Below are 72,089 nucleotides of genomic sequence, written 5' to 3' on the forward strand. Positions count from 1 at the left end.
CATATACTTCAGCAATAGTTTTTATTACTAACTATGCCAACAGGTACCATTATGAAAACAAACGACCCTTCTTGAATATTTTTTTACTTAAAGACATATGTCCCCCCCCCCCCCCCCCCCCTTCCTTTTGTTTTTGATACGTAAGTTCTTAATCTGCAAATCGGAATTTTGTTTTAGCAAATTATAGCCTGGAAAGGTAATTGTTTCATGCATAAATATTCATTAGCTGTAGAGTAGCAACAAACGCTACTTGTCTGAGGCTAAGTCCATATTGTTTCCATTGAAACACATTTAAACAAAATTAAAAAATATGAAAAGACTATAGTTTCATGCAAAAATATTTATTAGTTTGAGAGTTATGGCTCGGAAACAAGGCCTTAGGTTGTTTGAGATTAAATTCAAATTTTTTCCATGGAAACAAAAACAAAATAACATTTAGTAAAAAGATTCAAAATAGCAACAGGCACCAGATAAGCTGATTGGAAAATGTTGAACGGATATCGAATCGATGGTTTAAGGGGTACAGCCTATTTGAGTAGACATTATAGGAATTGCCCCAAGGCAGGACAAGGAATGAGGAAGCATTTCAACCTTCATTTTTTATATTTATTTTCTTATTTGAATACAACCCTAAAGAGTCAGTTTGTTCGTCTGTTTCTTTTGTTAAACAAATGGAGATCTCCTTTTGGTGATGGATCAAAGAGAAGTTGCAAAGGTAGCTTTGACACCTTATTATAAATCAGTAAATATAGCATGCTCTTTGATGGAAGACGTTAGTATAATTCCTATTGATGTTTCAACTGATTAGTCAAGGTAAGGTCCACAGTCAAGGTAAGGTCTTCAAAAGATCGGACCCGTGAAGATTCCGGGTTAGAATAGGTCTTCAGCAACCCATGCTTGTCATAAAAGGCGACTAACGGGATCGGGTGGTCAGGCTTGCTGACTTGGTTGATGCATGTCATCGATCCCAATTGCGTGGATCGATGCTCATGATATTAATCAATGGATTGTCTGGTCCAGACTCGATTATTTACAGACCGCCGTCATATAGCTGGAATATTGCTGAGTGCGGCGTTAAACAACAAAAACTAACCAACCAAACCAACTACAAAAGATCGACTTTCAAGAAATAGTAACAATATCCAGAACAATATTAGAGGTAGGGTGAAATGGGGTTTAACGTCTCGGTGAAGATAATTACACGTGCGTGAATGTGTCTGTTTCTACCAGCCCGGTCTAATGCCGGTTTGATAGTGTAGTCACGGTATTCATACTCCTAGTCTGCCATCCCTTCTTTTATCCCCTTAATGCCGGGAGCCAGGCAGGGTAACAACAAGTACCGTTTTTTAACGGTATGATGCCACCGGGGATCGGACAACCCACCTTCCGCTCCCGGGCAGAAGCTGTGTCAAGTAGACCACGGAGCCGGTCAGATCAATGTTAACACCGAGCCTTTTAAAATGTGCTACGCTTAAAATACCAAGCATCATCTATTATCCAGTGTATCATATCTTCATTCCAGTAGACCCGTGAAGACCCGGGGTAGAATAGATCTTCAGCAACTCATGCTTGCCGTGAAAGGCGACTATGCCTGTCGTTAGAGGCGACTAACGGATTGGGTGGTCAGGCTCCAGTGTATCATAGCTTCATTCCAGTATGATATATACACCCTGGCCCATTTCGCCACCTTGGCTTTTTATGAGGGCGGACGCTAAAACAGATCTCCAATCAAGTTCCACTATTCTTTCAAATCGATGTGTGAGGTAGGAAAATACATTTATACGAAGAACCATCAATAACGCGTATGTACATGTACATCCTGGGGAGTGGCAGCCCACTCGGCCTGCAACGCAAAAGCCAGCTGCTGCAACGTCTGGGGTTGTGGTTGACGTCGGCGTAGCCGTCTATCCAATTAATCCCACAGGTGCTCTATCGGGTTCAAATCCGGGGATCTGGAGGGCCAGAGGGAACATCAACGTTGTTGTTGTGTAGACAGGCTCTTGTGTTTCGTGCTGTATGCGGTCGAGTGTTTTCCTGCTGGAATACATCGTTGCCGTTGGCTGAGATTGGGAAGACGTCTGGTAGGAGAATTTCGTTGCTGTATCGCTGAGCCGTAAGATTGCCTTGGATATGGACCAAACCTGTCGTGCCATTATGTGAGATAGCCGCCCACATCACAACGCTACCCCCATCAAACCTGTCCACTTCTTGTACACAGTATCAGGCGTAACGTTCTTCCCGACGTCTGTAGACTCGTGCTCTTCTATCCCCTCGACGAAGGTGAAATCTTGATTCGTCGCTGAACCAGACATCTCTCCATCGCAATTGAGGCCATACTCTGTTGACGACACAAATACGGTCGTTGTTGGCGATGTTGTCGACTCAATATGACGCGTCGAACAGAACATCTTCCTCGTCGACCTGCTGCTCTTACACGTTTTCGTAATGTCTGGTCGGAGATTCCGCGCAGCTCGGGTATTTTGGACGCGGTTGAGGTGGCTGTAGTCGTCCTTTCACGTAGTTGTCAAAATTTCAAATGCTAAGGCGAGACGTCTTTTCAAACAAAATAAACGTCAATCATGGAAGAATTATGTCCAAACATTAACTCTCGTACCCCTAAGTCCAAGGTATGGAACATGATCAAAAAGATCAAAGGCAAGGGATCAAATTCTACAGTAAACCATCTAAAGGATGGCGATACTTTGCAAACGGATAAATCTGATATTGCCAATAGACTTGGGAAAACTTTATCTCAACATTCGTCTTCATCAAAGTACGTTCCTGAATTTCAAAAATATCAGCTCCAACAGGAAAAGAAAAAAGTAAATTTTACATCTGATAATGGTGAAGATTACAATGAGGTATTTTCACTACATGAGCTATATACTGCCTTTGGGCAAGCTCATGATACAGCAGCAGGCGCTGATAATGTTCATTATCAGCTACTGAAACACTTGCCCGAATCATGTCTTGAAACTATGTTGACTATATTCGATGATATTTGGACATCAGGGCGTTTCCACCTTCATGGCATAAATCCATTGTTATCCTCATACCCAAACCTGGGCGGGATCTTTCTGATGCATCAAATTACCGACCTATATCTCTCACTAGCTGTGTTTGTAAAACAATGGAACGCATGGTAAATAGTTGATTAGTGTGGTACTTGGAAACAAATAATCTTCTTACCAATATACAATACGGTTTCCGGAAAAACAGAAGTACTATAGATCACTTAGTGCGTTTAGAATCGTTCATTCAAAATTCCATTGTAAATAGACAACATGCTGTATCGATCTTTTTCGACTTAGAAAAAGCGTACGATACAACATGGAAACATGGTATTTTAAAACATCTTCATGATTTTGGATTAAGAGGCCGCCTGCCTCATTTTATATCACAGTTTTTAACAGGCAGGCAATTTCAAGTCCGAGTGGGTACAACCCTGTCTGATCATTATAATCAGGATCAGGGTGTCCCACAAGGCAGTATTTTGTCTGTCACTTTATTCATTATAAAAATTAACAGTTTGTCAAAAGTTTTAAATGATTCAGTTGATGGATCACTTTTTGTGGATGATTTTAATATATCTTGTCGTGGTTAAAATATGCACACAATAGAAAGGCAATTACAATTATGTCTCAATAAAATTCACAAGTGGTGTCTAGAAAACGGGTTTAAATTTTCTAAATCAAAAACTAATTGTATACATTTCTGCAGAAAATATAAGCCACATAAGGACCCTGAACTATTTCTGAATGGCACTCCTATTAAAGTTGTTAAGGAGTCCAAGTTCTTGGGACTTATTTTTGATAACCACTTAACTTTCCTTCCACATATTAAATACCTTAAAGCTAAATGTATAAAGGCACTCGATCTATTGAAAGTTGTTTCTAATTCAAAGTGGGGAGGGGATCAAACAACCCTCTTACACGTATACAGGTAACTAATCTGTTCAAAACTTGATTATGGCTCCATCATCTATGGTGGAGCCTGCAAAAGTAATTTACAAATACTCGATACCATCCATCATCAAGGCCTGAGGCTTTGCCTTGGAGCCTTTAGAACGTCTCCCATTCACAGTCTCTATATTGAAGCAGATGAGCCTTCTCTTAAACAACGCCGTTTAATATTATCTTTACAAAACATAACTAAATTATATTCTAATCAGTCCAATCCAGCTTTTGAATGCATATTCAATCCTCTCTACGAAGATCTTTACAATAAGAAATCAACACTCATTCCACCACTCGGAATCAGAATAAAATCTGCCATAGCAGCTTCTGATATTAAACTGCAAGATATAGCTCCTACTAAACTTTTCTCATCTCCTCCGTGGCAAATGGTCAAGCCAGAGGTAGACCTCACATTAACAAAACTAAAGAAATCAGATACTAACCAATTAATTTACCAACAAGAATACCATCAACTACGAAACACTTACGGCACTTATAAATCTATATTTACAGATGGATCCAAGGATGGCGGCGCAGTTGCTAGTGCCACTGTCATTGGATCCAGAACAATATCTTCCCGATTACCCGATAACAGTTCCATATTTACAGCAGAAGCACATGCCATTTTCACAGCACTAAAATATATCAGTCATCAATCTAAACATAAAGAATTCATTATTTTTTCTGATTCACTTTCGTGCCTTCCGGCGATTAAAAATATGTCACCCAAACATCCACTTTTAATCCAGATTCTCGAATTAATTAATTATCTTGCTACTGGCCAATATGACATCGCCTTTTGTTGGTTACCAAGTCATGTTGGTATCATTGGTAATACAATGGCTGCTGCTGCTGCAAAGGCAGCACTAAACAAATCTGTGACACCACTTCTGATCCCCTACACTGATTTTAAATCTGCAATTAGATCTTACATCCATGATCTGATTCAAAAGAAGTGGGACACCCAAGTAGGTATCAATAAATTACATGAAATTAAACCACATATTGGTTAGACCTATATGGGCTGTCAGTCAAGATTTGAAGAGGTCATTATGCGACGATGCCGTATTGGCCATTCAAGATATACACATGAATATTTGTTAAAAGGTGAGGATCCTCCGTTTTGTATCCCTTGTAATGAAAGAATCACGGTCAAGCATGTCCTGCTTGTGTTGATTTTTCCATCACAAGGGATCAATATTTCAATGTTAAAACAATTAAGGACCTTTTTAATCATGTTAATTCTCGTTTAATATTATGTTTTTTAAAAGAAATAGAACGTGTTCATAAATTTTGATGTACTTACTGTATTGTTTTAAAAATTGGTAGTGCAATTTAATAACTTAGATTGTTCGTGGCTATACCCTCGAGGGGGGTTGAAGTAGCGTAAAATTATTGTCCCCCTAGGAGGGTATGTAAGTCCCATATCATTCGAGGTATTTTTCTGCATACCAGGCTTTTAAACGTAGTATATTCGTTATTTTAATCTAAGGCTTAACTGGTACACTGTCGCCAGTGACTGAAGGGATGATATAAATCCTGCCGGGGTCCGTGCAGGAAGCTAAAGTACTGTAAGTCCCCATGGTCCCCAGTATGGTGATCTCCCTTCAGTGGCTGACGATTTCTAGCCCATTTTTATATTGTGGTGTTCATTAATGCTTACTGCTTTTTTAATATTCTCAACTAGTTTTAAATCAAGTCTGTGATATTCTAGTTATTCTACTGACCATCGTTGACAGCTTTTTATTTAGTCTACATATATGTATCATAAATGTAACGTCTCGTCACGATATGGCTGAAATATTGCCCATGTGACGTTAAATTTCACTCACTCACTCACTCACATAGTTGGCGCAGTCGGATGTAGCGATCTTGGGCGGGGGTGGTTAGTCTTGGTCGTCCCGACCTTGACCGATCACGTATTGACCCATGCTATTGAAACCGATCTCAAAGCCTTGTGATGGTGCTGGGCGTCACATTGAAAACCCTGGCTACAGCTGATCGGGATTCCGATGACGTAGTTTCTTTGCACTTCTGTTAATCTTGGCATGTTGTTGAACTGTCACTGTTCGATTAACGCAGATGCCAGGCAATCAAAAACCCTGCTGCTGCACGTGCAGTACGTGCAGCTCCGTGGCCCTTTTGTTAATGCACTGGGTGCATTTCTTCCGAATCGTACGTGTTTCCAGACTAATGGTTTGCATGTCTTTGTTGTGATCATTTTGATCCGGGAAATATGTCACTGACACATTAACCCTCTTCATTTTGCATCTGTTGGTCGGCTAAGTTTTCTTTTATAGTCAAATATATACGTATAGCGTTACATGTTTTTAAAGAGTATATTTGGTTCATCATAGGCTTACGACTGACTTAGTGCTCCGGACGCTTTGTGGGTCGGGGCCCTGATTACAAAAGCTTGGGTTTTTCGGGAATGGAAAAGATCACAATGTGACCTCCCTAGTTGTTTTGGATTTAATTAGTTATATCAAACTAACCAAACTATGAACATTAGGTGTCACTCAAGGAGAAAAGCGTTTGCTGGGCTAAAGTGTTTTCAGTATATTTCGTCTGTTGAGTGAGTGAGTGAGTGAGTGAGTTGGTTTAACGCCGCTTTTAACAGTATTCCAGTTATATCATGGCGTGTCAGCTTAATGTGGGAGGAAAGCCCGAAGTGATGCAGGTCTCAGACGTTTACCACTTCGGTGAAACCCACGAGCACGAGTATGGTGCTGACAAACCTAGAAACATAATCGGGGCGAACTGGGATTCGAACCCACAATCATAGGTTTCTGGCGTGTTCAAGGGACGCAACTCTGCACAGCGAATCGCGGCGCCTTAGACGACTGGGCCACCCGTGCCCCCTCGTCTGTTGAAATGGTGCTTCCGGTAACAACTCATTGTGCTCACCCCGGGCCTCTGTTGAACGCTTGTACAGTACTCGTAACCTATTCCGAGGTTACAAATCTTATGTTACAATATCAGACAATATGCGATTATGAGAAGAAAAGAAAAGAGAAAACATTTACCATTCGTCACATTGTTTTCCAAAGACACGTCCTTATCGTGTGTTAAAATAATCTTACAATACAAAAGGTGGGCTACTCACCAGCTGAGCACGCAGGCACAATCAATACCATCACCAGAATCTGAAAATCATACACGTGATATGTAATCATCAAGGGTAGTGTGAGTACAAATTCCCCAGTGACCTCTACTGAGGCAATCATAACATGAGCCCAAAACACAAATGTTTTCCTTGTTCCATATGTTCGCGAACCCGTGAAGATCAAGGGTACAATAAGCCTTCATAAACCCATGCTTGCCTTAAAGGTGACTATGCTTGTCGTAATAGGCGGTGGCGGTGGTGGCAATTGGTTGTCGACGAGTGTGTGTGTGTTGGGTGGGTGTGTGTGTGTGTTGGGTGTGTGTGTGTGTGTGTGTGTGTGTGTGTGTGTGTGTGTTGGGTTTAAGACATTTAGGCAAGAAGTAGGCTTCCCAAATTGTCACCATATGTGGTCCTCTATTTCCTGACCTGTTTCTTGATGCCTATTAATCGGAATTTCAGCTAGGGTTGACAAAATCAAAACAGGGCGATATGGCCAAGAAGTTTAAGATAAATCGGTGTACCGATAACGTCTTATTCCCCGGACTTTATTTACAGTTCATGTTTAAAAGGTTTGAAATAATATCAATGATCACGCTTGAAACAGATAATAAGGCACGTGCAACGATTGAGCACGTGCTTTATAATTATGTGTACTGTATATACATAATGACAGTTCAAAGTAAACGTCTTGCCCTGCTGAGGTCAATAAATGCCTCTGCTGTGACAATAATAGAGTTAGTGTTGTTTATTTCACTCAACCTTACTTGATGTTTTGTTGTGTAACCATGGTGATGTAGATCCTCCTTGAGTGTCATGCGTCGTGCCGTGTCATGTGGACATGCATTGACGCGCGGAATGTATCATATTGCGGGGTTACAGCAACATTTCACTGTTTAGGTATTGAACACAAGCTAGACATGTTTATGCTGTCGTTTAGTCCTAGTGTCCCAAACGGTACTGTGGTTTTGTGTGTTTTATGTCAACATCTTTCGAATCTTAATAAAAGCGAGAAAACCTTTTCTATAATCATAAGAACTATTTGCTAAAATAATGATGTACCTGGTTTTCGCGAAAAGTTTGTTTGTTGTTTAACGCCGCATTCGGTAATATTCCAGCTATATGACGACAGTCTGTAAATCTGGACCAGACAAACCAGTGATTGACATCATGAGCATCGATCCACGCAAGTGGGATACGATGACAGGCATCAACCCAGTCAGCGAGCCTGACCACCCGATCCCGTTAGTCGCCTCTAACGACAAGCATGGGTTGCTGAAGACCAATACAACCCGGCTCTTCACGGGTTTCGCGAAGAGTAGAGCCCCATCGGTGAACATCTAAACACATGAACAGGTAGCACGACAAACACAACATATAAACGTGCTGAAAATCAAAGCATGTTTATGACAGAACCGTGTTTGAAATCTAAACGGGTTTAGAAATTAAACCGTTCACAAATCTCGGCCCCAGTCAACTTTTAAATATGTTTAAAGTAGATCTCCTGACGTATTATTATTTAAATCACGTATATGAGTGAGTCAGTTGGGTTTGACGTTGGTGTCATCATAGTACACTCTTAAATAAATGAAACGCATAGTTAAAAAATAAGGATAATTTATTTATCATATAATGGGTAGGTTTCTCGGCAGGATAAAGCCAACGAATAAAAAAGATATCCGTTGGGGTCATATGCGGATAGAGATGCAAATATCAAAGGTCAAGTAGGGACTGCTTTCACTGTTTATAAACAAACATGGCGTCGCCCTCGTCATTCGGCGATCGAGTCAGAATTAACCATCGGGAATCTGGATAAACTACAGGGATAATTGCTATCATTATCAAAAGAACAGTCTAATATACTGAAAATCAGTGTCTAACTGTGGCGTAGCTAAGGCATTTTATAAGTTTTGGCAACTTTGGAGATATAAATTTCGAAACAATTTTGCGAGGGCACGAGGCCTAGCCAAGCGGGATCTGTAGCCATATCTGTTCTTGTTAGACCTCTGCGGCTTGAAACCTTCTCCACAAATTAAAATAGTTGGATTTGGCCGAAATATGTTTGAATTGTTACCTTGTTTCGTTTCGTCGCTGTGTGTACATCTGACTTTACTTCTTAACGTTATGACAGGACAGACCGACTGTCAACAACATCTGACCGTGGCATCTCATAGACTAGGATTAGAGTAGCCTACCTTTGACAAAGGGCAGTTACTCTAGCGGACAGATCGATGGATTGCAGCGAAAGACAATTAAAAACTATTGTTGTTTTGCGTATATGTTGCTTCGCCACTGTATAAGAAACAGATTTCAGTTGGAACTATATTGGCTACTGTCACTGTCCGACTGACACATCACTTACCCTGTGACGTAATAAATATTAATGCGCGCATTCCAGGAAAACTCGCAATATTTCGGTAATGTTTGTGAGAGAGGGAAAGCGATTTTGAAGCACAGAATTAAAGAATGTCATTATATGATACAGAGGTTATCACGCTTGTGTGTTTGGCGATGGTAAATATCCTGTATTAGGATCACTGGTTTGTCTGGTCAGGATTCGATTATTTACAGACCTCCATCATATAGCATGGCTTTTGGGACGCATCCAGACAAACAAACAGTCCTAAAATGTGTACATTTCAAATTCTGGATTTTCTGAATGTGGCTTTGATAAATACAACAGCATGCATGTGTCATAGATAGTAGTGAGGCCCGTCCTGGTATGATATGTTTTACCTTGGAAGTCCATGGTTCTGATGCGCCCTATTGTAATGCTTCTATTTGCCATCAATACAATGCAACAACAATACCCGGTAGACATGTTTGGTAAAACTGTCAAAACATGCGATTGATGAATCTAGATAATCTATACATATCTTGACATATTTAAATTTAATTTATATAAACAGTTAAAAACATATTACTGGTCATGGAAAACGTGACACCTTGTGTTATGGATCTTATGATAGACCGTCAACGCCAGGGAATAACCAGTCTCGATTATCTCCCGAAACAGATTCCCTTGGGTTAGAAGAGCAAAATAGAACTAAAAATTATTTGAATGGACCACTGAAAACTGTGATGACACCAGGTGTTCACCTCACTCCCCCAAGAACAATTCTATGACCGTAAAGGTGCAGTCAATATTTTTGAGTGAGTGAGTATGGTTTTACGCCGCTTTTAGAAATACTATAAGGACTATAAGGCGTTTTATTACCCTGGAAACCGTATACATCGCGCAAAGAGACTTCATCACTTGCTTGATAACGGTGTAAGAACCTACACCGAAACGTCCTTTTAATTGTAATAAAGAAGTTGTTCATCCGTAAATATTATCCCAACTTAATTATATCAGCTTCAACCAATAGTTCAGTGATGTGTCATCAGCAGGTCGAAGAGGTTTACCTTACAATGAACCAACGTGCACCTATCTGGGATTCGAACCCAGGATAAACGGATTCCCACACAGACGTAACACAAATATAGTTATGTACATAAATATATGTCTATGTAAGTTTTCTATCTTGTTTTGAATGAAAGTGATTCGAGGTTCACCTAATAAGTTAATAAGTTTGATATTTTTACACATACAAGGAAATGGCGATCTCCCGTGAAAATGCACACACACGTTTATTTGTAACACATTATATTCAGAGATTCTGAGGATAACGTTACTTGTGTATGATGTTACAAACATATTCTTAAGAATGAGGCCAAATAAATCAACTAATTTTACAAAGTGATACAGTTTTCAAAAACACAAAACAAGAAACTTACGCGAAGCGATTGTGGAATTGACATCCTGAACGCTTTCGAGACGACCTGTTTCATTTTCCGTGATATTCTGTCTGCAAAAGCTGAGGGACTGCTTTTAGCCAGGAATATCGATCAATAGTTGCTTCTCTTTGGTCACGCCATTTGTATGTATTTCCTGTCATCCATTGGTTCTGTTGCAAAACATTTACTTTAATGTCAGGCATCACACGTAAGAAGACAGCAAAGTAAACATCTGGTATGTTATATCGAGCTTCACACTGCGCTTTGCAGTTTTAACCAAAGCCGAAAAGGGATATTTGAAACGGCAAACTCTACATCCGCGAAACCCCAGTAGAAAGTTGTAATGATTTTTTTTTATCAGAATCAATCAAACTATTAAGCGTGATGCATTGGGCTAGACATGTACTATTAACGCCCTGGGCCTTCATCAAGCTAACACAATATGTAGCTTTTGGTCATCAATCATCCGCCATTGGCAAGCACTGTGTATAGAAAAAACTATTGCACTATACCTTTCGTATTTATTCTTTTTATTTTCATCCTGTGTTTGATGGGCTATCTACTACATAATGTTTTTCACACTTTAACTTACAGTCGGCTGAACACAGTCATTTTCGTCCTAAAATGAACCCAGTTAATTCACTGGTATAACAACAGCACAACGTATTCATGTGTACTGGATGTGTAAGAATAGACGGGTGAAATTAATACTGAAGGTTTAATTACGATGAAAGTCCGTAAAATTAATTTCGGGCGAGTAGATCAATATCTGGTTTGTCCACCATGTTGGGCGATAGATGCACGAACCTTGGTGGCATACTGATGATAAACTTGCGGATGGTATCCCTTGATATTGCCCGCCATCCCGCCTGAAGCGCTACCCGAGGCTCGGCCACGTTGGCGGGTGCCTGGTCTCTCGAGTACACTCCCCGCCCGAGATTATAGATGCTCTATTGGGGACATGTCAGGGGACTTATGGGGCCAGTTGAATGTCCGTATGCCTTCTTGTCGGAGATAATCGCTGGCGACCTGAGCACGATGTGGTATGGCATTGGCATCTAGCAGTTCAAAATTTCTGCCGATGATTCTAGCGAATGGAACAATATCAGGACGCCAAATCTCGTCAATATATCGCTGGCCAGTGACCTGAAAATACTCAGTACGACGGTGGTCTGAAAATAATCAAGTCTGGACCAGTGGCTGACATCATCAGCATGAATCCACATAATTGGGATACTGTGACACGAAATCAGTCATCGAGCCTGACAACCAGACTTATATAGTCGTCCTTAAAGACAAGTATAAGTTGCTGAAGACCTATAAACCCGGGATCCTCGCTGATCGCGGAATTTATACCTTTATCGTGAAATTCTAGCGGCAATGCCATAAACTCCTACACAATACAAGTCGAACACCTTCATAGGCAGAATATATGATCATGCATTTTATCACTGACTGCAGGGCTAAAGGATGTATACATTTGAAAATTTGATTTGACCCGACTCACAAACGTGACGTAACTAGATTGAAAACGGTCGCCGAAACACACAACTGTTATACCCATACCAAATATAAAATACATCACATTTCTTGTTTGTTTCATCTTTAGCCACCAACAAACATGGGTGTACACGTGTTTTTTTGCTCGGTAGTTTATTTTGACTTTTACAATCACTTAACTCATAATATGCCTCCTCTCTTTACTCGTGGCTGGACAAACGAGTCTATGGGTTGTCAAATCAAAATCGCGTAACCATATCGACACCCGGTTCGTAAACTTCTTAAGTGCAGAATTCGGACAATTGCAGAATTTGCAGGGCATGTGCATCCTAAACTGTGTGTCGACAGACATTTACCAAATCTTTTCATGTTTGTTATCACGGTGATCAACTAGTTTGATGGTAAGACCCGTTTTATTACCATAAATATCATGATTATCGATCAGATCGTTTTGACTGGGCGCCGCCATTTTGTTTGAAGCAAATGCAAGTGATATGAGAAGTGGAATTTGATTGGTCAGTAGGAGGGACATAGAACGGACGTAACTCGTAATAGTCACTGGTGGTGTTCCGATCGAGCCATGGAATTCCAGCATAGTTCGGCAAGGGTGGAAACTGGACTTTTATAGTCGGTTAAACCCCTTGCCTCGGGAAGATGGTTGCCATGATGTAATAGGGTTGATGACATGTACTGAAGAGTGTAATGTTTTATCAAATATAAAGTTGAATGGGAATTAAAGAATTCAGCTTTATTTATTCAGTTCGTCTAAAGAGATGCTTCTCTGATCTCGTCGATGGACATGCTCCCTCAAGGGTCACTCGATGAGACGAATATACTTTAAGTCTTCGAAGCCCAGTATATTAATGTATTTATAACGATGATATATACACGTGTTCTTGAGTTTTCTCATTGTCTAATTTTCATTTCAGTAAACATGAGTGGGACTTTTAGGCCCTTCCAGGCGATCCCCTGGCCACCGACAGTGATGTTGTATTGTCCATTCAAGTTGCTTAAGTGGCAGGCGTTGTACCACCAAGCACCTGTATGTTTGACAGCACAGTTGACAAGACGGTGGCGGTCCCGATCCCTGTCCTTTGTGCTGAATTCTCTGCCATCGTGGTACCTTAGGCTGTCGCCTGAAATCAGTTTTCAATTAATTGACATAAACTTACATAGTTCATTTGATAAAAGCTTTGTTTGTTCTTCAACTCAAATTATATATTGTATTGTTCGAACTCTATGTGCATTCTCTGACGAGAAGGGATCTTTAATGGGCGAATCGGATTAATACCCATGACACAATTTACACAGCGAGCTGACCACCTGTGAACTGTATTCTATAAATGAAAATTGAATTTCATAGGATTAAAATTGAAATCGCTAATTAAGTGTTTATCAAACCTGCATTTCCACTGTAAATCCCAATGCTGAGCTTGAAGTATTCCGCTTCACTTGCCACCTTGAAGTGCCGATATATGGCATACCACTTCTCTCCAGCAGGATCCTCAAGGTCGATCCTGAGCACAGTGTTTCCAGATTTCGTCAAACGATTTAAAACGTTGTTTCCTTTAAAAGAAACGATGTCATTACACTCCTTCGATCAAAATAAATTCCTCCGAAAAGAATCAACAATGGTTACCTTTTGGCCATTACGTTTTCAATTTATTTCGGATAATGTGGAGTGAGGAACCGAAGTCCCCTTTGAGCCGGAGCCCTGGGATGGCAACATACTCCAAGGCAGATTTTTGTAACATGAATGTATTTGTCATATGATGTCAAGTATATGTATTTATTACCCACGTGGTGAAGATACAGGTGGTAAGATACTAAATCCGTACGTCACACGTGTGTCGTACAAGGTTGACCTTGTTTTATTCGTTTTGATTGGATAACCGTGACCTCTGTCACGCCGGGACTACTTTTTTCATTCATAAAAAATCGCGAGACGTCATTCATTTTGCGATTACAAGGCAGAACTGAAAAAATTCATGAGCACGAGAGATATTTACAAACACTTTATTAAACCAAACAAGATAGTCACACGCATCAAATTCGGTTTGCATTCTATATAAGTTATGCATTGAGCTCCTACAGACGTATAATCGAGCTAGATCTATAAATCGATTTACAATGTACGACTGCCGATCGAGCGCGTCCCTTGAGCGTGACGCACCCGACCATTTTCGCAACTTTCAATTTGATGTAACGTAAAAGGATAAGCGTGGTGAAATGAAGTCTTGTTTAAACTATCTGGACAGATATCTAGACTTACTTGGGATGATCCGGTTGTGCCATCGGTGTCCCCTTTGAAGCGTATGTTGTGGCGCTGTTTCGGGAAGTGTTGTTCATGAATGAACGAACACAGCACAACCAGATAACTTAAAGTTCACAGTTCCGATACAAATCATTCGAAAACTCCGTGGAAGTGTGCCTGACTTCTGATTTTGTGGCCCAAAACATCCCAAATGTGAACAGTAACATTCCCTATCTCTAGAGTAAAACGCTGTGAGTGGATCGCGGTTGTCTTTTCTTATTCCGGTGGCGACCTTGCCCTTCGATCGTTCGAAGCTGCCACTGACATGCAAGCAGATTTTCACGTCTTCAGTAAAGGGTGGTACAGTTAACATGAATGTCTTTGGCGAACAGTCTGATTTCCCTCTTCCAAAATGGTACGGACATGATATAAATTCAGCTGATAGATCAAGGAAACCGAACCATTTTGATTGCACAGACGGGATCCCGGCAGTGTGATGCGTGTGACTGTTGGTCAGATATTCAAAGCGCGGCGCTAATGTGACATTTCAAATTTTCTTATCGGTGTCCTGCGTACTAACAACATGGCGCTTGAATTACCATAAGTCGAAGACTTTCTTCCAAAAGGATCTTGAGCGTCGGTGCTGGTTTGTTTGTAAACAGATCAGCAGGCGCATGTTGTTAATGCGTATGCATAAACATGTCAACAATGCCCATATTTGGTCATATATCAATATTCATGCGCAACCAGATTTTGCAACCGGTTTCAGTTTGGTCTGTCAACGAACGCAAGTTGTTATGTATTTACACTTAAATATATATTCAACGTGGGTAATAAATAAAATACCACACTCATTTTCGTTAGATACCATTTTTACGAAACTCGTGAACTTTCTATGGTATCTGACCTCGCTTTCGCTCGGTCAGATACCATAGAAAGTCCACTCGTTTCGTAAAAATGGTATCTAACGAGAATGAGTGTAGTATTCTCTATATACACACCGGGCAATCCATCTGTACAATGACGTGTTTCAAACGGGGAAAATCACTCCAGAATAACCTTTTTCAGCCCCCCTCCACCCGTACGGACGACGGACGCCACGGTATGGCATAAGGTCACTTTGGTCCTTCGGACCAGGTGAGCTAAAAAAAAACTATAGTCACCAATCCAAAATTCGCCTTCTGTGTCCCCGAATCCTCGAGCATAGTCCGACCAGGTCCTAAAGAAGTTCACAGTGCCACTCTTCCTCCTTTGAATAACCTGAAAGTTACCTTGACCTTCAATGTCAGCCATGAAGTGATTTCGTAGGGCAACGTAAAGGTTTTTGTTGCCTTTAGCCATCAAATAGCCAATTCCCTTCCACTGATTTACCCACCTGAACTAGAAATAAAGAAAGCCAGCGAGACCGCCTCACCTGTTTCATATTAAGATCTATTTATAAAGAATCAAAGTGACAAAACACACTCCACAAGACTGTATGACAAGAGGGATGACTTCAACATTCCAATAGTCAACTTTCCCTTCATGGCGAGCAATATTCAAGCAGCTCTAGCCTTTGGTGTCTACAATTCATAACTTTTGAGGTAATGTCGAGAATGCTCTTTGTACCAAGATTTCAAAGTACATCATACAACACGTGCTTAGAAGTTGTTTGATCTGGGTTACAACATTCTAGACCCCAGTTAAGCTTTCAAAATGTTTCATGGAAGACATGTGGAGGACATTTGACGCATCCCTGACAAAAATAATGCAGTTCCCAATTTTTATAACTCATTTTGACTTGTACTTGACTTGTACCATACGTTCCCGTGTTCCTTTCCGGTGCCACCGGTAGGGCAGGACACGCTCACCTTTTCATGAACACGTGGTATCATCACTATTTTATAGTGATTCATAAACACATGCTCATGATACAGTCGAAATCGTACACTCGACTCTGCTTTTGACAGAATTTGGATATGGAAAGGGTTTTGTCACTTTTATGTAAAAACTATGTAGAGATCCCGTATATGATTGTTTGTTAATTAACGCCGCACTCAGCAATATTCCAGTCTGGACCACACATTCCAGTGATTGACACCATGATCATCGATCCACGCAATTGGGATCGATGACATGCATCAACAAAGTCAGCGAGCCTGACCACCCGATCCCGTTAGTCGCCTCTCACAAGCATAGTCGCCTTTTACGGCTTGCATAGTCGCCTTTTACGGCAAGCATAGTCACCCTCTACGGCAAGCATAGTCACCTTTTACGGCAAGTATAGTTGCCTTTTACGGCATGCATAGTCACCTTTTGTGGCAAGTATAGTCGCCTTTTACGCCAAGCATGGTCACCGTTTACGGCAAGCATTGTCACCTTTTACGGCAAGCATAGTCACGTTTAACGGCAAGCATAGTCACCTTTTACGGCAAGCATAGTCACGTTTAACGGCAGTTACTTAACAAGTGAAAATATGTTAAAGTCAAGGTTGGGGAAAGTCAACGTTTTCAAATCTTTCTTTGTTTACATAAATCTATATTAAAAGTATTTTTGAAATAAGAAATATTAATTGTTACTACGATCTGGATTTGACTGATGTCCCTGGTATTATAACCTCAGCGAGAGGCCTGCACCTCCGGGTGCGACGGACAGTGAATATCATTTATCATTGCGCCGCTAATGTTCCTCACACTTACCCGACACATTCAAAAACACAAACATGTTCGAAAGGTTGATATAAGAAATGAAATGGATTAGTTTGTGTTAATGCTTTCTTCTATCGAAGGATAGCAGTCACAAATTTAGTATACAATCGTTTCGCTACGACAGGCGATTTTATACCATACTGTGATCATTCGATGAATGCACAAAAAATGAGTGAGTGAGTGTGGTTTTACGCCGCTTTTAGCAACATCCCAGGAATATCACGGACGGGGACACCAGAAATAGGCTTCACACATGTCGGGATTCGAACCCGGGTCTTCGGCGTGACGAGCGAACGCTTTAACCACCAGGCTACCCGACAGCCCCACAAAAAATGAAAATCCTTTTGAGAGGTGACGTGAAATGGGGTTGAACGTTGCGTTCGAGATTATTGCACTTATAGAGTTGTGTTCGCGCATGCACGTGTGTTAGTGTTTTTTAGTGTGTGGTAGTGTTAGTGTTAGTGTGTCCGTGTTAGTGTGCGCGTGTGTGTTTGTGCGTGCGTGTGTTAGTGTGTGTGTGTGTGCGTGCGCGTGGCTGCTTGTACTCGTCCTGACTTTATAGCGCAATCCCACTGAGATACCATACTCCAGTTTAACATGTACGCCCCACACACTTACAGTATGTATACTCCAAGCCGGCCAGTACATATTATCCCCTAAATGCCGAGGGCCAGAGCATTGATAATATGCTCGTATATTCCCTTACCAGCCAGTTCCCACCCTCTGTTGTCGTGTCGCAGTAAGCTGGGAAGGGATGCAGATCATCAGGATTTACCATGTACGCCCCGCCTTTATTCTTTGGAAGTCCAACGCAATCTAAAGAACACATATAATATCCACGTGAGAAAATACCACAACCAACATTTGCCTACGCGAAATTGGATAATAGCTGTAACATGTTGTGTGCTCTGTTATAAGTATTGATCTTACAAACTTCTAATGTTTAAGTCATGTAATTGCAAATATGGTGTATTAAGTAATGTCGCCTATGATACCTACGGAAGCGTAGTTGGGTCACGGTGAATGTTTTTTGTCTAAGTATCTTCTACGTAGGACTTAGTATCTCCTACGTAGGACTAACTATCTCCTACGTAGGACTTAATATCGCCTACGTAGGACTTATTATGGCCCAGAATTACTGTCTCTTACGTAGGACTTAGTATCTACTACGTAGGTCTTACTACATGTATCTCTTACGTAGGACTTAGTATGGCCTAGAATCACTATCTCCTACGTAGGAGATAGTAAGTCCTACGTAGGAGATAGTAAGTCCTACGAAGGAGATACTAAGTCCTACGTAGGAGATACTTAGACAAAAAAGAGTTTCACCGTGGCCCTACTACGCTTCCGTAGATACCCGTATCAAATACATCACCATCCAGTGACCATTTCTTGTTGGTTTCAGTTTTAGCCGCCATCAAACATTGGAGGAGGGAGATTTTTGTTGTTGTTTTTTTTTTTTTTTTTATGCCGCACTCAGCAATATTCCACCTATATGACGGCGGTCTGTAAATAATCGAGTCTGAACCAGACAATCCAGTGATTTACATCATGAATATCGATCCACGCAATTCGAATCGATGACATGCATCAACCAAGTCAGCGAGTCTGACCACCCGATCCCGTTAGTCGCCTTTTACGACAAGCGTAGTCGCCTTTTACGGCTTGCATAGTCGCCTTTTACGACAAGCGTAGTCGCCTTTTACGGTGCTGAAGCATGGGTTGCTGAAGACCTATTCTACCCCGGATGTTCACGGGTCGGAGGAGGGAGGAAGAAGAGTGTGTGTGAGTTGGGTTTAACTCCGTTTTGGACATTATTCCAGTTATATCAGGGTGTGGAGGAATAAGAACCAACCATTGTAACTGGCACTGCCGAAGTTACCTTTGACTCTCTCCAAAGAACGTATCTTCATTTCTGTGACTTTGATAGGTGCCCCTCTCCAGTCTTTCCAAAATATCCCCCGGCCATTGCTTGCAGTGTAGAGTCCATTCAGGCAGCTTCCTCCGCAGGCATTGTACCACCAACCCCCGAAATACTTCTTGGCACAATTGTCCAATAATTTGTCATCTCTATCATCATCTTCAGTAGAGAATTGTTCTCCATCGGCATCGCGGAATGAGTCCCCTGAATGATGAGTGAGTCAATAATTATCATTGCCAAATGTCTGCATTAATAATGTAATAATTAAAAAGATATATATGAATATATATAGTCATTGTCTATATGGGAGGGGGGGGGGGGGGGGGCAAAATGACACAATGTTTGCTGTCCACTTATCTGTCTCCTGGCGCAATGTTGTTACAATATTGCTAAAACGCATGATAAATCGTACAAACTAAAAGTGATACAAATCTTCATAATATAAAATATCAAAGCCAGAGAATTATCATAAGCTCTATAATCATGCCATATCATAAGCATGAATCACTATCAAGTCGGTGTATCCTGCCGTACGGGTGGCCCCGTCATAAATACATGTTTTGGTCGGTTTTCAACCTTCCAGTAGTCAACTCTAATTTCTGCTCTAGCAGCTCCAGCCTTCGGTGACTACATTTCACAAGTCTGAGATACAATAAACTACGGTTAAAACGAACTCAAAGGGATTGCTAATTTTAGTTCGTAATAACCGTAGTTCGTTATAAGCATATATACAGCAATGACCGGGACCAAAAAATAAATTCGTTATATCCGTCAGTTCGTTATAAGCGTGTTCGTTATAACCGTAGTTTACTGTACAATGGTGCATGCTCTTTCTACGTTGATTTCAAAGAGTTTGATCAGGGTTACAGTGAAGCTTTCAGAAACATGGGGAAGACATTTCGAAATTTGACGCATGAGTGACCCAAATGATGTCTGCTGCAATTCCCCTGTTATTCGGGCGAACAGTTGACTTGCCCTTGCGTGTGTTTCTGACGGATGCAACCGGTGGTGCAGGATACGCCCACCTTTTCGCGAACACCCTTTATCCTCACTATTCGATAGTGATTCTTAAACACATGATGATGATATAGTCGGAATCGTACAATGGGCAGGTATATTTACCTGCAGTCCCGAAATATGTCCCAATCTTTAAACGATATCCGTCTGTGCCGTTGGCAATAGTGAAGGGGGTATAAACTGCGTGCCCCCTTGTTCCATGGGAGTCTTCCAAGTCAAATCTCAGTTGCGACAATTTTCCTTCAGTAAGACGACGAATCTTTTTATGTCCTGGTTATAAAGTTTAGATGTACATGTAAAACAGTAACATTATTAGATTTTCTAACCATTATATCACCGGGAATACGTAACCAGAGTTAAACCATGAGTCTAAATACTTGTAGGAACGGTATCGGGTTTTAGAACATACACTCTTCAAAATAGGAAACGCACAGGTAGTATGTCGTTCATTGAATCTGACTACACAAAATATCCGGTATATAAATTGGATATACGTTATTGGAAAATGTTGACGGCCTAATATTCGTCAAAACGCAGCCATTGTCGATTTGCAACGTCTCAAACGGCATTGTTTTCACACTTATTCAAAAATTTCATGGAGGAAAACAGTAAAGCAAAATGTACGCGCAAGTAATGGCATTCGTAACTCGTGGTAGTGGCTATAAAAAGGCAAACATAAGCCAATAAGTTGTCATTCAATTGTCAACATTCAAAGAGGGGAATCGCAGTCTTCTGTTGCACGCCACTTCAACGTCCACCACAGCACCATTTGACGCCTTTTGGACCGATACACACCTTTCTGTTCCAATGCAGACAGTCCGAGAACCGGCCGACCAAGAGTTACGACCCCTGCACAGGATCGCTGCATTCGACTGTTCCACCTACGTCATCGCAATGTCACAGCTACGGAGACTGTCAGGAACCATCTTCGGGAGGCTGGAATCCGACCAAGAAGACCAGTTATCGTCCCTGTTTTGCAATAGATCCATCGACAGCGACGCCTGTTTTGGTGCCATACCTTACTGCCTTGGAATTTGAGAAACTGGAGACGAGTGTGGTTTAGCGATGAATCACGATTTCGTCTTCACCGGCGAGATGGAAGACAACGTGTTTATCGTCGTCGAAATGAGTGTTTTGTCCCACATCGTGTACGTGAATGCGACAATTTCGGTGGCGGTAGTGGCATTGTGTGTGTGTGTGTGTATGCATAGTCCAATCACAATCGCGCAATGAAATCGTAACCCGATTCGTAAACTGTCGTGCAGATTTCGGTCGATTGCAGGATTTGCAAATCATTTGCACCGCCAACTCGTCAACAGATATTATCCAAATCTTTTCATGTTTTTAATCAAGGTGCTCACGACATGTAAGACCTGTTATATCACAATATACATCTTGATTATCGATCGGTTCGTCTTGACTGGGGGCCGCCATTTAGTATGAACCAAATGCAAGTGATACGAAAGGTGGAATCTGATTTGTCCATAGGAGAGGCAGAGAAGGGACATAACTCATAATAGCCACTGATGGCGCTACGATCGAGCCAAGGAATTCAAGCCTAGGTCGGCAATGTTGGAAACTGGCCTTTTAAAGTCAGTTAACTCTCTTGCCTCGGGAAGATGGGCCATATCCTACACCACGAGATTTGACTAGGTTGTAGTTCACGGACATTTGACAGCAAATCGCTATATGAATCAAATTCTTCAACCTCACCTTCTTCCAATCATTGGCCGCCAGAAGGAGCTGTTTCAACAGGACAACGCTCCACCGCACACAGCGCGTGTCACGGTAGACTAACTCCATAATGCCAACATTAACGACTTGCCCTGGCCGTCGTGATTTAAAGATTTCAACCTAATTGAACACATCTGGGATGAACTCGATCGAATTGTACGTCAATGTCAGAACACGCCGCAGACACTCCCACAACTAGCCAACGGGTTACAAGCAGAATGGCGCACAATTCTGCAGGACAGAATTCGTACACTTATCCAGTCAGTGCCGAGGAGATGCAGAGCCGTGCTTGCTGGCCGAGGCAGTCACACGAGATAGCGCGCAACCTTGTGGCCTTATGTGACATGACAGTTTTAATGCCTTTGTACAACGACAACAAAATTTGATATATCGACGTATTAGGTACAATAGATTTACTAAAAATCTACCTGTGCGTTTCATTTTTTGAAGAGTGTGAATCTATGGGATATATAATCCATTTAAACTGAGCCTCCACCCTTGAACACCCTCAGCAGTTTTCTCGACAAACAGTGGCTTTATTATGAAATATACCGTTGTCTTTTTAAGACTGCGGATGACAATTGACCCGACATTTCTGTTTCCTTTTTCGCTACGTACCGTGTTTTCATATTGTCTACCTATGACTGTATTGTATAAACCCCCCCCCCCCCCCCACACACACACACACACACACACACACCACCACCACCACCACCACCCACCACCACCTCCCCTCATAAAAGGGTTGAAGGTCATGTTGGTATTTATTAAGTCTACACACCTAACCAAAACTCTGTCTTCAGATCTCCAAATCCATCCGTGTACTCAGCACTTGTTCTGTTGAACCATACAGACCCATCGCGTCTCTTCTGTATCACCTGAACACATCAATTGTGGATTAAGCAGGTATGAATATAACTTTTTTATTATTTTTTTAAACTCCTACACCCCTTTTAATTATTTCAGAGGAAGGTGCCCAGGAAACATTTATGTTGTTATACAACCAAACATGGGTTGACATTGTTGTGTTACTTACAGTCCATGCGAGACCCGATGTTGTCATGTCACAGTATACGCTAAAGGGGATGGTGGTGCCTGGATAAATACTGTACACGCCATTTAAGGCATCAGGGCGTTGGTTTTTCACGTCAGAACAATCTGAAATTGCAGGAATACGTACTTAGACTTACTTATGAACTGTATTCATATAAACAATAATAGTTAACAATAAATACATTGAGACGGATTCCGTGTCATTCCATTTGCAAACAGAGAAAATCCTTTTGCGTTTATGTTTCCATGTCAATGATTAAAACAGCACTCTGTGAAGTAATTATATTTCCTTACTTTTTTATAAGAATCGACTTCAACATGATTTGCGTAAATCCACGCACACCTGTTTTTGCGTTTATGCCCTCTTGAGACCCCTGAAGATCCGGGTTAGCGCTAGCATGGTTGCCGTAAAAGGCGACAATGCTTGTGATGAGAGGCGACTAACGGGATCAGGTGGTCAGGCTCGCGGACTTGGTTTGAGGCATGTCATCGTATCCCAAATGCGTGAATCGATGTTCATGATGTCAGTGACTGGATTCTCTGGTCCAGACTCGTTTTTAGCTCACCGAGTGAGCTTATGCCATTCAGTGGCGTCCGTCGTCCGTATGTCAACAATGTTTTCAAACGACCTCTTTCGAACCACAAATTGGAAATTAACGAAATTTGACTGGTAGCATCCCTAGGTGGTGGGGATTGAAAATTGTACAAATGGTAGCGCTGATCCCCCAGGGGACTTGAGGGGCAGTGCCAAATAGGGGTAATTTGGCTATATTGCTTTAAACGACTTCGTTTCTGTAACTAAGAGATATATATGAACCTTATTTAGTTGGAAGCATTCTCCGGTGGTGGGGATTCAAAATTGTACAAATGGTCGAGTTGACACAACCAAGGGGCTGAGGGGCGGGACGAAATAGGGGTAATTTGGCTATATTACTTTAATCGACTTCGTCTCTGGAACTATGGGGTAGATATCAACCACATTTGGTTGGAATCATTCTCTGGTGGTGAGAATTATTTTATAATAGTACAAATGGAAGGGCTGATCACCCCCAAGGGGCTGAGGGGAGGGGCGAAATAGGGGTTATTTGGCTATATTACTTTAAAAAATGCGAAATATTTGCAGTATTGTATACATGTACAATGCAAATGTATATTTTGTCATGATTGTGTAAATACCCGGTGAGCGATACAGGCCCTATGGGCCTCTTGTTAACAGACCGACGTCATATAGCTGGGATATGGCGTTAAACAACAAACAAACAAAAGAAATGCTAAAATAGTACTAAGCATTTTCGTTCAATATTTCAAAACATAAATTACAAAATTGATACAAACAAATTATGTTACTAGTTGCTCACCCGGATATGTACATTTATTCAACCGTTTGAAATGTCAACAAAGGCAGCCACGTATCAAACGTTTCTGTCAGCATTGGCATCCATTAACGCATAAATACGAAAGACTTAGTGCTGGAGCTACAATCTTAAGATAAATATGATATAAAGTCATCATAAGGAGAGACATGCATGAGTTTGGCCAAATAGTAAACATCTACGACATGCACACGTTGGGCTCAGAGGGACCCCTGACGATCCGGGGTAGAATAGGTCTTCAGCAACCCATGCTTGTCGTAAAAGGTGACTAACGGGATCGGGTGGTCAGGCTCGCTGACTTGGTTGATGCATGACATCGATCCCAATTGCATGGATCGATGCTCATGATATTAATCACTGGATTGTCTGGTCCAGACTCGATTATTTACAGACCGCCGTCATATAGCTGCAATATTGCTGAGTGCGGCGTTAAACAACAACCCAAACACAAAGCCTCTTCTCGCAAGAAGTGTCGGTAAAAGCGGCGTTAAAATCATCTCACTCACCATCTCAGTTTGGGTTGACAACCCAAGCCCGTGAGTCGCCTCTTACGACAAGCACTGTCGCCTTTTACGGCAAACATGGGTTGCTGAAGATATTGAAGTGTATGACTCATCCTTAAGCGGTCAATATAAAATATCTTACCCCTATAAATACCATATTTCCATGCAACATAGGCATCAAGAAGGGAGTTTGGGGTTGTTATTGTTGTAACAATGTCGGGTGAAGAAACTGTAGATCCACCGAATGTCTCGTTTGGTGCTTGATGTGACTCTGATGAACGTCTTCCGAAATCTTCTTCTTTTGCCAAAGTTGAATCCTCCTTTACAACGCTGTGTATTTCTTGCAGCAGAACATGCCTGTGGTACACATTGTTAGTACTCTGAATGTAGGATTCCACAGAAACGGTCTTCCGCTGTGTCCAAAGGTGCTTGTCATTTTTTAAAACACAGAACCATTTCCTTGGCGATTTATGGGTTTTGGTAACTTGTTTGCACCATGGGTTCATGGAACAATAGAAGAAGCATCTCAAGCTACTCCTCGTGGTGATAGTCTGATTGATGCCACGTACAGATGTGAGATGCAGCAAGGAGACTGCAAGAGTAAGAAGGATCATCCTTCCATCTGCAGGACTCTCAGTGGACTGGTTAACGACAACCCACACATGTTGAATGGGAAGATCTTTATAAATGTTTTAGCTCACCTGCATCGAGTTTGACCGCCTGTTCACGTATCTCCTGTAACTGCGCATTTATCCCTTTGCATTGGCGGAAGTGATGACGTAGATTCTGCTGGGCATCGTGCAGGAAGCAGAGGTACTGTAAGTCACCATGGTCCCCAGCGAGGTGGACCAGCTTTGGTTACTGGTGGCCTATAGCCCGTGTTTTGAAACTGTATACATCATATTGTTATGCTCAAATATGTTTCATCAATTGTTTTTAAATAGAACTTTGCATAAATGACTGAATTGTTAATATATTAACTTGGTCTCGTCGCTATATGGCTGGAATAATGCCGATGCGACGTAAAATTTTAATTCACCCACCCACTGTTTGCATTCACGCAGAAGAGTAGGTGAGTATAGTTTGACGCCGCGTTTAGCAATATTACAGCAATATCACAGTAGGGGACACCAGAAATGGGCTTCACACATTGTACATATGTCGGGAATGGAACAAGCGAACGTTTCAACCACCAGGATATCCGGCCGCCCGTTCAGGCAGTAGAAAATGCGTCACTGCATTAGACATTTAGACGTGGATCCTTGCTCGTGATATCAATCACTGGATTATCTGGTTAAGACTTGATTATATACAGGCCGCCCTCATATAGCGGGAATATTGATAAATTCCTCGCTAAACAACAAAGATTCATGAGACTCACCCACCCACCCACCCACCCACCCACCCACCCACTGTTGTGGGGAAACGGAACAATCAGGAGAGCTACGTGTGTGCCGTGAAGAGGGAGTGGAGGGTTCATTCAATGAAGATAATTTATTTATTTCTGTCAGTTTACTATTTATGAATCAATGTCATCTAACACGACATGCAGACCAAGGCTTCAGAAGAAATTTGGTTCTAACTGTCGAAACATACGTGTTCTTCCAACGTAAACGTCAAAAATATATATAAATGAAATATATTATAGCTGGAGAAGAAAGTGGATACTTCTAAGGTACTCTCACGTGTCAATTTGTTTCATACCAACTGTTCATATCATGGTAGAACTATTTACTTAAACATAGTTAACGACTATCTGTGGTTTAAGGGTCATTTAGAATTCAAAAATTATTGAAAAGAGCCAATGAAGACTGTAGAAAGTAATCTGAATTAAATATTTATAACCTTTTGGTGTTCAGGGCCGAAATAACTGTGCTCAAGTCAATAACGTACTATTTATTTTTTAAAAAGAGATAAAATTACCATAAAAGCGACAGCACGTTATCAGGCAAAGTGTGACTATTGTGCGACAAGAACAATTTCCATCATAATAAGAAATAATTGCTAAAACCAGAGTCTTTTGTACAATTCCGACTATAGGAGAAGGAATTGTTTATGAATCACTATGAAATATTGAAGACGAAAACCACAGCAATTTAGATGATAAAACCCGTGACAAATTATAAGTGGATGAGACGTCATATAGCTTGAATACTGCTGAGTGCGGCGTTAAACAACAAATAAACAACAAACAAATACAAGTGGATGATGAATCGAACACAAAGTAGACGGAAAAGTATCAATCTTAACAATCTTTACCCTTGCGCCTGTGATTAAGATAAGCATAAACTTGACGTTCGAATACCTCACAAATTGACCTCCGGCAGACGTTGGTTGGTTGGTTTGATGTTTAAAACGCCGCACTCAGGAATTTTCCAGCTAAATGAAGGCGGTCTGTGGATAATCGAGTCTGGACGAGACAATCCAGTGATATGAGCATCGATCCACGCAGTTGGGATCGATGACATGCATCAACCAAGTCAGCGAGTCTGACTACCTAATTACGACAAGGATAGTCACCTTTTACGGCAAGCATGGGTTGCTGAAGACCTATTGTGGCGGAATCGAAGGCCAAACTTGAATGATGCGGGCCCAAAGGTCGTTGTGTCGCAGATAATCCATAACGGTAAACGTTTGTTTGTGTTGAACACCTCACTCAGCAATATTCAGCTGTATGACGGCGCTCTGTAAATAATCAAGTCTGGACCAGACCATCCAGTGATTGACATCATGAGTATCGATCCACGCAATTGGGATACGATGACATTCTTCAGCCGATTCAGCGAGTCTGACCAGCCGATCCCGTTAGTTGCCTCTTACGTCAAGCATAGTCGTCTTTTTACGGCAAGCATGGGTTGTCTGATCCAGACTCGATTATTTACAGACCGCCGTCATACAGCTGGAATATTGCTGAGTGCGGCATTAAACAACAAACCAACAACACTTACTCACGCTGATGATGTAAAGGGGAAAACTTGGTTGGTGCCATCCCATGGATATTAAATCAAACGCGCAACGTCATTGTCTCCATGTTCGAACCCAGTGGACCGATTTTGGATGGTTTCTCTTTCTCACACCCATGCCCGTGACCTAACAAACTGTGTGTCATCGTCCGCTGGAGCCTAGTGGTTGAACAAGTGTTCTCCAAGCAGTCGGACACGGAAATGACACCGGGGCCGCCAATCGAGTATTTTGGACTGCGTGGGAAGGCAACAACCCTCAATAATAATGTCGGAAAGACCAAAGCCTTGAGAAGACCAGAAGAAAATTAAAATTTGTTTACATTGACATGTTTCCTTCCTTCATCAATATTATACTTCCCTGCGACCGATGTAAAGTCGACGATGAATACTTCAAACAAAGGGCAATTATAGAATCATATAAACTGGTCTGAATACAAATAGCCATGATTGTGGCACTGCTGTGTGTAGAAGCATTCTTGAACAATGTTCGAACAATGGCAAGTCGACCCAAGGCAAGGATTACTTCAAGTTACTTTAGATTCTTTTGGATAATTTCAGACAAACGCGTATCATAAGCATGGACACAATGAAAACATATCTAATGACTCACAATTCAAATGAAAACTTTGGCATGGCACTGTTGAATAGTAGAATAGAATTGTTTACATTGGCCGATCAATCAAATTTACTAAAATGTTTTTCTGCAATTCTGCAATTGGAAATATAACAATTGTCATCGTACAAGATGTTAATCCTGAACACGATGTCAAAAGAAATATCTGCTAAAAGCATTGTATATTGTCCGGGTAATTTAATATGCATTTAGATAAAATAAACAATCGCTGAATGGCATTACAGTCAACTCGTTGTCACCAAGACACGCTTAAAGAGAAATATATGGCCCGTTTACTTTTAAAAAGGAGACTTAGACAATCAAGTATTGTGTACAGGTCAGATAATTTGTGAACGGGTTATAATTAACAAATTTGTGTACGGCTTAACAATTGTTTTTGTTGTTTTTAGGGACAGGGGTGGGGTGGGGGGGGGGGGGGGGGGGGGGTGGGGGGGTGGGGGGTTGTTAAGTCTACTAGGACTTGTGTGTGTGTGTGGGCATTCCTATATCAGCCATTAATTGTGAACGTGTGGACCAGGGTGGCCCAGTTGTGACTTCCTTCCGGTTTATTAAAGGCTTTCGGGCTTGGTGACTTGTTGATGCTTAGCGCGGTGTTAAAACACACACAGAAAAACCTTCGGAGAATATTGTTAGCATGTGTGTCTGATAATTCCAAAACATGTTCCCATCTCAGTTGGAATCAATTCCAGATTTCCAGTTAAGATTGTTTATCAAACAGTCTATACAACCAGCCGCCATGAGAACAGGACGTAGAGCTCGGATCCACGTCGGAATCCCTCGAAGAATACAGTTTTGGCCTCGTAGTGGATCACCTGGGGGAAATCAGTAGCTTATATACGTACATACATGAGTGGTGAATATATCTAACCCCACAGTCAACAATATTACAGCTGCATACATAACGGCATTCTGTCAATAGTCTAGTCCAGATACTGAAATCAGGAGAAACGATCCACCACCTCGGAAACGTCAGCCAAATCATAGAGCATTGAGCACCCATTGAGTACCTCTATCTAGTACTTTGAAAATATTCCAACCCAGATTCATTAGGTGTAGCATTCTAATTAAAGAAATATAATAATCGGGGCGAACCGGGATTCGAATAACCATAGGTTTCTGACATGCCCAAGGGACGTAACTAGAAGACCCCAAGGGCTGGAGATGCAGGAATATTCCTCGACATAAAGAGAAAGATGGACTTGTCATACAGTCTTGGGGAGAGTTTTGTGTCACTCTGAATCTTTATGCATAGATCTAAATATGAAACAGACGAGGCGGTCTCAATGGTCTCCTTTATCTGTATTTCAGGTGTGTGTGTGTGGGATTGGTTATCTGGTAGTAATTGAAAAATAAATATACTGGCCAAATTTTCTTGTCTTGACTTAAAAGCAGGCGCCGTTTGTTCACGATCCGACAGTTACGAGAATCTTCTCCTTAACAATAGTAACAAGGACTAAATCGTTGGGATAGCGAACCGATTTTAATGTCAAGGAAATCTGCCAAGGAAGTTTTAAAATGAAAATATTACAGGGAGGAGAGCCTTCCAACTGTTTTTGTCATGTGGTGAACAGAAATTAAACACAAATTAGCAACCGACGCGGGCTATGAAATTGTAAATAGAAAATTGATTTCAGATAAGCTTAGAATTTACCCAGCTATATAGACGCTAACGGTAAATGTTTTAAACCTGGTTTGAACAACATTGTTATAAGAAAATCAATATTAAGTCCTCGAAAATGATTTAATAATTAAGTGCTTCAATAAACAGAGAGGTCATTGCCCGTGTCCCGAATCAGAATAAGTTTGTTAGCTTAAAGATTGTCGTCTCATTGTTAAACACATAAACTCATAACTCATAATACAAAATAATTAGTACATGCCTTAAGGATAGGATTGAAAAACAACATTAGATGTACTTATACATACATTAAGAGACAAATATGAATCAGGGATGCTTGACATCAAAAAACATTTGATATAGTTCCGAAAACGTTTATTTATTTTATCCATTGAAAAATATTGCTTTGACTCACATTTGATAAACTCGTTTGACATACTAATCAATCATGCCTCTTCAAAGGTTGTTCGAAGCCGTAATTGCAGGGAAGATTTCTGTTATTCATGTATTGTTTGTTTGTTGTTTAACGCCGCACCCAGCAATATTCCAGCTATATGGTGGTCTGTAAATAAGATAATCTAGTGATTGACATCATGAGCATCGATCCACGTAACTGGGATACGATGACATGCATTAACCAAATCAGCGAGCCTGACCACCCGATCCCGTTAGTCGCCTTTTACAACAAGCATGGGCAATGAAGACCTATTCTACCCCGGATCTTCACGGGTCGGAAGAAGAAATTGACATCCATACATTCTCTTCCTTTGAGAAGGAACCCATGCTTGTCATAAAAGGTGACTATGCTTGTCGTAAAATGCGACTAACGGAATCGGGTGGTCAGGCTTGCTGACTTGGTTGATGCATGTCATTGATCCCAATTTCGTGGATCGATGCTCATGATATTAATCACTGGATTGTCTGGTCCAGACTCGATTATTTACCGCCGTCATATAGCTGGAATATTGCTGGAAAATCAACCAATCAATCAACCAATCTTCCTTTGACATTAATGTTGACAAAACAAAGGCAAATTAGCTATGATTTGTTTTGTTTGCTTCGTTGTTTAAAGCCGCTGTCATCAATATTCCAGCTATTGGATTTGAAATATTGACGGTAGCCAAGAACGACTATGTGAAGTGTTAAAGTTAGAATTTTCAAAATGTCTGACAAAAAATTCTTTGTCTTATATTCTTTGGATGCGTCGCCAAATCAATGCTTATGTTAGTACCATGCTCTTCAGAGCCGTCGTATCTCTTTTGATTTGTTTTTGTGTGTTTGTTGTTCAACACCACAATCAACACTATTCCAGCTAAATGACGGCGGTCTGTAAATAATTAAATCTGGACCAGAAAATCCGGTGATTGACATCATGAGCATCGATCCACGCAATCGGGATTCGGTGAAATGCATCAACCAAGACAGCGAGCCTGATCACCCGAACCACGCAATTGGGATCGATTATATGCATCAACCAAGTCAGCGAGAATGACCACCCAATCCCGTTAGTCGCCTTTTACGACAAGCATAGTCGCATTTTACGGCAAGCATGGGTTGCTGAAAACCTTTTCTACCCCGGATCTTCACGGGTCCGAGTGAATGAATATTATTTGACGCCTCCAAGCCACGGAGCCTGAACACCCGATAAATATCAATCGACTCTCACGACAATCATATGGAAGTATTTTGTACCCCGGAATACCCATGCAGATCCAGAACATGTGCTTTATACAAATGATACATGTCTCAAGGGACTTTATGGCTGATGGGATACAGTTGTGGTGTGACGTCACGAAGAAAGACGTTTAACGTCAGTTTACTTCCTTAAAGAATGGTCATGTGTGCGGACTAAAAAATATCTTATTTTTCTATCGTTAGTTCGTAATGTAATAAAAACATTATTTCAAAACATTTCAGCATGCATGTTTACTTTCAATTAATCAGACATATATATAAACATTGCAATTATTACATAAACAGTTATTGGTTATCAGAAAATGATTAAATCTATGTAATAAGTATGGTTTGAAATTAATGAATAGTATTTTTGTGTTCCTTAGATAATGTAGTTTTGAAAAATAACGAGAAGTCAAAGTGTGATATTTCAGCCGTAAGGTCCGTTGTTCACATACATGTATATACCATACCATATATGCTCGTTTAATGTGTTTTTTAAACAATTATTGTTGTAACTGTGTTACATTGTTTCTGTTGAGATTCAGTAGAAGCTCATTGCATTGTATTTGGACAATGATTAGTATTCAGGAATACAGTGCTATTTAATGTAAGCAGTGGTGAGGAAGTTATATTTACATGGTCGAATTATCTGTAAACTTCCGGAATAGCATGCAAGGATGTCAAGGGTTCTAAAAACATGTGGAATATTCTGTGATGTAATAGTGACACTGGACTGGTCTGGCACTATGTAGAAAGTGCTGGAAGCTGGTTGGACTATAGAAGTGGAGTGGGCGCGTCCCTGTCTCATCTCACATAGACCTCACTCAGATAAGAAACGCACAGGTAGTATGTAGTTCACTGAACCTGACTACACAAAACATCCGATATATAAGTTGGATATATGTTATTGCAAAATGTTGGTGGCCTGATATTCGACAAACGATGCGAGAAACTGGAGACGAGTGTGGTTTAGCGATAAATCACGATTTCTTCTTCACCGGCGAGTTGGAAGACAACGTGTTTATCGTCGTCGAAATGAGCGTTTTGCACCACATTGTGTACGTGAATTCGACAATTCCTGTGACGGTAGTGTCATGGTGTGGGGTGTCATATCTTACACCACGAGATCTGACTTGGTTGTGGTTCAGGTTAATCTGACAGCAAATCGCAACATGAATCAAATTCTTCAACCTCACCTTCTTCCAATCATTGACCGCCAAAGGGAGCTGTTTCAACAGGACAACTCTCCAACGCGCTCAGCTCGTGTCACGGTAGACTACCTCCATAATGCCAACATCAACGACTTGCCCTGGCCGTCGAGATGACCAGATCTCAACCCAGTCGAATACCTCTGGGATGATCGATACAAGCAAAATGGCGCAGAGTTCCGCAGGACAGAATTCGTACACTTATCCAGTCAGTGCCGAGGAGATGCAGAGCCGTGATTGCTGAACGGGGCGGTCACACGAAACACTCAGTTCAGCGCAACCTTGTGGCCTTATGTGACATGAGAATGAACAGTTTTCAATGCCTTTGTACAACGACAAAGTGTGTGTGTGTGTGTGTGTGTGTGTGTGTGTGTGTGTGTGTGTGTGTTTGTGTAAACGTTGTTACACAAACGCATCATACCTTCCAGTTGTACCTAGTGAAGTATGCATTGTACCAAAGACTTATTGATTCAACAACACATTATACGATCCCGATCTGACCCACAGAATGTACTTCATTGAAGAAACGTACAAATCCTTTTGAATTCGTTATTTTTAAGTTCTCATAGGTTTTCATTTGAAAGAGAATATACATTGTTAATTTTAACACCCTCACACTTTGAACTTACAACACTCAATGTTTTCAAAAAGCCTTTAATACTTTCTGACTGCCTTAGAAGTAAATAAAGGTGGTTTGAACATCAGATGAAACATTCATCGTGGGTTACGCATTTGCTTAAAGTTTTTCTTGATATTCGAAATACAGTCTTTTCGCTTAGTCTTAGGTCTTCAGCAACCCATACTTGCCGTAAAAGGCGACTATGCTTTTCGTAAATGCGACTAATGGGATCGGGTGGTCCGGCTCGCTGACTTGGTTGATGCATGTCATCGATCCCAATTGCGTGGATCGATGCCCATGAGGCCAATCAATGGATTTCGGTGAAGAACGAAGCGTGGTTTATTTCACGACAAAACATTTTTTCTATCATGACGTCATTTCTGGTAATTCGAGTATGCGCTCGCAACTTGATGGCGTCATGTATTGGACGACGTTATTTTTCAGAGGGAAGTGTCAAGTAAGTTGTTTCCCTACGCAGATACACGCAGATGCCGAATGATCGCATCCAAAAGTGGGAGAGATATAACAATCGGTATTAGGAGAAAAGGTACAGATAATCATGCGATAACTTACCCTGCCGTTCGGAAAAAATGGACCTCGGAAATGTCGGATTCTATTCAGATATTAATCACTATTATAATTTGGATAAACATTTTTAAAGCTTGTACGTTTTCTCAACATCCTTAAAGAGGCTGTTCATAATGTTGATGTCTCATATAAGACATAAACGACTCGTGGTGGTTGTTTATCGTACAATAAAACACTGCAGGGAGAATAAACCATGGGGGGCGCAGCAGTGTTTTATTGTACGATAAACAACGACCACGAGTCGTTTATTCCTCATATACATTAAATACATAAACAAAAAGAATCACTATGTCCCAGGTTAGCACATAGTGATAGTAGTGGTAGTGTCCCAGAGAATTTAGCCTAAACCCAGCTTGGCAAAGGGAGAGACCTTACTATTTTTTGTCAATGATCATGATGATCAATATTTGGAGATTTTACGTGTGCTTAACCACCAGATCCCGTTAGTCGCCTCTTACGACAAGCATAGTCGCCCATTACGACAAGTATCTGTTGCTGAAGACGTATTCTACCCGGATCTTCACGGGTCTAACCTCTACTAAGGGGAATCCCCGAAGTGACGAAAATTTTCGTTTCGCGTGCCGTGAAGATTCGGGGTAGAATAGGTATTCAGCAAACCAGGCTTGCCGTAAAAAGCGACTATGCTTGTCGTAAAAGGCGACTATGCTTGTCGTAAAAGGCGACTATGCTTGTCGTAAAAGGCGACTATGCTTGTCGTAAAAGGCGACTAACGGTATCGGGTGGTCAGGCTCGCTGACTTGGTTGCTGCATGTCATCGTATCCCAATTGCGTGGGTCGAAGTTCATGATGTCAGTCCGCCTTCATATAGCTGGAATATTGCTGAGTGCGGCGTTAAACAACAAACAAATATCGTCTGTTTTAGGCGATTTCCGTTTTTCAAATTGAAATTTGGTCAAGCTGTTGTGATTAAACTTGCCTTATGGTATTTAAATCGGCAAGATTTCTATAGTGAAATCACTTGCACTCCCTCCCGTCACTCACTCACTCACTCACTCACTCACTCACTCGAAACAAGGCCGCCAGCCCGGGGTACTTTGACAGACAAATACAAGACGTTCGGTAGGATCCACATTTTATTTTTTTATCCACATTGCAACTGATATATGGATAATCGATAAGGTGGAGAGGTAAAGGGACGACCAATTTGATATTGCGTGTGTTGGGATGGGAACTATTTGTTTGCTAGATATCCTAGAAACGTGTAACATGTTGTGGCGCCACCTTTCAGAGAAAACCAAAGCCTTCACGCAGTGACCAACATCATATCCCGTCTCTAACCCTACAAATCAGTATGGAATAGTCAATCCCTAAGCTGTACTGCGTTGGTTTTTTTACTTTCCAATTGAGCCCGAAGGCCCACAATTACCAGAACACTGGATGCTACCCTGAAGCGTAGTCGGGAGACATTCAATGTCCTCTTCACATGTGTAGTCAACACGAGGCCCAGGCTGTCGCTTGGCTGTGTAGCACCACTCTCCGTCCCCGTAACCCTCACCCACGCACTGGCTCCAACAATACCCATTCTGAAATACAAGAAATCAGACGACTTAACGTCAGTCAAATGCGTTAATATACCAATCCAATGAAGTCAAGGACCATCGGATTCTTTCATATTACTGTAGTTATTCTCTCAGACCAATCCTGTCTGTTAACTTCTTTTGAGTAGTTTATATTTTTATACCGGTCATACCACAGTATTCCAGTTATATCACGGCGTGTCAGCTTAATGTGTGAGGAAAGCCCGAAGTGATGCAGGTCTCAGACGTTTATCACTTCAGTGAAACCCAAGAGCACGGGTAGGGTGCTGACAAACCTAGAAACATAATCGGGGCGATCCGTGATTGGAACCAACAATCATAGGTTTCTGGCGTGCCCAAGGGATGCAACTCTTCACAGCAAATCGCGGCGCCTTTGAAGACTGGGCCACCCGTAATTTCAAGATAATAAGTTGAAATTTACAGATACTATGTTGCAATTTCAAGTTATTTCCTTGACATTTCAAGAAAGTATCTTGAAATTTCAAGGAAAAAATAAATAAATAAATGGCCCTAAAAGGCTTCCGTAGTTTTTGCGTTTCTACTTACATAGCAGCCATAGTTGAAACCCCAGGAGGAGTCGCATGGCTCGGTCGTATCCCCGCATGGATTTATGTTGTTGCCGTGACACAGCAGCGGGTCTTGAGTGGCGTTACACAGAACTTCATCACTGAAAACAAACAGACACATTCTCTGCCAACAGGTGGGCTCTGTTCAATTCTCTTTAGGGACGGTAATTTAGTTATGTCGCAGTGCGAGTTTTTTGTCCGCATAGCGTAAAGTACACAATCTTCGGAACAACCCAGTGAAGATCCCAGTCAGACTGCCTTAACAAACCCATGCTTGTCGTATGAGGCGACTAACGGGATCGGGTGGTCAGGCTCGCTGACTTGGTTGAAGCATGTCATCGTATCCCAATAGCGTGGATCGATGATCATGGTGTCATTCAGTGGATTGTCTGGTCCAGACTCGATTATTTACAGACCGCCGTCATATAGCTGGAATATTGCTGAATGCGGCGTTAAACAACAAACAAACAAGATGATGTAAATCAATAGATTGTCTAGTGCAGATGCGAATATGTACATCCGCGTTGGAGCTGGAATACTGCCAAGTGTGGAGTTAAACAACAGACAAAACAAACCTGCCGAACATGAATTTGCATTAAGTTCTTCGTTTTGTACTTGGTTTCGAGGACAAGTGGAAGAGGTAATGAGTGCAACTTGACCTGACGATAAACTAGATTGCGACAGGTAAATTTGACGATTCAGAAGAACATGCAATTGACTTGATGGTCAAGTCTAAACACAGGGTAACAACTATTCATGGTAAGAACAAACCTGTTGATCTAAATGTATAACTTACTACATGGGACACGCTGCACACACTGTGTTGTTGTCTGCACCGTCACCGCAATACGACGTCAGGGCCTCGCTACAAGTTATCGTGGAAATAAACCAGGCATCACACGCCGCCTGCAGCAGAGAGAGCGCTGTATACTTTTTCAATATTTAAAAAAAGTCCCGTTGCATATCTTAATAAATATCGTCCATGCCATTATGTATCCAAATATATTGGCTTTACAAACTTTCAGAATGGCCTTTCATGTTCCCAACATACTACATTCGAGGAGCTTACGCATCCCATAAGCCCATGTGTGGCTGGCGACACTGTGTTCTACTGACAGCTTTTTGAAGGGTTTCGTCTCACATTTACCTCACAAAAGAACATGGACAATGAAAGGATAGTGTTCTTATGATGTGGGTAAAAGGTATGACGATACGGTATTGTAGGTATACATGTTTGTGTGTTTGTTCGTTGTAATATTCCAGCTATATGACGGCGGTCTGTAAATAATCGAGTCTGGGCCAGACAATCCAGTGATTGATATAATGAGCATCGATCCACAAAATTGGGATCGATGACATGCATCAACCAAAAGTCAGCGAGCCTGACAACCCGATCCCGTTTGTCGCCTCCTACGAAAAGCATAGTCGCCTTTTACGGCAAGCATGGGTTGCTGAAGACTACCCCGGATCTTCGCTTAGCAGAATAACGCTTCATTGTCGCTACAATTACAGCCATAAACTGGCTGCCTGATCTGAACAAAGGAACATCATATCTCATAGGATATGAACAGAGATGGGAACGTGAGTACATCAGTATACGCGCTGGCAAGTCACTGGAATGTTTCTGGTCCATCGCTTGATTGTCTGGTTTGTTTCTTATGTAATGGGAGTAGGTTTAAGGGCACAGTAAACATTTGTTTCATTTACATCATGCATGGAACAAACTGTTGGAAGAAAACCCGGAGAGATGCAGCTCTTGTACCCTTTTCACTTTTGTGAAGTCCACAAGTGGGGTATGTCGTAAAAGGCGATTATGCTTGTCGTAAAAGGCGACTATGCTTGTCGTAAAAGGCGACTATGCTTGTCGTAAGAGGCGACTATGCTTGTCGTAAAAGGCGACTATGCTTGTCGTAAAAGGCGACTATGCTTGTCGTAAAAGGCGACTATGCTTGTCGTAAGAGGCGACTATGCTTGTCGTAAGAGGCGACTATGCTTGTCGTAAAAGGCGACTATGCTTGTCGTAAAAGGCGACTATGCTTGTCGTAAGAGGCGACTATGCTTGTCGTAAACGGCGACTATGCTTGTCGTAAGAGGCGACTATGCTTGTCGTAAGAGGCGACTATGCTTGTCGTAAACGGCGACTATGCTTGTCGTAAACGGCGACTATGCTTGTCGTAAGAGGCGACTATGCTTGTCGTAAGGGGCGACTATGCTTGTCGTAAGAGGCGACTATGCTTGTCGTATGAAGCGACTATGCTTGTCGTAAGAGGCGACTAACGGGATCGGATGGTCGGGCTCGCTGACTGGGTTGATGCCTGTCATCGTATCCCACTTGCGTGTCAATCACTGGTTTGTCTGCTCCAGATTTACATACCGCCGTCATATAGCTGGAATATTACCGAGTGCGGCGTTAAACAACAAACAAACTTTTCGCGAAAACCTGGTACATCATTATTTTAGCAAATAGTTCTTATGATTATAGAAAAGGTTTTCTCGCTTTTATTTAGATTCGAAAGATGTTGACATAAAACACACAAAACCACAGTACCGTTTGGGACACTAGGACTAAACGACAGCATAAACATGTCTAGCTTGTGTTCAATACCTAAACAGTGAAATGTTGCTGTAACCTCGCAATATGATACATTTCCAATGCATGTCCACATGACACGGCACGACGCATGACACTCAAGGGGGATCTACATCACCATGGTTACACAACTTGGTTGGTGTATGTCATCGTATCCCAATTGCTGTAGATCGATGCTCGTTATGTCAATCAAAGGATTGTCAGATCCAGACTAGATTATATACAGACCGTCGTCATAAAGCTTTAATTTTGCTGAGTGCGGCGTTAAACAACAAACAAACAAGTGGGGTATGGTGCTGACAATCTTAACCCGTAATCCAAGTGAAACACGGGTTAGACGATCACAGGATACTGGCCAATTGAACGTCTCTTGTCACCCATGCTCCACGTGACAAAGCATGATAAACGTTGAGGTATTTACATCGAGTGAGTGAGTGAGTTGGGTTTTACACCGCTTTTAATGAGCATCTACCTGTTGTGATACTTACAATAGCCAGTACCAGGACGAGAACTGTCTGAAGCCTACACATGACGGCACCACCGGTTCTACAATGACAAGCACTGTACATGTACGTACATCTAAATGCATGTATAAGGTTAAGTATTGTAAACTGTCCAACATGAACCATCGTCTATTAAACGGCAGACTTCATCACATCATACGTATGAAGACCTCACATTACTTGGTTGTAGTCAATCCCGAGTCATAACGGTGTCTACATCGAAACATTGTTAAATGCAATAAGCCAGAAGTTGTTAATCATAAAGTTGTATGTTTTCGCTTTTACTCTCCAGAACCTGTGAAGATCCGGAGTAGAACAGGTCTTCAGCAACCTCTGCTTGCCGTAAAAGGCGACTATGCTTGTCGTAAAAGGCGACTAACGGGATCGGGTGGTCAGGCTCGCTGACTTGTTGGATGCATGTCATCGATCCCAATTGCGTGGATCGATGCTTATGATATCAATCACTGGATCTTCTGGTCCAGACTAGATTATTTACATACCACGGTCATACAGCTTGAATATAGCTGAGTGCGGCGTTAACCAACAAACAAACAAATACTTACTCACCAACTTCTAGAGTCCTTGTCAAATCGAATCGACAGCGAACTGGACCAGAAATTACGAACTTGCACACAAATCGGACGCGTCGATACTGACTGATACAAAGACCACTACATACTTCTATATATGAAGAGATACATGTGCACCTGTGACACACCATGAAATCACATTGGCTGTTTCATTTAACAATTTTCATCAATTACAAGTAAGTATTTCCATAACAGAAGAGCTAAACGAGGTCGTATATGGATCGTTGCTTCTGTGTTTTCGTAAGAGATAATTCCAATAAGCATGACTCACGACATGTGCTCGAATATTTCTAATAATGCATGAATTCATGTATTGAATACAGTAATTAATTAAATTTGTACGCCTAGCAAACAACAACGCAATATTCGGATAGTTTGATAGATTCTGCTGAAAGGGTAATTGTAACATAATATTTTTGTTTTTGAGGAATTTAGACATTGAGGCGACGAGCATCGGGGCATGAAGGCTCTTTAAGCCAATCGCACTGGTTTCACAACACGTAAAGTGTATGACTCACACACTACCGTTCACCACCATACACTGTGCTGATAATGCCACATGCATTCGATACAGGAAAAATGTTTAGTGTCCATCTGGTCCATGTAGCGAACCACCCGTGAACATCCGGGGTAGAATAGGTCTTCAGCAACCCATGCTTGCGGTAAAAGACGACTATGCTTGCCGTAAAAGACGACTAACGGGATCGGGTGGTCGCGTGGTCAGGATCGCTGACTTGGTTGATGCATGCTCATGATATTGATCACTGGATTGTCTGATCCAGACTCGATTATTTACAGACCGTCGTCAAATAGCTGGAATATTGCTGAGTGCGGCGTTAAACAACAAACCAACCCACCATGTAGCGAACAGAAACTTTTTAAGAGACATATTCTCTGCCCCTGAGAGTGGCTTGGGTTTAACACTACCCCAAACTGAAACACGTGTTACAAAGAAACAATGTGACTGTTTCAAATGTGCTTCCATCACCCAGCAATGAATAGGTACATGTACTCATGAGATGAAGATGTGGCACGTTTTACGCTGCTTTAGCCTTGTAATGGCGTCAAATTCACTGACTCACTCACATAAATTTACTTACTGATCGGCCTGCGAAATTGCAAATTTCTTTGAGGGAGAAAACTTCAGTAAATTAATATAATCATTTGAAATACACTTTGTGTGAGTTCATTGCTCCTTTTAACAATATTCCAGCAATATCACACGTTGTACCCATGTCGGGAATCGAACCCGGGCCTCTTCATATATTGAGTGAGTGAGTGAGTGAGTGAGTGAGTGAGTGAGTTTGGTTTAACGCCGCTTTTAACAGTATTCCAGTTTACCACTTCGGTGAAACCCACGAGCACGGGTATGGTGCTGACAAACCTAGACACATAATCGGGGCGAACCGAGATTCGAACCCACAATCATATGTTTGTGGCGTGCCCAAGGGACGCAACTCTGCACAGCGAATCGCGGCGCCTTAGACGACTGGGCCACCCGTGCCCCCCTTTATATATTGATATTCGTGTTTTCATTAGAATAGTCGGTGGAGTAGCAGTTAGATCTGAACTTTGAGAAAGTGAAGAGTTCTACTTGTTTTCATCGGCGGTTTGTGAATATCCACGTTGGACTGTACTTATTGCGTGGCACGACCTGATCATCTGGATATGTTAATGTCTACTTTAACGAGGTTTTAAACAGTCTCCGCTGGGCGCCATCTTTGAATTTTGCTTACATTCTGTCGACGTCCTCTATGTTACCTTCAGTTGTTTCTTATCATAAAGGTTGAATAAAAATGCTGTGAAAAGATCCGGTGTAGAAAAGGTCTTCAGCAACCCATGCTTGTCGTAAAAGGCGACTATGCTTGTCGTAAGAGTATCTCTGAGTGCGGCGTTAAACAACAGACAAACAAACTTAACAGTCAATTTTATGTTTTCGATCCAGATTGTGACTGAATGAAAAGTAGTGCCGTTATGACTTCGCTGCCAATCACATTACAGTAAACTACGGTTATAACGAACTCGAAGGGACCACTAACTTTTAGTTTGTTATAACCGTAGTTCGTTATAAGCATATATACAGCATAACAATAGCAAATGGTCGGGACCAAAAAATCAGTTCATTAGATCCGTCAGTTCGTTATAAGCGTGTTCGTTATAAACGTACTTTACTGTACTTAAAGCCGACTTCAGGTGATGATTTTCCTCCTGCTACCAAATGCTGTATAATTTATCGTTTTATGCTGTGAAGCATGTCAGTCCAGAGCTATTGTTTTAAATATCATGTCATTTTCAACTTGAGTAACAGTCTTTGACACACACACACCCTGTATACTTTCAGGACGTTGCTTTTTTCGCCTCTTTTCAGATCGTCTTCCACATCATACCAAATTCAGGTTATGTGCCACATGATAACAATTTCAAGAGGCCCTGAAACACATCGTATCACATTCAACAGGTCGTGTGTAAATTCTACCATATCTTGTGGCATCTCATGTAAACTGCATCATGCAGTGCGTTATATCATGTAAATTGCAGTGTGTATTGTGACATTTAATGTTAATTTCACCATGCTTTGTGTCATTTCATGTAAATTTCATCCTGTCTTGTGCCAACTGATGAATAATTCAATGCGGAAGTAATGCGCAATGGTGCCTAACACCACTAAATAACATAACGTTCGAGACCATGTCAGTTGTCATTCAAATCAAGGATTTGAACAGCATATAGATGACAAAACATCAACGATTCTGCTGCGTCTTGACGTTTGCAACAATACAAATGAATTATGCATGCATGACGATCACACTGAGTCTCCAATTGTGAACATAACCGCTCGTTGCATACATTGTCCTTAGATTTGCACCAACAGGATACTCTCTTCCTCCAGCAATAAAGGTTATACAAGTGTGCTTCTATTGGGATTCCTTCGATGATGACGCAAAACATTTCTGGCAACCTTTGTACTGCACCTTTACCATTATTGCTTTGTGTGTAATACAGCTCATGGGTACAATGTGTGAAGCCCATTTCTGGTGTCCCCCGCCGTGATATTGCTGGAATATTGCTAAAAGCGGCGTAAAACCATACTCACTCACTCACACACGAATACAGCGCAACTGTTCTGCTGAAGATGGCATCGACCGTAATCTAGACAAAAGTAAGTTTTTCTTCGTTGATGTTCAATGTAAAAACCAAACGCGTTTGTTATACTGGTTGTTAGCAGGGGTTCATTTACATGTCTACATGGATTCTGACACCTTGTTAACGCCCTTCTTGGCCATATGTTATTTATGAGTGTAGATTTCAACGACGTGTTTATTTCACCGTGGCGCTGTGGTGTCTGGTGTCTAGCTTGTGGTATCAACAGGATTCATTGCTGTCATATGAATAATGATAGTATCTGCAATATTACATTAAATTTTATTCAGCCAACCACATCGCCGGAGGGGGGACATTTGTCGCTGATAAATTATCTGACATATAATCCACCCCCAGTTCTTGTGTTGCCGTGACGTTTGATAACACATGTTTGGGGAAAAGAACATGCTATTGATTAATTAATCTATAAGACAAAAACATTCGAGTCGAATTAAATTAAGACTAAGACACTCGGGAGGCAGGGCATGGTGTACGCTTCCATCAGGACAATGAACCAGTGCAGACATCAGTCATCACCATGGCTACAATCCTCAAATATTTTTTAAAACTCCTTCAGGACCCATCTTCTTCTCCGTTCCCAAACACTAAGAAAGATCAAGACAGAACCCATTTCGACTCATGATGACGTCATAGCAGCCGTGGGGAACCTTTTTGACAGCCAAGCGAACTACGTCTTCGAATCTGCAATTAACTTTCACCAACATTGTTTGCAAAAATGTATCAACGTGAAAGGTGATTATGTTGAAAATATATCATTTTTATGCCTTTAGGTCAATACTTTCTACGTTAACGAAAGGAGACACAAACATTAAATGTTCACATCACACCTGTGTGTCGGACGCGTCTGTTTAATGGAGTTTCTATCGTTTCTAAACTGGCTACAGAACATTCCACTAAAAGATAAGTTGGTACTTTGAACCAACCGCTCCGACACAGCCTATTAGTTAATTGACGTACCCAGGGCTCTTAAGCTTTCGTTTCAGTGTTTCGTTTCAGGAGTGAGAGCACTGATCCAGATCGCTTGTGCACTAGGTCCGTTAACTTTTAGTCCAATAAATAAGAAATTGGTTTTATTGATTCATCAATACCCTTGAGAGGAAATAGTCCAGTTTTCTCGTGGCTCTACACAGAAATGCTAAACATATCCTTCTTGTGTTGTACAAATTAACAACATAACTCATTTGTCTTAATGTTTTGCAGTTTTTCTTTCAAATGAAATCAATTGAAAGCTACTTTGATGTTTAGCTCACTTGAGAAAGTGAGCTTATGTTATGGCATGCTTGTCCCTGTTCATCGTTCGTCGTGAATTGTAAACATCTTCTCTGAAACTTCACATTGTTGTTCCAGTATGAAGACGCGCCAAAGTGTTCAAGAGGTTGGAATTCGATTTTCAGAATGACATGTGTAATATTTTTAACGTGGACCTATATTTAACCTTTGCACTTTGACCATGCGCCTACATTATCACCAAATGCGTTCCCTTTCACTGTAAACGTCGCCTCCTGAGAAACCAGGGGAACTGAAACTTTACATGCTAGTTGCCATCAATGATGACATTTGAATGTGTTGACCCGTGAATATCCGGGGTAGAACAGGTCTCCAGCAACCCATGCTTACTGTAAAAAGTGACCATGCTTGTCGACTAACGGGATCTGGTGGTCAGGCTCGGCGACTTGGTTGATGCATGTCATCGTATCCCAATTCCGTGGAACGATGATCATGATGTCAATCACTGGATTGTCTGGTCCAGATTTCATTTCATTTACAGACTGCCGTCATACAGCTGAAATATTGCTTAGTGCGGTTTTTAAACAACAAACTTGAATGAGCTGAAGGGGTTCAAATCGATTACATGAGATGAGAATTGGTACATATATGTTTTATGGTTAACAAATATGTTACGTTTCTAGTTTTATTTGACCTTTGCAATTAGATCATACTCCTAAATTCTCCCAAGAAAGTATATTTGGCTCTTTATATGTCTCCTTCGTCTTGCCAGTGGGAGCGAGCAGGTTGTCTTGTTTATTTCTCCTTTACGTCAAATTGTGTTCCATTACATTTTAGTGTTAGGTTTTTAAATCATCAGTGCTTATAAGGACATATTTCAAGACCCGTGAAGATTACGGGGTAGAATAGGTCTTCAGCAACCCAAGCTTGCCATAAAAGATGACTATTCTTGTCGTGAAAGGCGACTAACGGAATCGGGTGGTCAGGTTCGCTGACTTGGTTGATGCATGTCACCGATCCCAATTGGTTGGATCGATGCTCTTGATATCAATCACTGGATTGTCTGGTCAGGACTCGATTATTTACAGATCGCCGTCACATAGCTGGAATATTGCTGAGTGCGGCGTTAAACAACAAACAAACCAAACAACCAATATCAATACTGACAGCAACTGATGACATCTAAAGCTACATACCAGGTGAGCTACATGTACGCTGCGTTGGCAATAATTTGTAAAACGATGTATACTCTGCAGGTTGAATCATTGATGAGCACGCCAGTGAACTGAAGGAGTTGTGCATGGCAACGACTGAAGACTGTTCTTGAGAATACCATCAGTACAGATGCCTGGTTCACCACTGGCAACATGCTTTGTGTAATCGTGGTACGTATAATTTTGTCATTATTTATAGGTCGTTCTTATAGAAACGTGATACCTTTCTTTCAGTCACAGGGGACAAGCTGAACATATCTTACAGAAAATCCAGTGATACTTCTACATAACTTGGTGTTTCAGGGTGGTCGACATTGTTCTATAATAATAAGAATCCACCCTCCTTGTAAACAGAAGAAAACTGTTTATTAGTCTTTATACTTATCAATAGCTGACAGTAATGGTCGACATAATTTTTCGCTATACACGTACATAGGAATGTGTGATACTAGACTAACAACTAGACTCTGAAGTGAATATATGCTACTGATACTGAAGTAATCTAGACTTGCCAAACATTATAGACTTGCATGGGCTTTTTTTATATATTTGTATCAGGGTCTGTCAGACAGACTAGTGTGAGACAAACCTCTCAGTTATACATGTGTGAGTCTTTTTAAACTTTCAGCTTTTCTTTGGAATTCAGTATTCAGGTAAGTATAATTTTTCACATCCGAAAGTACCATCTTTAAAAGAAAACATGAATAAATACACGTGTACAATTATGACACATGGTAACTTCCGCCGCTTCGTTCTTCCATACATTATATGCCAACACGAATGGTTTTCTTAACCACGTGGTTATGAGTGAGTGAGTGAGTGAGTGGGGTTTTACGCCGCTTTTACCAATATTCCTCAATATCACGGCGGGGGACACCAGAAATGACCTTCACACAAAGTACCCATGTCGGGAATCGAAACCGGGTCTTCGGCGTGACGAGCGAACGCTTTAACCATTAGGCTACCCGACGTTGTTATGACAGATGTGAGACCTCCATACCTCCCATATACATGCTATGTACTCGATCCTCGTCAATACAAATGTGTTCTAACTCGATAACCAGAGCTTTGTTGAACGGAATGCGATACTGGAAAGCCAGGACAAAGAGTTGTGATTGACCCCGAATGACTATATATGAGGTCCTCTCGCTGGTGTGTGCCACTGTGTAGAACGGGGTAGCGGGTGGTCCGCGACAAGTAGTACGATTGATATGTGCGTGTCTCGGTTAAGAATTCTGGTATCGATTTGTCACACCGACCTCCTAATGGTCTTAAAGCAAGACGTGTGTCTGCGGGAGCATAGTCAATTTCATCGTCATGACGTGCACGTGCACAACATCCGTACACCCTCTCTACCCGTAACAAAGCAAATATGTTTGCCCAACTTCTACCTACTTGTCTCAATACGTTCTGTGAGTTGGTGCAACTTATCCTGGATTGCAAGCTATATAATTGGCAGGGTCTCAGTCATATCAGGGGGCACGGGTGGCCCAGTCGTCTAAGGCGCCGCAATTCGCTGTGCAGAGTGGCGGCCCTTGGACACGCCAGAAACCTATGATTGTGGGTTCGAATCCCGGTCCGCCCCGATTATGTTTCTAGGTTTGTCAGCACCATACCCGTGCTCGTGGGTTTCACCGAAGTGGTAAACGTCTGAGTCCTGCATTACTTCGGGCTTTCCTCCCACATGAAGCTGACACGCCGCGATATAACTGGAATACTGTTAAAAGCGGCGTTAAACCAAACTCACTCACTCACTCACTCACTCACTCAATATATAAAGAGGCCCGGGTTCGATTCCCGACATGGGTACAACGTGTGAAACTTCGAGCACGGGTATGATGTTGACAAACCTAGAAACATAGTCGGGGCGGACCGGGATTCGACCCCACAATTATAGGTTTCAAGGGACACAACTCTGCACAGCAAGTTGCGATAGGACCACACGTGCCCCCGACTGCGATAGAAGTTTAAGGTTTATGAACCGGAAGTGCTAATAACTTTGTTATTGAGGAAGCTAGAGTCAAGGGACATCCTGTTTCAAAGTTGTCTTGCAATAATTTTTTAATTTGAAGTTTACACGATATACGTCTTTTCCATTGGACGAGAGGTCGGTCACATGACCGCGAAATTTACGTTCATAAGTGCATGAACGACACAATTTGAGACTGTGTTCTTGAAATGACGTAAACACTGACGGACTACTTCCACATTCCCGGGGAAACCACTGGGAATTCCTTAGCACGAAAACATGCATAAGCGTTGTTTCTGATCATTTAGAACCTTTATTCTTGGTTTCAGCGTTTCAGTATACATTGAGAAATGTCAGAGAGCGTGACTGCATGATTGTTCAAGAATATCCTCGCTACGGCCCATCCTAATAAACAGCAATCTATAAATTTACCTTTGTGTCTGTTTGACGCATCTTTATTCATCTTTCAATGATAGGCCAGTTGATTAAATGATGACTAACACATGTAACCGCCACAGGTTCATTAACAACTTCGGAAATCTCTCCCGTCACGTTTATCGTGTCGGCCATTTTGACGTCTTGTCCTTGATGTTAAGTGTATTACGACGCGCTGTCATAGTGACTGACTTACTGAGGTAGTTCTTTACAGACCTTTCTCATCTAATGAGGATATGATTTGAACACATGTGCTGCGTAAGATGCTTCTGAAGAGGAAGTTGTACTCCCATACGCCCATGTCACCTCTCTTTTTGAGGAACTATTTTACTCCGCGATATAGCTGGTTGTTGCATGGCTGTCAGTGTAAACATCAAGTCCCACGTACTAAATAAAATTGTGCTTAGATCTTGGCCTACATCCTTTTGATCCCGTGTTTTCACAAACCGGAAATGTTATTAGACCGGTAGTGTTTATACTTATGTTACTAAGGTGGCTAGATACATGTGCTTTTTGTGTTTCAAAGTTGTCTTGCATTGGGCCTGTGGTTGCCCAAACCGGAGGTGGTTATAACTTCATTATTAACGTAACTAGATGCATCGATATTTTATCTCAAAGTTGTACTGTATTGGGTATCTGTGAGGTCAAATGTCACATGATGAGGTCAAGATAAAATGGTTCAAAATATATTTTTTCTGATTGCCAAGATTTGGGACATACAGGAATAGGTGTGCACAAGGGTTGCCACCCTTTTACATGTAATACAAGCATCTTTCTAGTTCTTCTTGCTTATCTTTTAAATTTAAATTTATTTATTTATTTTCAAAATGTTGCATTTGTTTCATACTTTTTATGTCACATTTTCCCATTAATATATTCGGATTCCATGAAGTGGGTTTAAGACAATGCAGTTGAATGTGATCTAAATTAACGGTCTTGGTGCATGGATGGATCACTTATGTATGGTTTAAAATGTGTTCACAAGTGATATGCAAGGCTGCAATCAGGTGATTAAAGCAGTAGGAGGAGCAGTAGTAGTAGTACTAGCAGCAGTAGAAGTAGTAGTAGTAGTAGTAGTGAGTGAGTGAGTGAGTGAGTGAGTGAGTTGGGTTTAACGCCGCTTTTAACATTATTCAAGTTATATCAAGGCGTGTCAGCTTAATGTGGGAGGAAAGCCCGAAGTGATGCAGGTCTCAGACGGTTACCACTTCGGTGAAACCCACGAGCACGGGTATGGTGCTGACAACTCTGCACAGCGAATCGCGGCGCCTTAGACGACTGGGCCACCCGTGCCCCCAGCAGCAGTAGAAGTAGTAATAGTAGTAGTAGTAGTAGTAGTAGTAGTAGTAGCAGCCGTAGAAGTAGTAGTAGTAGTAGTAGTAGTAGTAGTAGTAGTAGTGGCAGCAATAGTAGTAGTAGTAGTAGTAGTGGTAGCATTAGCAGTAGTAGTAGTAGTAGTAGTAGTAGTAGTAGTAATAAAAGTAAAAGTAGTAGCAGTAGCAGTAGCAGTAGTAGTAGTAGTAGTAGTAGTAGTATGTTGCTATGTTATAGTCTGCAGAGGAGAAGGTAGGAAGTTCATGCTGTCCGTCACCTCGCTCACTGATCCCAATCCAGGAACATGGGTCGTCATAGCTGGCCCGGAGAATACAACAGTGACTCTGACCTCGCCCGCCTACACCGAACCTAAGTCCGCTGTGATAGGGGTGGGGAACAGCACCAGTATTCCCCTCACGTCCAGTGTGATATATGGGGAAAGTGGCGTTGTAGAGAGCAAAGGTCTTCAAGTCCTTGCTGACGAAGACGTGTCAGTGCAAGTCGTCGCCAGTATGTCTGAAGGCAACACAGAAGGCTACCAGGCACTGCCTAAGAGTGTCTGGTCAGATGAATACTTTGTATCGTTGTACACGGTCACCGCTGGCCGCTCCTCGTTTGTTACTGTTGCTGCTTATGACGATGACACCTCCGTGAACATAACAATAAAAACCTTTGATGGACAGACATCGTGCAGTGGGATGACACTGGACCATGGACAGACATTGCATATAACGCTAAAGTCAATGGATGTTTGGGGAGTCCGATGTGACAAAGACCTCACAGGTACATTTATCAAAAGTGACAAGGCGATATCTGTTGTGGCGGGGATGTTTGATGCAAATCGCTTCTTCGTGGAGATGATGATACCAGTGCAGCTGTACGGTGTCAATTTTGTCCTCCCGAACATCACTGATGTAGACATTGTGTTCAGGATTGTCGCTTCTCAGGACTACACTGAAGTCAACACATGGAAGTCAGCGTACACTGTCATGGACACAGGTCGGTATGTGGACATTAATAGGAAGACTGCAGAGACTATGTGTGTCAGCACTTCCAAGCCAGTCCAGGTTCAGATGCTGCTGTGGTCATCTGACTCAAATGTAACGTCATTTATGATCACAATAGCTCCAATAGACAGATACATGACGGCTTTCAGGATCCCGCCAAGTCCTGCGACTGTCGGTCAACGGTTGATGCTTTACGTCACGGAGAAAGGGAATAAACAACTGCTCGAGAATCAGCTTCAAAATGCGAGAGTTGTTGAAGAGCAGGAGTGTTGCAGATACGTTAGTTTGGCCGGATCTGAACAGGTTGATGGGCATTTAACATTGAATCTGACGTTCCCAGTAATGATCGTGCTGTACAGTGTTCAAGTTGGTGGTGCTGAAGGCCACAGCACTGGATTCAATATGGGTAAGTCAGATCACACCAAGACGTATTTGTGTCTAAGCCCAATGCAGGTTTTCAGTCTCGGATTATTGCACAGGTTGGGTATTACTTAAAGCAGTGTCTGTAATAAGATAAAAATAAAATTATGCAAAATCGAAGTTTTATGTTAAAAAGAAATAGTAATCCGTGTTGTGACACCAGCTTTTAGAAAGTAACTCTTACTCTTCTGGCTTCCTATGGGAAGCTGGTATTCTCATTTACACCATTCACAAATGTCCGCCAGTGAGCGGAAGACCCTTGTGCCAGCTTACACTTATCCCATCTTGCACCGCACTCAGCAATATTCCAGCTATATGACGGCGGTCTGTAAATAATCGAGTCTGGACCAGACAATCCAGTGACATCATAACAATCGACCCACGTAATTGGGACGTTGACATGCATCAACCAAATCAACTAGTCTGACAACCAGATCCCGTTAGTCGTCTTTTACGACAAGCACACTCATCTTTTACGGCAAGCATGGGTTGCTGAAGACCTATTCTACCCCGAATCTTCATGGGTCAAATATGCAGGTAGTAGAAGAGGAATGTCACTTTTTCTTTGTATGTCAATGCTTTAATTTATTGAGACAAAAAATACTTTGTTTATTCTAAATACAAGTCCTTTTTTTCATGCCTCCAACAAAATGTTATTATTAACTTTTGTAAATATGTAAAAAAAGAGGGTTTAGCTACAAGGAACGCATTGTTAAAATATTATAAAATATGTACATCTTGTACATGTCATCCGTCACATTCACGTTTTATTTAAATGATATATTTGTACGTGGGCCAACGGCCTTTCTACTGAAAATAAACTGTACTATTAAAAACCCAATTACTTTCAATTAACTTGTATACCAAAACGCATGCGTTAAATGAAAAACTCAAATGTATAAAAACAGCACGCGTAAATAACCATTGAAGCTTTTTTAGCAAGCGTACAGCGGTGCTAATTTCCGAAACACAATTACGAGCTAATTTGCTTTCCGAGTCAAGCCTATCGTTATAACCGTTATATACATCTGAACTATTCTAATTTTTTTTAAATTTCCGAATGTTTAATCATTGTTGGAAAAACACAATACAGTGATGTATAGATGAGTGAAAAAATATTGCTTACCCTATGAAAAATGCAATAACCCAATAACCCAAAATGGAAACCTTCGAATAAAAAGTCAATTGCTCAAATAGTTATATGGAGCTCTGTATATTCTCATTATCTCTAGGTTGCTTACGACTGTTTCAGGATCGCCTACATGTCCAACGGAGAAGGGTTATCAATATGATACAAGTAGCAAGTTTTGTTTCAAGGTAGAGACAAAAAAAGCTACGTGGTCAGACTCTGAACAACAGTGTGAATCGTGGCTTCATCACCATCTGGCCACACTAGACGCGGAAGCGAAACACGTGGCTGTGGAAACGTTCATTAGAAAAACACGTAAGTTCATGTTCATGTCGTATATTGGCAAATTTATTTAGTGGTTGTCCATTCAGGAGTTATGCCGCTTGCGAAGTATTGTGGGATGTAACGGTCGAGCTCAGGGGGCACAACCGCGAAAACGCATGAACTTCAGTGTATTTCCTTTCAAGAATAAAGTTTGTTGAAGAAAACCCGCCTCGTTATATGACAGTCTAGAACTGTGCAATTAATTTCATTACGGACATGTGTTAATCGTCCGTATTAACGGAGTATCGCTGTATATAAATTAGTATATATAAACTGTATGTACATTCTTTGCAGCTGATGCCTTTGCAAGTAGAGGCGTGTGGACAGGGGGACACGTCGGCCACAATGCTGTATGGACGTGGCCAAACGGGGTGTCGTTCTCAAACATGTATTTAAACTGGGGTATACTCCAGCCGGATGGATCTGCCGCCTGCTTATCAATGTTAAAACTGTTCAATTACAAATGGGATGACCACTGGTGCACAACCCCCCTCCCACACACGTGCGAATTAAGACTTGAAGCGTTGCCTTCCGTGCGGCTGTGGGAGACACGGTGTTCATGTAGGTGTTCTTTATTCCTCTTTATGCCATTATTCCACTGATTTGTTTTAGCTTTAAGTGGGACAAAGATTTCCTTCTGGTCTGTCATAATAGATAAACATGCTGTACAGCTTATCATTATATGTAAACAAGCCATATTGACCCGTCGACATTATTGTAAAACATGTCATACTGTTCTGCCAGTGTTTCTAGACACGCCCTATTGTTCAGTCATTGTTTCTAATCACGCCTCACATTTCAGTCATTATGTCTCAACACGTCATACTGTTCAATCATTATGTCTAAACACACCCGACTGTTCAGTCATTGTTTCTAAACGCGTAATACTGTTCAGTCATTGTTTCTAAACACGCCCTACTATTCAGTCATCATGTCTAAACACGCCCTACTGTTCAGTCATTGTTTCTAAACACGTCATACCGTTCAGTCATTGTTTCTAATCACGCCCTACTGTTCAGTCATTATGTCTAAACACGCCCTACTGTTCAGTCATTGTTTCAAAACACGCCCTACTGTTCAGTCATTGTTTGTAAACACACCCTACTGTTCAGTCATTAGGTCTAAACACGCCCTCCTGTTCAGCCATTTTTTCAAAATACGACCTACTGTTCAGTGATTGTTTCCAAACACGCCCTACTGTTTAATCATTGTTTCTAATCAGGCCTTACTGTTCAGTCATTGTTTCTAAACACGCCCTACTGTTCAGCCATTGTTTCTAAACACGTCACACTGTTCAGCCATGGTTTGTTTCTAAAAACGCCCCACTGTTCAGCCATTGTAAACACGTCAAATTGTTCATTTCCTGTTTCCGAACACGCCCTACTGTTCAGTCATTATGTCTAAACAGGTTCTACTGTGCAGCCATTGTTTCTAAACACGCTCTACCGTTCAGACATTTTTTTTCTAAACACGTCATAATGTTCATTCATTGTGTCTAAACACACCCTACTGTTCAGTCAGTATATTTAAACATGTAATGCTGTTCAGACATTATGTCTAAACACGCTCTATTGGTCAGCCAAGACGCCGTACTGTCCATTCACTGTTTCTAAACACGCCCTACGGTTCCTTCTGTGTTTCTAAACACGCTCTACTGTTCAGCCATTGTTTCTAAACACGCCCTACTGTTCAGTCATGTTTTCTAAACATGCCCTTCTCTTCAGTAATTGACTCAAGTCACACTGTTCTGCCATTTGACTAAACATGTCACACTGTTCTGCCATTTGTCTAAACACGCCCTACTGTTCAGCCATTGTTTCTAAACACGCTCTATTATTCATTCATTGTTTCTTAACACGGCAATGTTCCGTATTTGTGTCTGGACATGCACTAACGTTTCTTATTTGTTTCTTAACACGTCACATGTCACACTTGTCTGCACTTTGTCTAAATATGTCACACTGTTCTGCCATTTGTCTAAACATGTCAGACTGTTCTGCTATTTGTGTAAACATGTCACACTGTTCTGTCCTAAACATGTCACACTGTTCTGTCATTTGTCTAAACATGTTACACTGTTGAACCATTTGTCTAAACAAGTCACACTGTTCTGCCTTAAACAGGTCACACTGTTCTGCCATTTGTCTAAACATGTCAAACTGTTCTTCCATTAGTCTAAACATGTCGAACTGTTCTTCCATTAGTCTAAACATGTCACACTGTTCTGCCATTTGTCTAAACATGTCAAACTGTTCTTCCATTAGTCTAAACATGTCAAACTGTTCTTCCATTAGTCTAAACATGTCACACTGTTCTGCCATTTGTCTAAACATGTCGAACTGTTCTTCCATTTGTCTAAACATGTCAAACTGTTCTTCCATTAGTCTAAACATGTCACACTGTTCTGCCATTAGTCTAAACATGTCACACTGTTCTTACATTTGTCTAAACATGCGATACTGTTCTTACATTTGTCTAAACATACCATACTGTTCTTACATTTGTCTAAACATGCCATATTGTTCTTACATTTATCTTAACATGCCATACTGTTCTTACATTTATCTTAACATGCCATACTGTTCTTCCATTTGTCTAAACATGCGATACTGTTCTTCCATTTGTCTAAACATGCGATACTGTTCTTCCATTTGTCTAAACATGCGATACTGTCCTTCCATTTATCTTAACATGCCATACTGTTCTCCCATTTGTCTAAACATGCGATACTGTTCTTCCATTTGTCTAAACATACCATACTGTTCTTACATTTATCTTAACATGACATACGGGGCGGTCGGGTAGCCTAGTGGTTAAAGCGTTCGCTCGCCACGCCGAAGACCCAGGTTCGATTCCCGACATGGGTACAATGTGTGAAGCCCATTTCTGGTGTCCCCCGCCGTGATATTGCTGGAATATTGCTAAAAGCGGCGTCAAACCATACTCACTCACTCACTAACATGACATACTGTTATAAACATGCCTTACTGTTTCATATTTTACTACACGGCTCGCGGCTGTGTTTCGACAATCTCTGAAGATACGTATTACAATCCTACGGAGTATCAGGATGAAGGTTCTTTGCACACTTTGTATGTCAAGGTCAAAAGACCTGAAATCAGTACAACTCATGGAGTGATGGATCCTTATCTATGGCCGCTTGTGTTTCTGCCAGATGAGAATCCTGACTGCCCCTCTAGCGACGGCTACAGCTACTTTTCAAATGGTGACGTATGCATCAAACCACACACCACCGCTCTGAACTGGACCAATGCCAACGCCCTGTGTCAGGCTCATGATGGGCGACTTGTCAAAGTGGATTCTCTGTGGAAGTCAGCTCTAATTACCTCATTTGCTAAACGATTTCTGGGTACGTATGCTATTTACAGAAGCTGTTGATTAGCCTAGTGGTTAAAGCTGGTTGGGTACGTCGCAGGCCCGGGTTCGAGGACACGTGCCGCTTAAGTGTGGTTAGTAAGGTGGTCTTATTCAGGACGAGTCATGTACGTCATTTGTATCCGACCTTCTACATGTCCTAGTGGGTAGAGTGTCTGTCCGGAGAACGGAAGATTGGAGGTTCGATCCCCGGCCGCGTCATAACAAAACAGGTTAAAAGATGGTACTTGTTGTTACCCTGCCTGTCGCTCGGCATTAAGTGATACAACAAGACCTTGTCGGCTCGGTGTCCGTAAACTGTGTCTGAGTGGGGTATCCATTTTAAGCTGCGGCATTGTATTTCAGCACAATCAAACCGGCATTAGCCCGGCCTACACTGTAAATAATGTGCTTGGAATGAAAATACATACAATAAAAGTGACAAAACCCTTTCCATATTCAATAGAGTCGATTGTACAATTCCGATTATATCATGAGCATGTGTTTATGAATCACTATCAAATAGTGATGATACCAGGTGTTCGCGAAAAGGTGAGCGTATCCTGCTCCATCGATGGCACCCGTCACAAATACAAAGGCACAGGCAAGTCAATTGTTTTGCCGAAAAAACACAGGAACATATGGTACAAGTCAAAATAATGCATCGGACACCATTTTTGTCCTCCACATGTCTACCATAAACGTTTTTGAAAGCTTTACTGAGCCTTACAAGACATGTTTGATCTAAACATGTTTAGGACAGTGTTTAAATCCTAAAAGGAATACACATTTAGTGTATTCTATTTAAACACGTTTAAGGTTTAAACATGGAATGAGCTGTGTACTCACAGCCTAAACCATCTCAACACAACAGAATGTAATCATGTTCACAACAATGTGCATATCATTGAGTTTTATCCTAATAAATTAAATCTAAGCATGTTTAGAATTTAAATATCAATTCAAATATCGATAAGATATTGAAATCAAATGTGCAATCTAATAAACAAGCATTTGCACAACACATATTTGAGCTAAACCCGCCAAAGTTATAGAACATGGAACGCGCTAATGTTTGGGCTTGGGGTCTTAAGTTTTAAGCGTACAGTATAAGCATACTTCTTTTCATTAAGTCACAGCGTCACACACATACGCACGCACGCACACGCACACACCCACACACCCACACACACACACGTGCAATAATCGCACGTCGCTATATAAGTGCAAGAGCCTTGTTTCACGTCATTTCACCTCAATTGTAGCCACCTCGTGGGGATTCCGACAAGAACTGGCCCGCAGATACTCATGCTTGTCGCTTGTCGCTTCAGTCCACCAAGGTGTGGGTCAGACGTACCGACTGACTCTTCGTACGCTTGGTAACCAATGTGTCTCGTCCCGACTTGCTTATTTATAGTCCGCCGTGATAAAGATGGAATATTTACTGCGGTGTTAAACTGCATTCACTCATTGACTATTTTGTGTCTAGAGGGAAGACTCTTCGTTGGCGGATCCAGACAGTACACACCCAACTCTGGGTCTGCGCACTTCGTGTGGACGGACTGCTCGCCCCTTGTTTTCAACTTTTGGTCTAAGGGGGAACCGAACAACAATCTGGGAGTCGAAGACTGCTTGGAATCCACAGAAGTGGGCTTCAATGATGTCCCATGCTCACGGATATGGATGTTCATTTGTGAAAAGACAGAGGAAACACAGTTCGTGTTAAAAGCCAACGATGACACCTGTCTTGGTAAGAATACAGTACATCGTCTGAAATAACGCAACAGACTCAGGGGTTGAAACTTAAGATATGTGCATTTTAGCGATTTCTTAAAGCTGATTGGTCATTTTGAATCAATATGACGTCATACTGCTGCATTGATGAGGACACTGTAGGTAGTGTCATCCATTGTTCACAACGTCACAAACTCATTACGTATCACGTGGCGATTGTATTTCTCTTGATGCAACTCATCCTGGTGCCAATTATATGACGGTTTCTGCACCGTCAATACCTGCTACTGCTACTGCTGGGGTCAGGCTCGCTGACTTGGTTGATGCATGTCATCGATCCCAATTGCGTGGATCGATGCTCATGATATCAATCACTGGATTGTCTGGTCCAGACTCGATTATTTACAGACCGCCGTCTCATAGCTGGAATATTGCTGAGTGCGGCGTTAAGCAACAAACCAACCAACCACTTATGTTACTGCTACTGCTACTGCTGCTACTACTCCAACATAAGTAGATGCTGAAAGGATGATTTCCGCAGACACATTTATACTTCAACACTGTCCACAATGATGGTTGCAAATGCATCTAATCCCCCGAATTCTGCTTGTTCTGCTTCAAGTCTGGTTGTCAGTGAACAAAACAATTTAAGTTTGATGCAATTAAGTATGAAATATATGTTTAAAAACTATTTTAACACAAAAAACGTAATTATTTGTCCATCAAAAAGACGAAAAACAACACATTTTAACAATAGGAAAACGAGTAATAGGAATGTTATGGCCTTGGTGAGACGTTATAGATTTAGAACACTCTACACATTTACATAAATATTCAGGATTTATATTTTTTTGGAACAGGAACTGCTTCTAGTCTGGTTTCTTCTGCTGGTCTCACCACCACCACTACTGCAGTTGCTGCTGCTTCTACTACAACAGCAGCTAGCCTCACCCCGACTACCACAGCAGCTGGCCTCAGCACTGCTACTTCTACTCCTGCTATGACTACAACAGCAGCTGGCCTCACAATGACTACCACAGCAGCTGGCTTCACCATGACAACCACAGTAGCTGACCTCGCTCCTACTACCACAGCAGCTGGTCCCACCACTACTACCACAGCAGCTGGCCTCGCTCCTACTACCACAGCAGCTGGTCCCACCACTACTATCACAGCAGCTGGTCTCGGCACTGCTGCTACTACTCCTGCCCCTGCTGCTTCTGCTACCATAGCAGGTGTGTCAGCTGCAACGTCTCCTAACTGGACTCCCCCGGGAGAGTGGAACATCAGCTCCTGGGACAAGAATTGGGTTGTGACGCTCGGACCTTGGAGGTTTGAGCGAGTTTCGGCCAGATGGAAGAGACTGGTTTGTCGATGTGCCTGCGTTCCCAAACGTCTGAATACTTTGTCTCCATCCGGCGTTGAAGCAGTGAAAGAAAACTTCGAGAACAACCTTTTACTGAATGATAAGAACCTAACAAAGGCGGTGGCAAAATACAACAGTGCGAAGGATGCAAGACTATCAGCACATGGGATGGGATACAGTGGCATGTGCTTGATAAGCCTGCCCATCATCCTCGTTGTCCTCTCTGACGTCATCACGTGCTTTAGCTTGTCACCCAAAAATAAAGAATGAGTTCACTTCGTCGCACAGACAACGACGCCATATTTTCAACGAGTGGTGTATTGACGCTAAACTTACGCTAGGGTTCAATAGTCCGCCAGAGTGCGTGTACATACTATTAGGTAAATGATGTTGGGACATTGTTATTTTGATAACAACAGCGCGCGTCAGCACGAGAGTCTGCGACGTGAAGTATTTTATAGTGATTATAAGCATACTTTAGAATGGGTACACTGTCTCACCTAGAAGTGCATGTGTTGACAACATCTGGATCCACTCGTGTAATATATTATGGGTACAATGTCTCACCTAGAAGTGCATGTATTGACAACATCTGGATCCACTCGTGTAATATATTATGGGTACAATGTCTCACCTAGAAGTGCATGTGTTGACAACATCTGGATCCACTCGTGTAATATATTATGGGTACAATGTCTCACCTAGAAGTGCATGTATTGACAACATCTGGATCCACTCGTGTAATATATTATGGGTACAATGTCTCACCTAGAAGTGCATGTGTTGACAACATCTGGATCCACTCGTGTAATATATTATGGGTACAATGTCTCACCTAGAAGTGCATGTATTGACAACATCTGGATCCACTCGTGTAATATATTATTGGTACAATGTCTCACCTAGAAGTGCATGTGTTGACAACATCTGGATCCACTCGTGTAATATATTATGGGTACAATGTCTCACCTAGAAGTGCATGTATTGACAACATCTGGATCCACTCGTGTAATATATTATGGGTACAATGTCTCACCTAGAAGTGCGTGTGTTGACAACATCTGGATCCACTCGTGTAATATATTATGGGTACAATGTCTCACCTAGAAGTGCATGTATTGACAACATCTGGATCCACTCGTGTAATATATTATGGGTACAATGTCTCACCTAGAAGTGCATGTGTTGACAACATCTGGATCCACTCGTGTAATATATTATGGGTACAATGTCTCACCTAGAAGTGCATGTGTTGACAACACCTGGGTTCATTTGTGTAATATATTATTGGTACAATGTCTCTCCTTCTAGGTGGACATGTCTTGACAACATCTGGAACCATTCGGGTAATATATAATGGGTACCATGTCTCTCCTTCTAGGAGTGCATCTGGATCCACTCGTGTAAAATATTATGGGTACAGTATGTCTCGCCTTCTAGAAGTGCATGTATTGCACGCAATAATTTTATTTCGTATTAATTTACCTACATGTTAAGTGTCTATCAATAAAATACGTTTTTAAATATACTGTTATATTTGTTATTGAATTACCCTACATACGAAGAGTATACGAATAGAATACTTTTTGTCATGCACATGTGAAATGTTTTAAATGAAACTACCCTACGTGGGAAATATAAAACGTCAACGCCATCGATCATCCAACGAAACAGATTCCATTGGTCGTAAAAGGCAAAATACTAGTAGCTGTGGAAATTATATGAGTGGATCATAGAAAAATCAGTGATGACACCAGGTCTCCACGAAAAGGGTAATCATGTCCCGCCCTTCAGGCAGAACCCGCCATTCACAAAATTCGTATAAAAAAAAATTGTACTTATGGCCTGAGACCGCAGAGCAGTCCTCCTGCCACACGAATGATGGACCAGACATCCAGTCAAACGATAGAGCATATACTTATTTTAGTGAAACTACAAATGATTGTTAATTTTGAATTACGTCTGTTGATTACAAGTGACGAGATTCTGCTGATTATCAGTAAAGAAAGAAACGTTGAACAAAAAATGTTCGTTTTGCAACACTGTGGATGCAGTTTTGATGTCTCGGCCTAAACATGTATGTTGTACTTCACTCAGCATGATTGAACAATAATACTGGGATTATGATGAAACTTGGGGACTTTCATCCACTAGCAGAACATAAAGTGTCAACGGTATAAGGATCTATACAGAAACGTCGCCTTTACAGTATTAAAGAAGTTGTTATCCATAAATTGTGTCTACTTTGGCATCTGTCAACTTCTAAGTAATGTCTGTCAAACAATTTAGCAGAACATAGACCCAGTTAAATAAAATACAAAATATCAATGCCAGAGAATACGAGGTTACGATTATCCATTGAAACAGATTTCATTGGATTTAAAAGGCCAAATGACGGTGTAACATAAATGACTGGGTCAAGCAGGTGATTAAATTACAAGTGCTCAATGGCACAACAGCATTGTTACAGTACATCAAGAAGTAATAATGGCAATTGAAGGACTTAATCGGATGAGAATCTACAGTATCAATATGTTACCATAAACATGGGTACTGGGGACCTACCCCGCCCTGGAATACCAATCGTGAAAAGAACATGGGTACTGGGGACCTACTCCGCCCTGGAATACCAATCGTGAAAAGAACATGGGTACTACTGGGGACCTATCCCGCTATGGAATACCAATCGTGAAAAGAACGTGGGTACTGGGGACCTATCCCGCTCTGGAATACCAATCGTAAAGAACATGGAGTACTGGGGACCTACCCCGCCCTGGAATACCAGTCGTAAAGAACATGGGTACTGGGGACCTACCACGCCCTGGAATACCAGTCGTGAAAAGAACATGGGTACTGGGGACCTATCCCGCCCTGGAATACCAATCGTGAAAAGAACATGGGTACTGGGGACCTACTCCGCCCTGGAATACCAATCGTGAAAAGAACATGGGTACTACTGGGGACCTATCCCGCTATGGAATACCAATCGTGAAAAGAACGTGGGTACTGGGGACCTATCCCGCTCTGGAATACCAATCGTAAAGAACATGGAGTACTGGGGACCTACCCCGCCCTGGAATACCAGTCGTAAAGAACATGGGTACTGGGGAACTACCACGCCCTGGAATACCAGTCGTGAAAAGAACATGGGTACTGGGGACCTATCCCGCCCTGGAATACCAATCGTGAAAAGAACATGGGTACTGGGGACCTACTCCGCCCTGGAATACCAATCGTGAAAAGAACATGGGTACTACTGGGGACCTATCCCGCTATGGAATACCAATCGTGAAAAGAACGTGGGTACTGGGGACCTATCCCGCTCTGGAATACCAATCGTAAAGAACATGGAGTACTGGGGACCTACCCCGCCCTGGAATACCAGTCGTAAAGAACATGGGTACTGGGGACCTACCACGCCCTGGAATACCAGTCGTGAAAAGAACATGGGTACTGGGGATCTACCACGCCCTGGAATACCAATCGTGAAAAGAACATGGGTACTGGGGATCTACCACGCCCTGGAATACAAGTCGTGAAAAGAACATGGGTACCGGGGACCTACCCGCACTGGAATACCAATCGTGAAAAGAACATGGGGTACTGCGGACCTACCACGCCCTGGAATACCAGTCGTAAAGAACATGGGTACTGGGGACCTACCCCGCCCTGGGATTTATCCCACTCTGAAATACCAATCGTGAAAAGAACATGGGGTACTGGGGACCTACCACGCCCTGGAATACCAGTCGTGAAAAGAACATGGGTACTGGGGACCTACCCGCACTGGAATACCAATCGTGAAAAGAACATGGGGTACTGCGGACCTACCACGCCCTGGAATACCAGTCGTAAAGAACATGGGTACTGGGGACCTACCCCGCCCTGGGATTTATCCCACTCTGAAATACCAATCGTGAAAAGAACATGGGGTACTGGGGACCTACCACGCCCTGGAATACCAGTCGTGAAAAGAACATGGGTACTGGGGACCTACCACGCCCTGGAATACTAGTCGTGAAAAGAACATGGGGTACTGGGGACCTACCACGCCCTGGAATACCAGTCGTGAAAAGAACATGGGGTACTGGGGACCTACCACGCCCTGGAATACTAGTCGTGAAAAGAACATGGGTACTGGGGACCTACCACATCATTCGATCGACAGATGAGGTGATAACTGTAGATAACAAACAACATGTTGTTTGCGGAGCATTCAACAATATCCCGGGTATATCGCGGCTAATTATAACGTATTATGTGACTGGAAAGGACATCTATTCCCTAAATACTGATTGTATATATCGTATACGGAAGCAACGTTTACATGATCAAAGTACAAATACACTCGGTGCAATCCAACCAGTCATATAGGTCTTCTGCGACAGTTTGTGTTGGCGAAGTTGTCACCAGAAAGTTAGAATTGAATTTCAAACGAATCAAAGACCAATTCGCATGATGCCTCTCGCAATCATTTTATATTTGTGTGCGTGTGCGTGCGTACGTGCGTGCGTGCGTGCGTGCGTGTGTGTGTGTGGCTGATTGCACAAGTCCGGACTGATACCGACTAATATGAATACCCCACTCAGACACAGTATACTGACTCCGAGTCGACCAGTCCTTGTTTTAACCCATTAATGCCGAGCGCCAGACAGGGTAACAACAAGTACCACCTTTTAAAGTCTTTTGGTATGACGCGGCCGAGCGCCAGACAGGGTAACGACAAGTTCCATCTTTTAACGTCTTTTAGTATGACGCGGCCGGGGATCAAACTCTGGACCTTCCGCTCTCTGGGCGGACACTAGACCACGGAGGCGGACACCAATGTAAGGTTGTTTCCTCTTCTTGAATCGCGAAAAATTGTTTCAAATTGAACATGTTTTATATTATGTCAGATATGAATGTATGGAATAAAATTGTAACTATGGCCTGGATATTTGTCATGGGTTTGAGACAATTACATTGGGTCATGGGGATAAGTAATCCCCAAACAAAATTTTAAAAGAAACTTTGTCTAACGCATGTATAGCGGTGTGTTTACATACGAAATACATAGATCGAAATAATTGTGAGTATATTTTTTTACACAAACCTAAATGTAAATTATTACACTGAAAACGTTAGTCGCGGACATAATGGACGGGAAGGGCAGGGTACCAATCTAGCTCTTTCCGACCTATATTTCCCCATACAGAATTTCGCTGCGGTGAAACGTTGACCCAGTTTCCGTGTGGCGAGATATTAGCACTTTTGGACAGTGTGAATAATTGACGTTTCATGCTACAGTAGTAAACATATTAGCAAGAAGTATGGTTCGTGGTGAAAAATAAAAAACGCACTCACAACGTTGTGGGTTTCATTTTTAATAATATCTGCATGTTTCCACTGATCTACCTCATTATAAAATAATATTACAACAATGAAGCTATTTCTTTAGAAATATTAATTATGACAAAATATTCATAACTTTAACACTGTAGATATAGGCCTATCAATGTCAACATTATCCTGTATACCACTATGATTGCGTCAACTTATTACCCCTTGTGCCTTGAAAACAACATGTAACAACAAATGTTTCAGGAAGTCATTGTTGTGAAAACATATCAATAGTTTTGTTTTCATAAATATTATGTTACATAAATAATTAAATTGAAATGTGCCATATGCTCATTCCTGATTCTAAAGGTACCACGTGCAAATTACAATTTGTTTGATCTTCTGGGCTAAACATACTTGCATCAAGAGGTAAGTAGAAAATTTCTGGATCAAAATTTGTCTTGACATTATTTTAATGGACAATATCACGTTGGTCTCCGCGATTGTGAGTAAAGCAGTGTGTGGTTGTCCACGTCCTCGGTTATTGACAAAAGAAAAGTGCTTATTCCAAAGATGTGTACCAGTTTCAATAAAACCGACAGTATTTTTCAGAAAAGAAAAAAGAAAAATTGCCCCTAACAATTATTATTTCTGACATGCTAGAGAGAATAACCTTTTGGAAAATTGGTCTGCGTGTAGAGTTTGGGCTCCTTTTGCTGCGCAAACCAAGAGTTGAACCAGTTAAAGCGTTGAATAGCATAGATGCTGATTTTACGTATGCTTCTTACGTTAAAATGACATGATCGTGACATTAGATTGCGGAAACCGGACGGCCCAGTATATATAGCACGACTACTCGAGGAACATTCGAGTCCATGTTTGATTTTAAACTCATCAAAATAAGTGTGTCTTATCCGCACATTGAGGTAATCCGCTGTTTTATGGCATTATTTCCACTTCCGTCTATCATACGCATGCGCGTTCAAACATCAACAAAGTCACATTTTGCACAGTTGACGTGGCTGGCGCAATAATTGTAAACAATCTGGTAAGTTTGATCTACCAGGAGGATCATTTTTGTCTGACAGATTCTTCGTCACATGATATACATGTAACACTTCGTGAAAAACACCGGGACCATTCATTAATTAACTACAAGTCTTTTACGACACATCTAAAAATAGGAATTAGGCCTTGTTTGTTATTTGTGTCGAACGCTCGACACTCAATCTCTGTGCTAACACTACCCCCAGGACAGTAACAGACGGACTCGTCTATTCTTTATACAACCTGAACTCACCATAATAAAAGACCCAGACATTCAATGTTCAGTGTGATGAAACTGTTGCGGTCGTAAATTGTCAGAGGTAGCAGTGCCTTCTACAGAAAAGTATACACATTGCACCGCTCTGTAATCTACCCAACAATGTTATGACAATCAAATCCTCTGTTTTGGATTACACATAATCAGTATGCATATGATCTAGGTTGGGTCAAGGGACTTTGTCTAAACAAAGGGGTTTTTGTAATCAATTTTGAATGGAGGTTGGGGAAATCCCACTTCAAAAACGTTAACATGTAGATCTATACCAGCTAGTAGCCACAAGAACTCGATGATAGTGTGTATAACATAATATATTCGTATAGAAAAACATCACACCCCTCTATATAGAGGGGTGTGATTTTTTTCTATATGAATACATTATGGAATATTTCTGAGTGCGGCATTAAACAAAACTCCCATATGACTGGATAATAATGTATCACTTTATTAATGCGAGCAAAGGACACTCATATGTTTGCATTAATTTCATGATTTACAGTATACAACATGAAGGGGGTTATACAAATGCGATTTTATTGGCATGCCCGTGTACAACATGGTACAATATGTAGGATTTCAAGTTAGAATAAGTCACCAGTAACCATGGTAACACACGCTCGTCCTATAAGCTGACTAAAAGTGGGGATCAGGTGGTCAGGCACTGAGATTCAGACCAATGTACCATGAGGGAATCATTGCTCCTGTTATCACCTACTCCACTTAATGTTTGCCTTGTCCAGACTTGATTATTTACAGGCCTGGGCCCCGTTCCACAAAGCGATCTTAGCGCTAAGGTGACTCCCATACTTTAACAAAGGCTTACGATAGTTGTAGCGCTATGATCGCGTTGTGGAACGAGAGCCAGGCGAGATCAGGTGATGATAGAAATGTTGCTGACTGTAGTGTTAAACAACATAAGCTCACCTAGTCAGAAGGGAATGCTGATGGCCCAGTCATCCACAGCGCCACATTCTGTGTGCATTGTTGCGTGCCTTGGGCACGCCAGAAATCGAAGAGCATGTGTTCGAATCCCGATGGGCCCTGATTAGGTTTCTTGGTTTGTCAGCACCATACCCATACTTGTGGGGTTCACCAAAGTGGTGTCCTCCCACAGATAAAGCTGACATGCTGGGATATAACTGGAATACTGTTAAAAGTGGTGTTAGACCCAACTCACTCACTCACCTAGTCACAAATTACTCGCGAGCTGCAAATAGAAGCTTCTTCATATTCTTTCCTCAAGCCCAAAGGATTCTGAAACTTATTGTATTATACACCACTGGTATCATCAGTAATTGTCTCAAAGTTGATATATTATATGACCAAGGAATAGGAGGAACAACTTTCAGTGCTGTAAGTGGGGGTGACTATTGGGATCTTTTGAACTATTTCAGTTGTAACCATGGTAACATTAATATCATACAAATTTAAGACACTATACTGCTGTACCTGAGTACTTAACCTTCCAACAATGCCGTTTTCCCAACTTTGTAGATATAATGCCAGGTCTAACAGTAACAAGTTTCCCTATGATCTAGGTTATGTTATGTCCCAGCATATCACTTAAACAGCCTTCAAAATTCACACTAGTCCACTAGCCCAAGACTACTAAACTGTGCTTATAACAAGTGACTTGTAGCATGTGAGGGCTATATTTCTGAACCAGTTCTGAATTCATCAAATTAGAACTGAAAAAATGTCAGAAAATGTAAACATATTTTATACAACAGCTTTCAACACTATGCATGATGTAAAGGGAATGTTTGAATGTAAAGACAGTAAACACTTTGTCTTGTTCAAGCTGAACTAACTGCAAGCTTGGAAGACTACCAGGGCTTTATAGTTTATTTTGTGTGTTCAGGTTGTGCTAGTGTGAAGCCATGTCTGACACAGACGATGAGGCAGCGTTCGCCAGTGCTGATGAAGGGGATCAGAAGGAGAAGGGAAGTAAAGCGGAGACGAGGGATGGAGCTGCAGCTGCAGTACCATCAGAACCAATGAAGAAAGAATCGGGGAGGAATCAAAAGAAGAAAGGCAAAAAAGGTGGAAAGAAGAATGCCAACAATGATTCCCAAAAAGACCCAGCAAAACCAGAGTCAGGCTCGAAGAAAACCACTGATGTCAAACCTGGGCAAAAGACTGGTAAGGAGGCGAGTAAAATAGAAACTGAGAAGACTGGTAAGGAAGGGAGTAAAACAGAAACTAAGCAGACTGGTAAGGAAGCGAGTAAACCAGAAACTGAGAAGACTGGTAAGGAAGCGAGTAAAACGGAAACTGCAAAGTCTGGTAAGGAGGCCAGTAAAACAGAAGCTGCAAAGACTGGTAAGACAAAGTCTGGTAAAACAGAAACGGAAAATACAAAGTCAAGTGTTGAAGAAGTGAAGGGTGAAAAACCAGAAACAAAAGATGTTGAGGAATCTAAGTCCAGTGGAGGCGATATTGGAGATGGAAAGGCAAGTTCAAAACCAGCTGCAGCTGAAGGGGAGACAACTGAAGGCAAGCTTGTCGGGGAGTCAGTTGGTCAGGAGGTCAGGACTAGTGGTACACCTGAGAAGACACCTGCCCAGCCGGCTCAAGTTGCATCCCCCAACCCTCAGAGCATCACCCGTGCTCAGGCAGACGCAGGGACTAAGGAGGATATACCCGAGGTGCAAGAAGAAAAGCCAGAGAAAAAGGTTTGTATGACAGTTTACAGTTGTTTTTTCATTGACCTCGGGGAAAAAGAAACTGACTCATTTCTGGGTCACCAAGCTATGTATCTTTATCAAACCAGGTCATTTGTTTTAAATCTATTGATTACTCTAGGGCATTTGATATCACCATAATCACTTTAGTACCAGTGTTAGAAATTGGCACTAGTCCTATAGTCCTTACCAAACTGCCCAATGGTAAAGGTATCATAAGGACTAGTAGAAATGTGCCCTTTTAAAGAGTTTTGCAATATGTTATCATTATGAGGACTAGTGGACGGAAACTGTTAGTTTCTAACCCTGATTACTGTGTTACAACAAAAGTAACATACTGAACTCTTATGAACTGAACTTTTATTAATGTTACTGAAAACAAGGAGTATATATGATTCAGGACCTTCCTTCGTAGATATGTGTCTCATCATTACAACCTTCCCATTCTTCTTTGATCCAGGCGTTAAAGTTTAATGCTTTGTTCCTAATTAAACAATTCAGGGAGCCAATTTGAAATCCAAGAAGCCCGGAAAAACTTTAAGGAGCCAAAATTAATGATTATAGTTAGTAATGATCAATACTGTTAAAGCATATCTAATTCTTAGAACAAAAGGTGTGCAGTATTTCCGGTAAATTGAGGTTCATTCTTTCCATGATACGTATCACAATATCATGTTTTAAAGCTCGGTTTATCTGGTGATATCAAATAGAGATTTTTATCATGTGTTTAATGTTATACACTTGCCAAGTACATGTACCTTCGAAATGTTTCCGTAATTCCAAAATGCAAATTCAAATCCTGGAGGTCTTCTGTGGCAGTGGTGTAACGCCAAGTCATGACTGTCCCGGGGTGTGCATCCGTGCGTATGTATTGAATAAGTAAATATTATCCTGTTCCAACATCTCATTTTGTTCCATTTATGAACTTCAGTTCCTGCATTGATGTTTTAAATTGCTTCTGAATTCAAAATTTTGAATTATACAATATATAGTGATACCTATCGCAATAAGGCCTTGTGCATTGTAAAATATTGTGATACACTTTAAACATCCAATACCCATCCCTACTTAGAACCCATGTAAATCATATCTGTAGCCTATCGAAGCTCAGTTGACTGTAATTTCAATAAGTGGTCAAAACATGGCAAGTATATATTTGATTGTTAATCAATCGATCAGAAGTTATAAATGTATCATATTTTAATCTCTAATTTTATGCATTTCGTAATGTCACATTGCCAACTTGATTTTTCTGAGCAATTAAGTGGCAACTTCTGTATTTCGGTTCCAGTTGGAAATGTCATTCGCCATGCCAACCATTTGCCTATAAATTAGTCATAATTTTAAGGGCTGTGACATATACACATATATATTCCACCATGTCCACACATGCTGTTAGGATTACACAATATCATGATGACTTTTAGACATAGTCCAAGAATAAGCACGCTTTGTGTGTCATAGTATGTCAGGTGGTTAAGGATTGTTGCTATGGTTACAGGAGTCTGGAAGCTGGGGCTGGGGAGGTTGGGGATCATCACTGTTGACAGCAGCGTCATCGTCGGTCTCCACTTTCACAAGTCAAGTGGGTGAGTGGTGTGATAGTGGTGTGATTTGCAATGTGATAGTGGTGGGATTGTGATGTAATAGTGGTGAAATAGTGCCGTAATAGTGTTGTTATAGTGAAGAGATGGCAGTGTTATAGTGATGTGATTTGAGATGTGTTAGTGGTGTGATTTGCGATGTGATAGTGGTGTGCGATGTGATAGTGGTGTGATTTGCGATGTGATAGTGGTGTGATTTGCAATGTGATGGTGGTGTGATTTGCGATGGTATAGTGGTGTGATTTGCTATGTGATAGAGGTGGGGAAGGTTCACAATGAGGAGGATGAAAACGTCCAATCTCACCCGCAAGGCTGAGGCTGTGATGCTCTGTGCCATGGTATAAAGGATATTTTGTGATACTTTATGCAAGACATACTTTTAAACATTAAAAAACATTTACCTTCATGACTCTTTGTTTCAACATGTTCAATATCAGATAATGTCACCTAGTACCCCATTCTTGTTTTAACAATGACTTGACAAACACGACAATACTGTGATAATCATGGTTATATGTATTTGTGTCGTAAGTCAACACTCTCAACTACTTCTGTGACATAGATGATGAATGTGATGTGTTGCTATGGAACCTGTGCAGAAAGGTCCCTCGTACCCAATGCTTGTAAGGGTTGCATTTTGGGCGCAGATGACTTGGATCGTTACTCGTTCTATCAAACACTGGTTTGCCTGGTCTGAACTTTTTTTTTCAAAATTGTTTTATTCCATGTCAGGAGATGTTCGTAAAGTGGCAGTGCAGTGCAACATAATATTACAGTAACTTTAAATAACATTTATCATCTATACTTCTGTGTACTGGTCTAGGTGGGTGCTGAGAAAGACCCGGGTACCCATAGACCTACCTAAAATCATGGCGAGTCACATGATTATTGTTTAATGACAAAAATTATTTAGAATTCTATGGTTACACTACAAGTCACTTATGTTCGCATTTCTTTCTGACTATGCACCCATTCCTTCTGACTTTCATATGTTTGAATAAACATTAAACTGCAGTCAACCTCAGTGTGTGCATGACCAGATCGTTTCATACATGTAATTAATTTCATTCTGCCGGGGCTACGGTCAAACTATACCCAATCGGACATTTTGTACCTACTCTGACACCTACAGTGGGTATCCGAATAGGGCTGAGTAACAGCAGGGTGGGTACCCGGGCAGTAAATTCGGACTCGTATAACGAGACGTGAAATATTGATGACCTGTTGCTTGTGGGGTGAAGTTGTTGAGTTGTGATGGCATCAGTGTTGTGTGTGCAGGTGAGGGCTTCAACACGATCGTGGAGTCGGTGGAGTCTTCCCTGGGTGCACCTCCGCCCGAGGAAATCGCCAGACTAGAGGAAGAGGGGAAGGCAAAGGAGCAGGCCGGAGAAGAAGGTATGTTCTCAACCTCCTCATGTAATACACAGTTCAACACTGCAGTAGCCATGGTAGCACTGCTTACAATTATTCTATATCCGACCCGTGAAGATCCAGGGTAGAATAGATATTCAGCAACTCATGCTTGTCGTAAGAGGCAGCTAACAGGATCGGGTGGTCAGGCTTGCTGAATTGGTTGATGCATGTCATTGTATCCCAGTTGCGTGGATTGATATTCATGATGTCAATCACTGGATGGTCTGGTCCAGACTTAATTATTATGACCACCGTCATATAGCTGGAATATTGCTGAGAGCGGCGTTAAGCAACAAACAAACAAAGAAATTCTATATCCTGTGATATGTTGGTGTTGAGAATTGTTTGTAAAATCATAATTGATGATTGGCGCATCCAAACTGATTGATCCAACTTATTTTGTAGTTGTTCAATGTAAAGTTCAGTGAAACTAGATCACACCTTACAAAAACAAATACATACTTCTGAGATCTGGTTTTTTTTATTTTTCCAAAGAGACACAGGCCCTGCTCTTTCTCACATTTTCTCTCTAAGTACTAAGTAGCATGATTAAACCTCCTCATGAAACTAAACGAACTCAAGGTTGAGAATGGGGGAAAAATTGTTTGTGTTCGATTATTGAAAATTCCGTTTGTTCTTGTTGATCACATTGCTTGCTTTGTTATTTGAACATTGTGACAAAAACATGCACCTTTTTTGCTGCTGAATTCTGTTCTGCATAATTCATAAGTGAAAATTGTGGTTCTATAGTTTTACTCATATTGTGTTGACAGCCCATGCATTATTTTGTTGTTATTAGGTCATGTGGCCATGGGTCTGGGTAGTTGAAATAGCAAAACCAACTCATCCAAGGCCTAAATGCTGTACTGAGTAACGTGTCATTGGTGAGGTGTACATGATTTTAATAATGAAATCGTCCAAGTCAAACATTCTTTGTGTGTAAGAAAGTAAACTTATGTCCATAAATAATGTAATTTATGTGGTATGGGTTTATACAAGAAGATGATTGGCCAGTCAAATATATCCTCTGAATGTTTGGTGCTTGGTGATACTCTGTCATCACCATGGTAACACAA

At 41.5% G+C, this 72,089-nt stretch overlaps 5 protein-coding genes across 5 annotated transcripts in view; 2 read left to right on the forward strand and 3 right to left on the reverse strand.

Moving 5' to 3' along the window:
• LOC139450374 (uncharacterized) overlaps window positions 1-2,312 on the reverse strand; it is a 15,456-nt gene extending 13,144 nt beyond the window's left edge. The window contains exon 1 of the mRNA XM_071232057.1: window positions 2,198-2,312. Within this exon, the coding sequence (XP_071088158.1) occupies window positions 2,198-2,312 (115 nt within the window). The remainder of the gene's footprint in view (window positions 1-2,197) is intronic.
• Window positions 2,313-11,579: 9,267 nt separating this feature from the next.
• LOC139450376 (fibroleukin-like) lies at window positions 11,580-33,056 on the reverse strand. The gene is made up of 9 exons (XM_071232059.1): window positions 33,051-33,056; window positions 29,201-29,287; window positions 22,731-22,827; window positions 19,160-19,402; window positions 17,984-18,093; window positions 15,754-15,850; window positions 13,738-13,902; window positions 13,318-13,472; window positions 11,580-11,786 (listed from the first exon to the last, which is right to left on the reverse strand). The coding sequence occupies exons 1-9, from the start codon at window positions 33,054-33,056 to the stop codon at window positions 11,580-11,582; spliced, it is 1,167 nt and encodes a 388-aa protein (XP_071088160.1).
• A 2,241-nt stretch (window positions 33,057-35,297) lies between these two features.
• LOC139450477 (uncharacterized) lies at window positions 35,298-40,054 on the reverse strand. Its single transcript, XM_071232188.1, has 5 exons — window positions 39,971-40,054; window positions 39,389-39,446; window positions 37,107-37,216; window positions 36,291-36,411; window positions 35,298-35,729 (listed from the first exon to the last, which is right to left on the reverse strand). Exons 2-5 carry the CDS (start codon window positions 39,428-39,430, stop codon window positions 35,538-35,540), a joined length of 465 nt encoding a protein of 154 aa, XP_071088289.1. The 5' UTR covers window positions 39,431-39,446; window positions 39,971-40,054; the 3' UTR covers window positions 35,298-35,537.
• Window positions 40,055-49,577: 9,523 nt separating this feature from the next.
• Window positions 49,578-58,939, forward strand: LOC139450581 (uncharacterized). Its single transcript, XM_071232338.1, has 6 exons — window positions 49,578-50,727; window positions 51,994-52,185; window positions 52,489-52,755; window positions 55,370-55,564; window positions 57,059-57,319; window positions 58,164-58,939. The coding sequence occupies exons 1-6, from the start codon at window positions 49,578-49,580 to the stop codon at window positions 58,937-58,939; spliced, it is 2,841 nt and encodes a 946-aa protein (XP_071088439.1).
• Window positions 58,940-64,963: 6,024 nt separating this feature from the next.
• LOC139449522 (protein FAM114A2-like) overlaps window positions 64,964-72,089 on the forward strand; it is a 19,451-nt gene continuing 12,325 nt past the window's right edge. Inside the window, exons 1-4 of the mRNA XM_071230949.1 lie at window positions 64,964-65,036; window positions 67,174-67,987; window positions 69,498-69,585; window positions 70,879-70,995. Coding sequence (XP_071087050.1) covers window positions 67,193-67,987; window positions 69,498-69,585; window positions 70,879-70,995 — 1,000 coding nt within the window. The 5' untranslated portion in view covers window positions 64,964-65,036; window positions 67,174-67,192. The remainder of the gene's footprint in view (window positions 65,037-67,173; window positions 67,988-69,497; window positions 69,586-70,878; window positions 70,996-72,089) is intronic.

Source organism: Haliotis cracherodii, unplaced genomic scaffold, assembly GCF_022045235.1.
Source record: "Haliotis cracherodii isolate W230 unplaced genomic scaffold, xgHalCrac1.p SCAF_8, whole genome shotgun sequence".
In the NCBI taxonomy this organism is placed as follows: Eukaryota; Metazoa; Mollusca; class Gastropoda; order Lepetellida; family Haliotidae; genus Haliotis; species Haliotis cracherodii.

Excerpts from the sequence above, each read along its gene's own strand:
- LOC139450376 (XM_071232059.1), bottom strand. Across the intron at positions 18,094-19,159 it reads TTCTTTGGAGAGAGTCAAAG|ATTGCGTTGGACTTCCAAAG; the intron begins GTAACTTCGGCA and ends TGTGTTCTTTAG. Across the intron at positions 13,903-15,753 it reads AGAAGGCGAATTTTGGATTG|GAAACAACGTTTTAAATCGT; the intron begins GTGACTATAGTT and ends TTTCTTTTAAAG.
- LOC139450581 (XM_071232338.1), top strand. The coding sequence starts at position 49,578 with ATGCTGTCCGTCACCTCGCTCACTGATCCCAATCCAGGAACATGGGTC. Across the intron at positions 50,728-51,993 it reads CAGCACTGGATTCAATATGG|GATCGCCTACATGTCCAACG; the intron begins GTAAGTCAGATC and ends CGACTGTTTCAG. Across the intron at positions 57,320-58,163 it reads CAACGATGACACCTGTCTTG|GAACTGCTTCTAGTCTGGTT; the intron begins GTAAGAATACAG and ends TTTTTGGAACAG.
- LOC139450477 (XM_071232188.1), bottom strand. The coding sequence starts at position 39,430 with ATGTGTAGGCTTCAGACAGTTCTCGTCCTGGTACTGGCTATT. Across the intron at positions 37,217-39,388 it reads TCGTCCTGGTACTGGCTATT|GCGGCGTGTGATGCCTGGTT; the intron begins GTAAGTATCACA and ends TCTCTGCTGCAG. Across the intron at positions 35,730-36,290 it reads GTTTCAACTATGGCTGCTAT|AATGGGTATTGTTGGAGCCA; the intron begins GTAAGTAGAAAC and ends CTTGTATTTCAG.